The following is a 51,296-nucleotide window of genomic DNA, read 5'->3' on the forward strand; positions in this document are numbered from 1 at the left end:
TGGTTCAGAGTACAGAAAATTTTCACAACAGCACAAATCTAACCGCTGGAAAAATATTAACACTGCTTAGTGGTTGACATAATCAACTATGTTAACCAATAAAATGTCGCAAAAAACATTTTATTTACTCCCCAGTTTATAATATTCACTGATTATCATTGACACCTTGGCTTACAATTTCCTCTTTACAGGTATGAAAAGTGTTTAAAGGCAACGTGTACTAAATTCATCCACTCTACCCTAGGAACACATCAGGAGTATAACCTTTGAAAGAAACAACTTGCAATATGTAGTGCCCTTCATGTAGAGTAACATCTTGGAATGCTTTACTGCATTCTTCCTCCCTTATGTGAATCCCTGGGCCAAATAGTTTATGTCCTTTTGAGTGAGATTGTCAATTTATTGCTGGTTAGTGTCAAGTTAGTCGCAAATTATGGATATGTTATATGCCTGGTAAATAGGGGCCAGGTTTAAACTGTCCAGATTCATTTCACTGAGGACCAATGCAATAATCCCACTCTCTTGATCACTGTCCATAACCTTTAATAGATCTTCTCTTCCTCAAGAAAATTATAATAATACAGTAAACCTCACATAAGTTGTATCAGTTAGGAACATGCATTTAATATGACTTCTGCATTCTGTGATAAAACCTCTGTGATGAACCATCACCCACACATTCATCACATCCATGTTTGACTATGCAAACTCCCTGCTTGTCAGCCTCCCCAACTACTCGCTCCATAGGCTGCAGTTTATCCAAAACTCTGCAGCCCGTGTCCTCTTCCGCACCAGGCTCCGTGACCGCTCGGGTGCTGATCCCTGACTGTCCAGCACCTTGGGACGTCCTCCTGATGTGAAAGGTTATTACGACTGTAATTTGTTGTTGTTGTTGCAAAGTATAAATTATATCAAACAAAGTCATATCGTATATGACTCATGTAATGCTATGTATAAATCAGATTTTATCTGATTTGCACATAACAAATACAACAACATTACATTTGTATAGCACCTTTCACATCAGGAGAACGTCCCAAGTCTCTGGACAGCCAGAGTTTCGGACCAGAGCTGGGGGTCGGGGTCGGGGAGGGTGGAGGGCAGGGGGAGAAGCAGGGTGATTGAAAGCACGGTTGAAGAGAGGGTCTTTAGATGGATCTTGAAGGAGGAAAGGGAGGGAGCGAAGCGGAGGGACTGCGAGTTCCAGATGATGGGGGTAGAGTGGCAGAACGCCCACCCGCCAATTCTGTGGTGAGCGAGGCGGGGGACGTGAAGCAGGCCAGAGCTCACTGAATGGAGGGAGTGGGCAAGATGGTATGGGGTTAGGAGGTCCCAGAGGTAGGTGGGAGCAAGGCCACGAGCTGTAGAGTTCTGGATCATCTGCAGCCTGTGGAAGGAAGAGTTGGGAAGGCTGACAAACGGGGAGTTTGCATAATTAAGCCTCGATGTAATGAAGGTTTTGGTAGCTTGCGGTCTGAGACAGTGACGGAGCCGGGCAACGTTATGGAGGTGGGGGAATGGCACAGATATGGGGTAGAAAGAATAGTTGAGGGTCAAACAAGACACTAAGGTTACGGACTGGCTTAGCAAGGTGGAGTGTGCAACCATGGATGGTGATGCTATCAGTGCCTGAGGTGCGAAGGAGAGCCTCGTTCTTGTTGACATTCAACTGAAGAAAGTTAGCTCTCATCCAGGACTTATCATAGAATCATAGAATCATATAGCACAGAAAGAGGCCATTAGGCCCATCACGTCTGCGCCGGCTCCGAAAAGAGCAATCCAACTCAATCCCACTGGCCCGCTTTCTCTCCACAGCCCTGCAATCCTGTCCTCCCCAAATACCCATCTACTGCTCTCTTAAAAGTTGTTATTGAATCGGCTTCCACTACCCTTTCAGGTAGTGCATTCCAGATCCGAACAACCCACTGGGTGAAATTTTTTTTTTTTCCTAACCTCCCCTCTGTTTCTTTTAGCAACTATCTTAAGTCATTGACTTGATGTTTGACAGACATTCTGTCAGGACAGCAGTGGTCCTGGAATCGAGAGTGGAGGCAGAGAGGTAAAGTTAATATATATATAATCCTTGCATTTGATATAGCGCTTTTCACGTCTTCTCGACATCTCAAAGCGCTTCACAGAATAGACTGTAAAGTGAATTGACCGTATATTTGTAGGCGAAACGCTGCAGCCAATTGCGCACAGCAGTGTCCCACAAACAGTTGTGGATTGAAAATGACCAATTTATTATTTTTTTTTATTTTGGAGGGATTATTTTGGATGTCATCAGCATACGTGTGGAAGTTGACCCCATGTCTGCAGATGATGTCACCAAGAGCAAGCATATAGATATTGAAGAGGAGGGGACCAAGGAAACACAAGTACTGAGCTGGCTGATGACATTAAGGAAACGTTATAAAATGGAAATTTTCAGACATTATTTTCTGGAACAACCATTTTCATATACTATTCAACCTGTTTTATTATCTGTAAATATTTTATTTGAACATTCCTGTTGCCTTCCCTGATGCTATTTTATTTTTCCTGCAGTGGGAGATGATACAAATGTGTGAATTATTTAAGAGATGAAGGGGGAAGTTAAGGGTACACTGTCTCAGTCGTAAAGGGAGACGTGTCTGGCCTCTTACTTTTTACAGCTGTCAGTTGGAGGAAACCGTATAATATAAAATAATAGTCCTTGCATTTGATATAGCGCCTTATCACATCTTCAAAACATCTCAAAGCACTTCACAGAATATACTGTAAAGTGAATGACTGTATTTTGTGGGTGAAACGCAGCAGCCAATTGCACACAGTGTCCCACAGTCATGGATTCAGTGACCAAATTATGATTATTATTATTTTTAAGGTATTATTATCTCCAGAAAAGGGATCTGCCTATCGACTAACACTTGAGTTCCCACTTATTGCTAGCTAAACATTGATGTGTGGAGTAAGGCAACTTGCCCAATGTTTCGGCCTGCCCGGGAATCAAACTCAACCCTGGAATCTTAATCATCGACCACTATGATGCCATACTAGAAACAGGCAATGCACCCCAGGGCAAGAATATTTACCACAAGGTAACAACTGTAATTAATTAACCTCGGTAAAACAAAGCAAATATTATGGAGTGACTGATAGAATTTCATGTATATAAACACAAGATAATACATATTAGTACTAAACAATAAACCTATCTTCACAATGAATGTTGTCAATAGTAATTAGGGAGAGAACAGGTTTCAGGTGTGATTTTTGATCGTTCATCAAGATAATAATAATAATAATCCTTGCATTTGATTTAGCGCTTTTCATGTCGGGAGGAAGTCCCAAAGCACTTCACAGAACACACAAGTGAATTGATTCTATATTTGTGGTCGAACGCGGCAACCAATTGCGCACAGCAATGTCCCACAAACGGTCGCTAGATTAAAAATGACCAATTTAATTATTGTTTTTGGTTTTGGAGGGATTATTATTAGGCTCTGTGTGGAGTAAGGAAACTTGCCCAAGGTTTCGCCCTCTGCCTGGAATTGAACTCAGGTCTCTCGCTTGCAAAGCAAGTGCTCTAAACACTGAGCTACAGGACTCCACGATTTCCAGTTGACATGAATACCAGACTGTATCTTGAAGCATTTCACTAAAAGCCCGAAGCAGATATTTTAAAGGTATATAAATCACTGGGTTCAATTCCCGGGCAGGGCGGAATGTTGGGCAAATTTCCTTATTACACACACCTCTGTTTACTTAGTGTTAAGTAGGAACCCGGTTGTTAGTCTAATGGGGGATTGCTTTTCCAGGGGTAATAATCCCTTCAAAATAAATGTTAAAAAAAATCAAAAAAATGTGGTCACTCAATCCATGACTGTTTGTGGGACACTGCTGTGCGCAATTGGCTGGTTAATTTCGCCCACAAATATACAGTTAATTCATTTTACAGTATATTCTGTGAAGCGCTTTGAGACATTTTGAAGATGTGATAAGGCACTATATCAAGTGCAAGGATTACTATTATATATTATCTACAAATATATATATTTTGCTTTTTTATAAAAAGTGTTGTAAGGAGAAGAGGGAGGACGTTGCTGTTGTTACACAAGCTCCCGAGAGGCTGGGCGATAGGGCGGCTGTGGAGGGAGGGAGGGAAGGAGGGTGTGTGTTGCTCTACCACTTCCAATTGGCTTACAAGGTTTGTAGCGAAAACACATTGGATGGAGAGTTTAACAAGAAGTTGGGAGACAGGTTTACCAACTTGTTGACAATCTGAGCTGCAGTGTGGTTTACCCTCACTCGCTCCCTGGGCTCTGCCAACTACAATTTACGTTTTTTTAGGAGGGGCGATTTTTAAAAAATATATATACTTTATTTTTTGTAATTTCCTTTCTCTGAAATAGGATGGTGGACAGCGTTTACCGAACTCGATCCCTCGGGGTTGCAGCGGTTGGTTTGCCTGACCAGTACGCGGATGGTAAAGCTTCTAAAGTCTGGCAGCTTTATATAGGCGAGACGAGCAGCAGGACTGACGAGTACAGGAATGCGGTGCTACAGCTTCTCCAGAAGCACAATTGTCGCCGGATCCTGGATGTGGCTTGTGGCACTGGGTAAGGAGCAACTCTGAGCAGCTCTTTAATAATAATACATAATAATAATAAATAATAATCCTTGCATTTGATCTAGCGCCTTAGCAAAGCATCAAGACGTCTCAGTGCGCCTTATCATGTCTTCGAGACGTCTCAAAGCGCTTTACAAAATATACTGTAAAGTGAATTGACTGTATTTTGGAGGCGAAACGCAGCAGCCAATTGCGCACAGCAGCGTCCCACCAACACTCGTGTCGTGGATTTTATGTTTGACTTCAATGCGGACACACATTTAGAGTTAAAGAGTTTGGCTTATTTTTACAATGAGACAATTCGTGATTTAATTTCCCATCGTTATGTGTGAACCTTAAATTAGACATATGATAAATGATTGCAATTGCCAGCCTGCAAAAGGTTTTTTAGGGAAAAGTGAGTGAGAGATTGCAAGGTTACTGCTTTGTTACAGCGTTTAAGATGATGCAATCAACAGGGCTGATCAACTGATTGACTCAGGAATTGCTCTCTGAACCCTGAGCTGAGATTAGGACCTTTGTGATCAGGCAGGGTCACAGCACAGATGCTGAACAGTTTCAGGGCAAGTTGTCATTTTTAACATTAAAGGAAATGAGGTTTATCTGTAGTTCATAGAATCATACAATTTTACAGCACAGGAGGCCATTCAGCCTATGGTATCAGTGCCGGCTCTTTTAAAAGAGCTATCCAAATCAATCCCACTCACCCACTCTTACCCAAACCTGCAAACTTGTCTTCTAGCCGTTCTCAGGGTTTGAGCTGTTACACCTCTTCCACAGCCTGGGACAGTTCCAACCACCCCTGCTGCCAGAAATACTACTGAAGCTTCAGTAGCAATAGCATATGTTGTTTTTCTTGACATTTGTAATGTGGAGGCAGTGCATGGGAAAGTCATCTCTGGGAAGATGCTGCAGTTAAGGTAAGTTTACTCTCAATTCAAGCTCTATGGGTCTTAGTTCACAGACTAAAGTGCTTATGCTTTAACAGCAATTTAACGTTGAACAGTTTTAAGTCAATATCCCACAAACAGCCATTGGAGTGAATGACCAATTAGATTTAGAGGATTGTTGGCCAGAAAACCAAGATAAACTCCCTTCTCTTTTTGAATAGTACCATGGGATGTTTAACGTACACCTTTGAACAGGCGATGGGCCTCGGTTTAAAGTATCTTCCAAAGGATGACATCACCAACAATGCAGCACACCCCCAGCACCACATTGGAGTGTCATCTGAGATGATAGGAGTTCCAAGTCCAACTGCCCAGATGATACCTTGTCCATGCTGCCTCTTGTCTCGCCACTAGGAGGGCGAGACTGTTGTGCTGGATGAATTCTGCCTTCTTCTCTGTTACTAATTATCTTCCATGTAATGGGGTGGCTCGAGCAGAATGTAAAAACGGGCAGCCTGGAATTCATATCTCAAACCACAGGACACTGTTGCTGGATTAGAAAAATACACAAAAAAGCATGTTATGGCGTTGATGCAGCAAATACCTATATCGTATAGTTTCTGAATGTGGTTCATGATCTTCTGCTGACCTGGGGGTCCTGATTGTCCATAAATTAAAGCTCACCCAACAATGCTCTGTGGCAGTGAGTAAAGCCAACCAGATGTTGGGATGTATTGAAAGATCAATGGCAAACCGAAATAGTGGGGTAATCTTGCCACTGTATAAATCATTGGCAAGAGGATACTTACTTGGTCGCTGCAGTACAAAAAGGATATTGGAGAAATCGAGAAGATACAGAGGAGGACAACCAAAATGATTGAGGTAATGGAAGGACTGGACTATGAGGAGCTACTAAGTAAATTTGGTATGTTCACGCTGGGAAAGAGAAGATTGAGAGGTGACATGATTGCTGTTTTTAAGATTCAATATATATCATGACAAGCTGTTTCAACTTGTTCAGAATAGTAAAGCAAGAGGCCTGCGATTAAAGGGGGGTAAATTCAGAACAAATCTATGCAAACACTATTTCAGTGAAAAACAAGTGAATCTGTGAAACAGGCTCCTTATGGAGACGGTTGAAGCAGGAAGTGTTGATTCTTTCAAACACAAATTTTTCTTTGAGGTAGTAACATTATGGGATATAGTACTAAACATAGGTAGTTCGGGACATATGTGCGTGCGACTGCCAGCAAGGTGGAAGGCAAACTAGATGGACCTTTTTTTTTGTCTAGCAGTTTTTATGTTCTTATGACTCAGCCATTGGGCTATCGGTGTTAATTTCACTCTGTGAGTGTAAACATCAAATTAGGTTGGCAGTGAGTCTAATACGGATGTTTGTTGCAGACAGGCCTGTGCTCATAAACAGAACTAGTCATTAGTGGATTGCTCCCTTTGCTTCATTCCTTGGGATATAAAATTCATGCATGTACAGTTGGCAAACATCCAGGAGGTTTTCTGTACAAGGGCAGATCGATGTTCTGGCATGTTTCCCAGTTTGCTCCCTTCTTCCTCTAAAGTCACCGATTCGTGCTGGCACTTGTGAAACCCTATTGTATTACATCCAGATGTGAGTCTAGACACATGTAAATTTAGGCAGAGAATGCCGCCAAAAGGGTTATCAGTTTCTCCCCTCCTCTCCACAAGGCACCGGGGCTAATTTTATCATCTCACTACTTGTAAACATCATATATCTAGTAATTCATTATGGAGTCTTTATGGCCTGCATCGGCTTGGTACCAAATCATGGATCATTTACTCACTGGCTTATCAGGAAGCATTGCAGGACAGCAGTAAACAAAAGATGTTGTGGGTAGGAAAATGTCTAGGTGAGTTCTGTTGGTATCTGCTATAAGTCTCCTGGTGTTTGCATTGTTTATTGCAGAGAAAAATCCTTATTTAAAATTTAGACACTTCAAATGGGACAACATCCCACACAGGGTATTGTTTCTATAGAACTGACTCCCAACAAAAACATATATTGGGATTATAATCTTCAAACCAACTCGTCTTGAAGGAGTTCATCAACATTGCGAGATTTGAAGGTGTATATGTATAAAGTGAGGTTGTTTTGAGGGATTGATCGGGGAAAGGGAGCTGGGATTCAATAATGGAATGTTAAATTTAAGAATATTCTGCAGTCTTTGTTTAGTTTTTCTTTGGGGAGGTTTTTCTTCACCTTAATTATTCACCTCAATTATTCACCTGAGAGCTGATGGTGGGTGTAAGTGATCTGAATAATTTGTCTTTCTGGAAATTAACTGGCACATTCCTTCAATGATGGAAACAGCCGAACAGTCTTCAGCACACATCAGTTCATATATAGCACAGTTTGTCACTCACAGTATTAATAGAAATGATTTCTGGAATAGACACAAGATTATGAAACAATCTTTGAAATGGGAACCCACTGATTTGAATTAGATGTATAAAGTTCTATTGGGGTGAATCATTTTGATTCTATAATCAGATCTGGTAACCAACAGAATTTCAGTTAACAATTATCAATTGGTTTCAGGTGTTAATCTTAGCCCCCCACTCCATCCGCCCACAACTCCCATACACAATTATTTGGTTTGATGTTTGATAACAACTTTTAAGAGAGAAGTAGATAATTATTTGGGGAGGACAAGTTTGCAGGGCTATGGAGACAGAGCGAGGGAGTGGGATTAATTTGGATAGTATTTTTCAAAGAGCCGGGATAGACACAATGGGCCAAATGGCCTCCTTCTGTGCTGTATAATTCTATGATTCTATGAAGTTACTTTACAAAATCTTAAAGCCAGAGATCATTAATTCAGGATTAGGATTGCAACAGAAAATCATTTCTGTTGAAGTTTTGTCCCATCTTTGTGAAATAGTTTGGCTCAAGACCCTTTATAAATTGTCACTGAACATCCTGTCCTGTGGATTGCAGCATTCACAAGCACCACTCCACAGAATATTAGTTTAATTTAACTTTTAAGGTTCAATAACTGAACTACACTGAAATGTTATGATCTACAGAATTTCAGGCTCAATGTCTATAGTAGACTGCTGCAAACAGTGTTGGGCCCAACCAATTATTGAGAGAGACCAAGCCTAGATCGGAAATTCTATCACAATGAATCTTCATATGACTGAGGTCTTTTCGGTCTCTGAAGCTTTTGTTGTCTTAGACATCAGGCTTCCTGAACAAAGTTCTCAAAGAGGCTTTTTTTTTGGACTGATGGATTCAACGATCCACTCATAACTATTTGTTAATGGGATATGTTGGGTGGCAGAATTACTGGCAAAATTTCAGCGGCCTGTATTTGTATTTGTATTTTATGTTTGTACTCACAGATGTCATATTCACCTGTAAAATGCACAGTCATCAGGCCTTACAGTAAATAATGTGAAACACTTTGAGACGTCCTCCTGATAATGAAAGACTGCCCAAAAGTGTACCTAGTAGTGATGGTGGAGGCAGTAATGAAAGAACAGTCCGGATGGAACACAGGAGCCAATTAAAATAAGCATACATCTGAAAGGGTAATCTGACCTTTCAAACTAGGGCATGATGAATCAAAACAAGAGCAAATGAGTAAAGTTGTTAGCAGCAATGTTACATGGGATGATTAACTATGTAAATCACATTTTTATAATTTTATTTATCATGTTCCCAATTTACTCTGTTAAAGGCAGTAATTTACGTTGGGGTTTAGTATGTCTTGCCTGATGGCCCATTTCATCACATGAAACCTGGGCAGCCAGTCTCAACAGACTAATCAACTTTTCAGAGCTTGGTCTGATTTGTCCGCATACATTTCAATGAACAGAGATCACAGATATCAGCCTATAATATCAGCCTAGTTCACTTAGTAGGACTCTCACCTCAGAATCAGAAAGTTGAGATTCCAGTCCCAAGTTGGGACTTTGAACTTACAATCTTGGCTGACACTCTAATTTGTGCTGCACTGTTGGAGGTGCTGTCCTTCGGATGAGACAATTAAAACAAGTTCAGGTGGACATTTAAAGATCCAATTTGAAAAGAGAAGGGAGACTCTCCTTGCAAATAATTCCTCAGATAAATTAATAGTAATAATAATCCTTGCATCTGATATCACGTCTTCGAGACATCTCAAAGTGCTTCACAGATTATACTGTAAACGCCTTACAAGCGAGACACCTGAGTTCAATTCCAGGCAGAGGGCGAAACCTTGGGCAAGTTTCCTTACTCCACACAGAGCCTAATAATAATCCCTCCAAAACAAAACAATAATAAATTGGTCATTTTCAATCCACGACTGTTTGTGGGACACTGCTGTGCGCAATTGGCTGCCGCGTTTCGCCCACAAATTCACAGTCTATTCTGTGAAGCGCTTTGAGACGTCGAGAAGACATGATATCAGATGCAAGGATTATTATTATTATATTATATAAAGTGCAGTGATTGTATATTTTGTGGGTGAAACTCGGCAGCCAATTGCGCACAGCGGTATCCCACACACAGTTTTGGATTGAAGTAACCCATTTAATATTATTATTATTTTTTGAAAGAATTATTACCCCCAGAAAAGTGATCTGGCAATTGACTAACAACCGGTTCCTACTTACTGCTAGATAAACAGAGGCGTGTGGAGTAAGGAAACTTGTCGAAAATTTCGCCCTGCTGGGAATAAAACCCAGGTCTCTTGCTTGCGAGGCGAATACTCTAACCACTGAGCTACAGAACTCCACTGTAGATTGTTTATTTCATAACTTTGTGGGACATTGCTGGGTGCAAAATTAGCTGACATGTTCACGTAGAAAATACAGTCACTATCCTTTACAGTAAATGCCTCTGTTCATCTGAAGCTCCTGTGAAAACCGAAGATTATTTTTTGAGTGTTTCAGCCTGCAAGACCTAATTTATCAATGATTTATCAAGGCTTGACTTTTTCTACTAGGATGTCATTTGACCCAAAGTACATGGAGCATACTTGTTGGCAGGTAGGTGATACAAATTGTTCCATCTCACTATGTTTAGAGACCTGCTCCAGGTTTTTCAAAAGATTAAAATCATTCAGCACAGAGGACACAGGTTCAAAATAAACACGTTTCAAGCAACACCGTGCCAGTCAGCACTGCCACCTTTTTTCAATTTGCTTGATTGCTAAAGCCTTTTTTCCAGGCCAAATTTGGTATTTGTTTTCTTTTCCTGTGAGCCTGAACGTGAAACCCATCTGTCTTATCTGTCAGCCTGAACGTGAAACCCATTACCAGCAGAACCAAAACTTGCTTGTAACTATGCTGTGGTTTGATGTACAATGGAGTGTAGTCCTTTACAATACAATACAAAATTACATTTATAGAGTGCTCTTCATATTGGGAGGATGTCCTAAGGCACTGGGCAATCAGGGATTTGGACCCAAATGGGGGTGGAGAGTAGGAGGTTGGCCGAAGGCATGGTCGAAGAAGAGGATCTTGAAACGTATCTTGAAGGAGGTAAGGAAGGGAGTGAGGCGAAGGGAATGTGGGATGGAGATTCAAAGGGTGGGGGCAGAGAGGCTGAAGGCTCCACCGCCGATGGTGGAGTGGGCGGGCGGGGGATGAGGAGCAGATCAGAACATGCTGAGCACAGTAGTTAGCGCGAGAGGACCTGGGTTTGATTCCCGAGTGGGGCAAAACATTAGGCAAGTTTCCTTACTTCACACGCTGCTGTTTACCTAGCAGTAACCAGGATAACACCCAACTCTACCTCTCTGCCTCCACCCTTGTTCCAGGACACTTGCTGTCCTGACAGAATGTCTGTCAGACATCAAGTCCTGGATGAGAGCTAACTTTCTTCAGTTGAAAGTCAACAAGATCAAGGCTCTCCTGGTTGACCCCGTCAGTGCCTCCACACCTCAGGCGCTGACAGCATCACAATCCAAGGATGCATCCTCGCCCGCCAATGAACCTTGGTGTCTTGTTTGACCGTCAACTATCCTTCCTACCCCACATCCATGCCATGATCCACTTGGTCCAACATTGCCTGGTTCGGCCATTGTCTAACACTGCAGGCCGCCGAAACCCTCATACACGCATTCATATCATAGAGGCTTGATTATGCAAACTCCCTACTCGTCGGCCTCCCCAACTAATCCCTCCAAAAGCTGCAAATCATCCAGAACTCTACAGCCCATGTTCTCGCCTGCACCTGGCTCCGTGACCCTATCACCCTCACCCTCGCCTGACTCCACTGGCTTCCCATCACACAGAGGATACAGTTCAAGATACTGGTCCTCACCTTCAAAGCACTCTATGGCCTTGCAACCTCTGCGACTTCCTGACCCCCTACCAAACTGCCCGCTTCCTTCGCTCAGCAGCTCTGGCCTGCTTCACGTCTTCTGCCTCACCTGCCTCACCATTGGCGGGCGAGCCTTCAGCCATTCTGCTCCCACCATCTGGAACTCCATCCCCCAGTCCCTCTACCTCGCTCCTTGCCTCCTTGAAGACCCATCTTAAGACCCTGCTCTTCAACCGTGCCTTCGATCACCCTCCTTCCCTCCCTGCTCTCCACGCTCCCCGATCCCGACCCCCAGCTCGGGTCCGAAACATTGACTATCCAGCACCTTGGGACATCCTCCCGACGTGAAAGGCTCCATACAAATGTTGTATGCAATTGGCTGCCGCGTTTTGCCCACAAAATACACAGTCAATTCACTTTACAGTATATTCTATGGAGTGCTTTGAGCATCTCAAAGACGTGATAAGGCGCTATATGAAATGCAACGATTATTATATTATTATTTTATTTTTTGATTGTAATCTTAATATGAACACAATATATAGTGAAGCAAGGTTGACCAGGGATAATTTCGACCTTGTTTGAAAGACAGCTCCAAGATAACAAAAAATAGAGAACCAAGAAATGAAAGGAGCACAAAGAATATTTGGGCTAAAATACAATATATGACTATGTGAAAGATGCTTAGTCTCCATGTTCCCCAGCATTGAAGATATGATATTCCGTTTCTGCATCTAGTCTGTGAAATCTGATAGCGAATTTGTCCTCATCACTTCACAGTAGGTGACTCTACACTTGGGATTCAACAACCTTCCTAATAAATTAATTCATTTACTTCACAGCTGTTGCCTACAAAAACAGTCACTACACAATAGAAATTACCTGAGAAGTTCTTTGAGATATTGTGATGTGATCGGTTGCTATAAAAATGCAAATTCCTGTCAATAACTAACAAAGAGTAAGTTTAGTGAGATGTAGTTAGCTTGGGGCCCAGTGTGAGGCAATAATATACAAAGCAAGCAGGATACAAGGCTGTATTGCAGATTAGTTCAGTAAGGTTTCCCTGAAATGACTTGGAATTTTGGACAATTCCTAAATTCAGGCTAAACTTGGAATCATTGTTTTCAAAAAAAATTTAAAGAACTGGGAAGGAAACCTGGTTTACAAATTAAGACTGTTTTAAAATTTTGCATGATCTATAATTCTGAGACCAGATTTTGAGATAACGGGGTCTCAAATATTTTGACTATCAGGCTATATTCTGCAATCACTTTGGTTACTCTCTAAGACATAGCAGTGAGGTTGGGATCAAACAAATCTATGTACCTACCTACCTACTACCTATTATAATAAAAGCAGAAGTCGCTGGGAACGTGCAGCAGGTCAAGGCAGCATCTATGGAGAGAGGAAATTAGTTAAGTTTCAGGTCGATGAAACGATGAAACAGACCTGAAAGTTAACTCAGTTTCCTCTCTCCATAGATGTTTGCTGCCTGTTCTGCTGTGTATTTCCAGCGACTTCTGTTTTTATTTCAGATTCCCAGCATCTGCAGTATTTTGATTTTTTTTATTACCTACCTATCATCATTCTATGTGAAGTTATTTGAGACGCTCCCACATTATGGATATTTATCTTTGTTGAGATGCTCATTCTCAACAAAGTTTGTTATCATGGTGTACACATTTATTCCAAAGCTCCTGTGTGCTTTTCAACGCAGAGTGGATTCCATTATGCTGGTGGAAGAAGGCTTCACCATGGTGAGCACTGATGCTAGTGACAAGATGTTAAAGTATGCCTTGAAAGAAAGATGGAACAGGCGGAAAGAAGCAGCATTCGACCAATGGGGTAAGTAACAAGTAAAACAAAGCAAACTGGTTATAAAATAACAGCACACCAATTGTACCTCGTACTCCAACAAAATCTGCTAGCTTGTATTTGCTGAGAAGCACATAGTCACAACAATAACAAATTACATATGTATGGCGCCTTTCACATCAGAAGGCCATTCCAAGGCACTGGACAGTCAGGGATTTGGATTTGAGCTGGGGATTGGGATAGGGAGGGAGGGTAGGGGTAGGAGGGTGGCCGACGGTGCAGTTGAAGAGGAGGTTCTTTGGACATACCTTGAAGGAGGCAAGGGAGGGAGCAAGGCGCAGGGACTGTGGGATGGAGTTACAAAGGGTGAGTTACTACTACAAGTCACTACACTTAACAGCAGTCATCTGTGAAGTTATTTCAAATGCTCCCACATTATGGGTCTAGGTCAAAAAAATTATAAAATTATAAAAATGATATGTATAAAAAAATTATGATAATAGAATCTAAGATACAGAAATTTCTGATGAAGATGCATAACCTGAAAGAACGTCAAACCAGACCACAGGAACTTCACTCCAACATCTACTTTTGGAATAAAGTTCCTGTACCTCATCGTGAATTACTTGCAGTTACTGAAAGGATTCTGTATTAAAGAATTCAGTTAGAAACTAATGCATATTAGACTTCAATGTTCAGGTTTTCAACACATAGTTATGTTAAAGTAGAGAAACCTTTCTTGTAAGCTCTATTTGCACAGTAGGTGTTTCCTTCACAGATAGACTGCTCACATTTGGCAGTTTAGTTTCTTGTGTGACCCGGTGGGGTTTATTCTGAATACCCCTTTACTCTTGCTGACTGTTCATTTAATCTTTGTCTTGTTTTGCTTTCCAGTAATTGAAGAGGCTAACTGGCTAACACTGCCCAAAGACATTCAGAAGCCTGGAAATGGATTTGATGCTGTCATTTGTTTAGGAAATTCATTTGCACATTTACCAGACTTTAAAGGTAATTCTTTTTTACATTGCAATACAAAAATACCATTTTTTGCTGCTATAAGTGCTATAAAGGGCTTTGTTATAACAATGGTTCAATTAAAACAGGTGCCCTGCGGACCCATGACTGCACCATCTCACCTGTTTGCAGTAGTCGGTTTTGTTTTGCTATGTATCATGGCAGTACACAACCTACCTTACTAGCGCAAGCAAGATAGCAATAACGTATAGAACAATTATGTATAGTTTTCAGATTCATTCAAAGCCCTCCACCAAGCAATGGTTCTTGTATAAGGCAGAGAGCAGTGCAAGACCCTGAGCATCAATAATGTAAGGTGGCCATATGGTTCCCAGTTAACAAAGACCAAGTTGAATGTAACATCCAGAGCATCTACCCACACATTTAGTCTCGTTGACTCATAGAATAGAGTGGTGAGAAGTGAAGCAAGCCTGATTGAAGCATTAAACAAAATAACATGGGCACAATCGACAGAATGTAGGCCAGTGTTTAGAGCACTCGCCTCGCAAGCAAGAAACCAAGTCTGATTCCCGGCAGGACGAAATGTTAGGCAAGTTTCCTTACTCCAGATGCCTCAGTTTACCTAGCAGTAAGTAGGTTGTTAGTCGATTGGTGGATTGCTTTTCCGGTAGTAATAATAATAATTCCTTTAAAAAATATTGGTTACTCAATTCACGACTGTTTGTGGGACACTGCTCTGCTCACCAATTTGGCATATTACTGTGGTACATTAAAATCAGTGGGGTGTGGGTCAACTTTGATCTATTTCAGGTGATCAGAGCGATCAGAAGCTGGCATTGACCAACATTGCCAGCATGGTGAAACCAGGCGGAATCTTAATCATCGACCACCGTAACTATGATGCCATACTAGAAACAGGCAATGCACCCCAGGGCAAGAACATTTACTACAAGGTAACAACTGTAATTAATTAACCTCAGTAAAGCAAAGCAAATATTAAGGAGTGACTGTTAGAATTTCAAGTACATAAACACAAATAATACATATTAGTACCAAACAATAAACCTATGAATGTTGTCAATAGTAATTAAAGAGAGAACAGGTTTCGCATATGATTTTTGATTATTTACCAAGATTTCCAGTTGACGTGAAGCCAATCAAATACCAGATTGTATCTTGAAGCATTTTACTAAAAGCCAGAAGATGATTTAATAGTATATAAATCACTGGGTTTGATTCCCGGACAGAATGAAACTTTGGACAACTTTCCTTACTCCACATGCCTCTGTTTACCTAGCACAAAGTAGGAACCCGGTGGTTAGTTGATTAGTGGACATTTCTCCAGGGATAATAATAATTTGGTCACTCAATTCATGGCTGTTTGTGGGACACTTCTGTGGGCAATTGGCTGCTGTATTTCGCCTACAAAATATACAGTCAATTCACTTTACAGTCTAATTTGTGAAGCGATTTGAAACGTCTAGAAGACATGATAAGGCACCGTATCAAATGCAAGGATTATTATTTTTATCACTGGTACATTTGTAATAAAATTGCGATGCACAATGTCCCTATTAACACCTTTGCCAGGAATTAATATATCCATTGGCAAAGAAAGTTTATGATTGATTATTGGCACATCGCCCGGTCCCTGGATGTACAGATCCATAGCATAGCCAAATGGCTTCTCTTGATAAGAACGACTTTTTGCACTACAGCATCATGTCCACTCAAACCTAGGTTGCAATTTCCAGACACGTCAATTAAGCAACTTATAGCCATAAGAGAATAGTTTTGCATATCTTCAGTCTGGGTTTGGCTCACCCAGAGGTCAACGGACCATGTGTTAACAATAAAAAATCATTGCATTTGATATAGCACCTTATCATGTTTTCGAGACATCTCAAAGTATTTCACAGAACATATTGTAAAGTGTGTATTTTGTGGGCAAAACATTTAATTTAAATGTTTAATGCTCCTGAAGTGAAAAAATTGTGTGCTAACCCCTGATGCCACTGGTTCCGTTTGTTTCTTCCATTTGCATTACATCACAGCTTGCCGAAGAGAAATTCTGTATGCTACTGCATAAAGACTGACTATCATTGATTATGTTTTGGTTGCACACACAAATAAAAGAAATATCATTATAAATATTCAACTCATTGAAAAACAATAACAACAACAACTTATATAATGCCCTTCACGCCGGATGGCATCTCGAATCCCTTAACAGTGGCGGAGCACAAATAAATAAATCTCAATTCGACAATGTTCCTTTCTAGAGTGACCTGACCAAGGACATTTCTACCTCCATCCTATTTGTAAACAACAAGGCCCATATGGTGACGTTGGATTATACAATTGAGGTGCCAAGTCAGGAAGAAGAAGAACATGATGTCAGGTTGGTCTGTTTGGAGCAGGGGGGGGGGAGTTTTGACAGAGCTGAGGAGATATAGTAAAATTATAATCAGAAAAGATACAGTGGCAATAAGTAAATGTCGAAGTTTTGGTTTTGAAGGAATTCCTTTATTGTTCATTAATATACAGTGCTATCCACTTATACTCAAACCCGTTTATGTTGACATTCCACTGGTATCTTCATAACAGTGAAGTCCCAGTCCCTTCTCCATACATCAATAGTAAAGTCTGTGTTGATATCAACATAAATTCCAGGAAACTTATGTTGAAAAATTGTTTAGGTCAATATTAACAGTATTATTAACAATACTAACAGTACTAAGGCATTGTTTTATTGCCACTTTTGTCAACAGTCTACTTTAAATTACTATTTTTACTTGCAAGATTATTTTTGTAAATAAGTTAATGTCACTTTTGTAAATAAAATAACGAAATACATGTAAATTCATAGTTCAGAAATGTTAGTCACTATTGTCTATTTGTGACTGCCTATATTGACATAATTTATTATTCTGTATTTATATTCTGTTAGGTGTAATTTAACTTTTGGAAGGATCACAGCCAGTCAATCTCTCCTGTTCAGACAGATATGAGAGAAAATTTTAATGAGAATAGGTCAATCAATTCATCAATCCCATATGTCCCATATTCCAAATCTCTCACAAGCTACATTGTCCTGGATACTGGTTAAAAAAAAACTGTGCAAAGTGTCTTAAGATATTTAGGTGCAATTAGATAGTTTATGATTATTAGCTGCATTCTAGTAACCACTAGTCATAAAAGTAAAAATAAGAGAGAGAAACATTCTGTTATCCCTCTTCTAACATTCTCCTTTTTTTTAGTTCCGTGCAACATAACTAAATCTTATTTTTATTTATTTCATGCACAGCACATTCCGTTTGTCCTACTACCCTCATCGTGTGGATGGTTTCACTGAGCTGCTCAAGACCGCATTCCAAGGAAAGTGTGACCATACGCTGTATGATGATTTTAAGATCCACAAACCTAACCAGGGTGATGTGCCTTGCTATTACATCCATGTTGTGAAAAAGACTGGTTGAATGTTATCTTTTTGCGGAAGATGTGTGCTTGTCTCTAAAGCCCAAGCAAGCATATGAGGTTATATAGTATATAGAAAAAAATAAATTGAAAAATAGAGTAAGATAAAATGGCTTTTAGAATAAGCAAACTGATATGGTCATGTTTCTTAGTTATCAATTGGTACTGATAAGAGCTATCTGCTAAATTATTACTGTAATTAGAAATGGCATGGCTGAATTGGTTTACATTGGCTCAGAGCATCAACGTCAAGGAAATGTTAGGACTGACTGACGTTTATACCTGTGAGACATTTGCACCTGTGAGACAGATTAAATAAGTAATTTTTAATAAGATTAAATAACCTGTGTAAATAAGTTAAGTGTTTATGATGCACAGCAAAGTTGGCCATATGTTTATGCCCAAAATGTTTGGGCACTTTCTATTGCCTCTTGTGAGATCAAAATTAAACCAAGCTACACAATAGTACTCAATATTCCTCCGACAATGGTGTTCTCCGGTTAACAGCCTTTGCTTTGAATATTCAAAAAAATCTTTAAGCTCCAATTATACACTTAGTTATTCTATTTCTAATGGAGCAGTATTGAATGTAGGAAAAGCAAAATCTATTAAAAAATGATAGTTATAGTACAGTGAACTTCTTCCTCAACTTTGAAACAACAGGAGAGTCAGGAGCTACCACTGGGATTGCTAATTGAGTACAGTGTTTGGGTCACTGGATACCAGGATTGAATTGACTGGTTTTCTGGACATTTCAGTGATGTTATCAGCGCCTTTGGTAATTTGTCACATTTTGCACCCATATCTATCCATCTGTAATTCCCACAATGGTAATTGATATTCTACAATTACTTATGTTTCAGCTTCTAGACTGGCTAGAAGCAATTTCCACTGGACAATACATATAGTATAGTCCCTGCAACACACTCAATCCTCATCACCTCCATGATTCTAAAAGATGGAGCTTCTACAACATTGAGAGAGCCCTAGCAAGCCTCTTACCAACTTTCTCAGCCACAGCATGTGACAAAGGAGTTGTAATGAATTGACCATAACTTAACATTTAAAACCTCCCTAGCTCATCTGTAGTACAGGCTTAGTTAGGTAGGCATCTCAATTACTTATGCTGAAAAAATCTGAAACATTCTCTCAGATGCTTCATTGCTGTGGTCCTAAACACTAATGTGCTGATCTTCAAGGCAGTAGATAACCAGAGCACTGTAACTTCTCTGCCATCCAATTGGTAAGTTTGGAAGTCATGAGGCAAAATGTTCACATTGGAATAATCAGGAGAAAGTATTTCAGCCCTGATTATAATATCAAGGATGATTTGGTTAAATGACAGGTTGCTTTGTCATATCCAGGAAGGGAGAGGGAAATCAGCCTTGATACCGATTTACTGTTACTTAATTTCTCTCTCACCATGATTTTTTGCTCCAGAAGGAGACCAAAGTGGGTGTATCAGAGTAGTTGAGAGTTGCTGGATCATATTACATTAGTGTTAAGAACCCTGTCTCTTCATCAGTCATATTAGGCTCTTGTCCCTGGTGAATCAGAATCCAAAAGCACATTTTAACATTTTAAAAAGGAACTTTGTGAAAAAAACACAGTAAATCCAAAGAAGGTACATTTAGTCAGCGGCCCAGGTTTGTTTTGCTGAAAGCAAAATAGCAAAAGCAGTTTCTATCCCTGCACCTGATAAAAATCAGATTCTAAAGATTCAAGTGGCACTTGTAGAGGAAAATATAACTTTTTTCTTTTTGACTCACTGTAAAATATCGTAGATTCATAGAGTTTGTGCTGTGACGAATGTTGGGATTTAGAAGATTTTGTTATTGTGTACATGCTTGCGATATTAATTAATTTAAATCATTGATTAGAACGGTATGGTTAATTTAAAAGCTTATGAGGCTACTGTAGATGCTGTTGATATTTGTGATTTACCTTTTGTGTACTGGCAATAAAAACATTCCACTCATCACTCTTGAGTCTGACATGGAGTTTTGATAGTTTGACACAGTCCAGAATCATACAATTTTTCAGTACAGAAGAAGGCCATTTGGCCCAGGGCAGTGGGATTTTACGGATAGCTATTACAGGAGTTTTCACAGCCACACTGGGCCAAATGTCCTTCTTCTGTATTTCATACTCTTTTATATTTAATTTTCAAATATTAATCTAATTCTCGAGTAGGCTTTTATGTCAAACATTATTTTGATAGGACATTTCATGCCCAAATAACCCTAGGTGCATATAATTCTAACTTCTCCTTTTGTTCTCTTGGTAATGAGTTATACCTTCTACTTACTAACCAACCAATGGAAATAGTTTCTTCCTATTTATTTGATTAAAACCCTTCTTATTACTGAACAGCTCCACCAGGTCTCTTCTGTTCTAGTGAAAACAAGTTCAGTTTCTCTTGGTCTGTCTTCTCATACGTAAAATCTCCCAAGCTGCTATCACTCGAGCGAACTCCCTGTGTACCCACTCAGTGGCCTTCACATCCTTATAATAATAATCCTTGCATTTGATATAGCACTTTATCACGACTGAGACATCTCAAAGCGTTTCATAGATTACACTGTAAAGTGAATTTACAGTGTATTTTGTGAGCAAAACGCGGCAGCCAATTGCACACAGCAGCGTTCCACAAACAGTCGTGGATTGAATGATGAAATTCATTGATTTTAGGGGAGGTCAGAGTATTATCTGAATGAAATCATTCACATCCCAACAGAACGAACTAACAAAAACAAGACTGATCCTATTTACCAAAGCAGGAGGGTATAGAAGCCAAATATCTGCTCAACTACAAGATGTTCGTTTAACAAAAAAAACTTTAAAAATCAGTTTTCAGCAATTTAAAATCAATTAAACTGTGAGGATATAATATAATCAGGATACTTAGATAAATATGGAGGCAAGTTTGAAAGGAGATCCCTAAATGGTGGCTGTAACGTAACCAAAAAAAGTCGTTAAAACCTATGTACAACTGTGATGTGAACAGGAAGGGAAGTTCTCTGATCTTGCACTGGCTCACAGCGAGCTTTACATCAGAAGGCCATGGTTCCCATCTAGAATGAAGTTGAGCTTCCTGCTCAAGGGTTGTTCAGGAGGTAAAATATGGGTAAAATTTATGATATTCCTTATTTAATGAAACCACTAGATGACAACACACCCTCCAGCTAACTTCTCTCCAGTTGCCAGTGCCTGGCATAAAATCGGAAGCGGACAAAGTTTACTTTGCAAATTTTAGACTCTACTCTACATCAGACTCTGTTTTGTAAGGTGTTTCTTTTGCAGTATGATCTGCTGAGGACGGCTGAAAAACACATTCCCCTCAACCAGAATTTTAATTTTATTATTATTGTTATCTGACGGGCTGACATCAATCCTAAATGTTATTGGGCTGAGAAGAGCTGATCAGCCCAACATGTCTATGCCATGAAACGGTTACAGTAAAAATTATTTACAGATGACACTACAATCATCTCCTCACTCCCCAATCCACCACCTGGCACTTCCACTCTACTGGCACTGGCCTTCTGCTCATCCCTCGCACCCTCCGCCCCCACCATCGGAGGTTGCACTTTCAGCCACTATGCAAAATTCTCCCTTAATCCGTCCGCCTTGTCCCCTCTCCCCTTTTTCAAATCCCACCTGAAAACCTTCCTCTTCGACCGTGCTTTTTGTAAAAGTCCTGTTGAGTAATAACAACAACAAATTACAACAAAATTACATTTATAAGGCACATTTCATGTTGGAAGGCATCCAAGGTATTGAAACTGCAAAGTTATAGTGATACAAATTCAATACAATTGATCAATATGCATAACCAGGTTTCTGATAACCTTCGGCACTGAACTCTACTCCTTCTGATTTCACTGTTTGGATTGGAGTTGATATAAGTTGAATGCTCTAGAATGCAGAAACCTTCAAATAATTTGCGCAACTTCAGACTAAACTCGAAACCGATCCACAGGTATTTATCTTTCAGTTGAACATACAAAACATATTTCACAACAAGTCATAATTTCAGACAAGTTTGATAAATGTAAAATGTGATGCGTAGGATTATTAAACAAAGAGCAAGTAAAGCAAACATCAAATTCGGGTGTCTGTCAGAAACGGACAAAATTATGTTGTTCAAGAGAGAGGCCTTCCCAGCAGAGGTTGCCACATCTGAAACAAACAGGATGAGCTGGAAAATGGCTTTTACTCAAAATTGTCCTTTCAATCTGTCACAGTAGTAGAAAGTTCACATACCATCCATTGGTTTATAAGCCGTGTCATTAGTTCTGTACATTATTGCTGTTGAATTTCTCATTTGGTTGTTGCCTTTTGGCTGCTGCATATAAAATAGCAGCAATCCACAGCAGAATTTCCATGTATCCCACCTACACACCTACCAGAGATAGATTGCTGGAATGGAATGCTCACTCTCTCTCTGGAGGGACACATCCCGCTTACCTAATTCCGAAAAGTATTAGGTCCAGGTTGGCAAGAGCCAAGATTTGGGGACCCCAGAGTGATGCTTTGAGGTAAATGCTGGAGTCTGCCAAATTTTCCCACTGCTTGTCCAGCTAGGATCGCCCTACCTGTTAGGGTTTTGGCTTACAAGGTTAACAAGATACTGAGTTGGATGACTCTCTGCCGCCAGTGGCTGGTCTACCCTTCCAGGTCCTGCCAATGAGCTAGGCTGGGCTGTCCAGTCATCAGCAGTGCCCTGGAATACTGCGGACACACATGGCTCAGGAACTGGACTAGAGTCCAGTAGCTCAGTGGTTAGAGCACTCGCTTTGCAAGCGAGAGACCTGAGTTCAAGTCCAGGCAGGGCGAAACCTTGGGCAAGTTTCCTTACTCCACACGCCTAATAATAATCCCTCCAAAACCAAAAACAATAATAAATTGGTCATTTTCAACCTACGACTGTTTGTGGGACATTGCTGTGCGCAATTGGCTGCCGCGTTCGCCCACAAATATACAGTCAATTCACTTTACAGTGTGTTCTGTGAAGCGCTTTGGGACGTCCTCCCGACGTGAAAAGCGCTATATCAAATGCAAGGATTATTATTATTATTATTATTATAGAGACAGTCAGAGAGGATTGACTTGATTCCAACATTCCGTTGCCAGGCACATCACCTTGGGGGCAGTTCAGCTCCAAAGAGACCCCATTTAGGGAAGTACAATGGGATGATTAAGCATTAATTAATTAAGCGAGTGGGCAGAACTATGGCAGATGGAGTTGAATGTGGGGAAGTGTGAGGTTAATCCACTTTGGATCACAGAATGACAAATCAGAATATTTTCTTAATGGTGTATGAGTGGGAGAAAAAGAGATTTAGATGTCCATGTACACAAATCACTAAAAACTAATGCACAGGTACATAAAGCAATTAAAAAGGCTAAAGGGATGTTGGCCTTTATCTCAAGGGGGTTGGAATACAAAGGTGAGGAAATGTTGCTTCAGTTGTATGTGGCCTTGGTCAGACACCACCACCTGGAGCCTGAATTTAGTTTTGGCCCTGCAGCTTAGGAAGGTTAAACTCACCCTTAAACAGCACATATTCACCAGAATTATATCGGGGATAAAAGGGTTGAATTATGAAGATGGGTTGCATAAATGTGGTTTGTATTGCCTGGAGCTCAGAAGGTTGAGAGGTGATCTTATCTCTAGGGTAGGGTAGCTACACAGAAACTATTTCCTCTGGTGGGGGAATCCAGAACAAGGGGGCATCATCTCAAAGTTAGAGCTAAGTCATTTAGGAGTGAAATCAGGAAGTAATTTTTTCACATACAGTGGGGTAGTGAAATCTGGAACTCTCTCCCCCAAAAGGTTTTGGATGCTGGATCCATTCACACGTTTCAAATAAGCAAAAAAGATAACAAAAAGAAAGATTTAAAAAAAAACGTAAGCAAAAAAATCTGGCCTTTCGTGGGTAATGAGCTAGTGAATAATTAACTCACCCTTTTTTGGATCACTGCTGCATTGCTTTAAAGCGAGTGGCTTGCGAGCTCTGTGAAACAGTATCCAGTACATAACAACTTGGTAAGTTTAACTTGTTACCCGGATTTCAAATAACTGGATATGAATAACTTCTAGATGTTTTTAATTAGTAATATGGTGAATAATTATAATAATCCTTGCATTTGATATAACGCCTCACCTTACCGTGTCGTTGCGCACAGCAATTTTACACAATTCAGCTACTACACCCCAAACTTCTGGGACTCACAGCCTCTATCCCACACCTCGCTGCTCTTTATCTATTTTGAAATACCATGTTAAGACCTACGTCTTCATCTGCACCTGCTGTCACCTCCCCCTCCCTTTCTTGCCTGCTCAGCATCCAATAGCATCTCAGTGCAGCGCTCCAAGACGCTATCCTGCATGCAGGACTCTGTATAAATGCAAGTTGTTCTTTGTTGTTGTCTTCAGCTGTTGAAGAATGAAGTGGGCTCTCTGTTTCCTCTGCCTGGGAATGCACGTTGCCCTGATCAGGTCAAACCGACCCCACATTCATCCTTTTCTCCTCATGTACGTCAATAAAACCCAGTCTGATGACCAAGTCAACAACAAGACATTCCTGCCACCTTTGGCCGAGTTTCTCAAACTTCAAGCTCGGATGGTGCCTGACTCTGGATCCAGTGATGATGAAGACCAGGCTCACCCAAAGACCAAGCAGATCTGGCTCAAGGAAAGAAACACAAAGTTGCAGGCTGTAGCCATATCACAAACTGAAAACACCGTTGTCTTACTCAATCATGCTTTTCCCCCAAACAGATGTGCCGACTTGGTGCTTTCCCCCTTGCAGATCTACAGCAGCCTGGCGGCACTCTCTCTGGGCGCCGCAAATGCCACCGCTCAGATATTTCACGACATCCTGGGTTTCACAAGCAGCAGCCAAGTGACCACCGCAAATCTGAGGGAGAAAGACGCAAGCGTTCGGCAACTGAACGACTTTCTCCTCTCGTGGCTACCAGGACGCTATCTGTCCACCAGAAATTGGATCTTTGTCCAAAGGGATATCAAGGTCCTGGAATCATTTGCTGTGAACGCCAAAGAGTTTTACAATGTTAACTTGCTCGCTATTGATTTCACTCACACACCTCTTGCGGAACAGCTAATAAACAGATACATGCACAACGCAAGTGGGGGGGGCAGAGTCAAGGATCCAGTAATTGGCCTCAGCCCTACTGCAACAATGATGTCTGCAAGCTACATGGAGTTCAAAGGTAACTCTGGTTTATACTTTAGTGACCCTGGGATCAGAAATGGGAATGCTTACCTGCTGTATTTAAAAAGCGGAAGCTTCTGTCTTCCAATTCAGGTTTCTACCCAGTCAGGAAGCAGTAGGAATGTCGTAAATTATAGACAGGTACATTTGGTATTTTGGGGGTGGTTTAGATAATATTTAATCATTGCATTTGATATAATAATACTAATAATAATCCTTGCATTTGATATAACAATAACAACAAAATTACATTTGTATAACGCCTTTCATGCCGGGAGATGTATATAGTGCCTTATCACATCTTTGAGACGTCTCAATAGTGACTTAACTCATCTTTGAGATATCTCAAAATGCTTCACAGGATTGACTGTAAACTGTAGTGACTGAGTATTTTGTGGGCCAATACGGAAACCAATTTATACACAGCAACATTCCACAACAGCCATGAGTCACTAATATGTCAGCCAGGATACCAGGAGAAAGAAACTCCCTTCTCTTTTACATTAGTGCCACAGGATCTTTAACATCCCCCTCAACAGGCACAGACTGGACCTCGGTTCAATGTATCATCTGAAGGACCTTACCTCCAACAATGCAGTGCTCCCCCAGCATTGCATTGGAACGTCAGTCAAAACTATATGGGTATCTAACAACAACAAGAACAAATTACATTTGTATACGACCTATCACGGCAAGAGGATGTCCCAAAGCGCTGGACAGTCAGTGGTTGGGATCAGGAGGGGTGGAGGGCGGGGAGGATAGGGGTAGGAGGGTGACCAAAGGCATGGTCGAAGAGGAGGGTCTTGAGACGGGTCTGAAGGAGGCAAAGGAAGGGGCAAGGCAGAGGGACTGTGGGATGGAGTTCCAGAGGCCCACCCGCCCGCCAATGGTGGAGCGGGCAAGGAAGGGGACGTGAAGCAGGCTGGAGCCCGCTGAGCGGAGGGAACGGATAGGTTGGTAGGGGTTAGGAGTTCATGAAGGTAGTGAGGAGCAAGACCATGGAGGACTTTGAAGGTGAGGACCAGGATCTTGAACTGTATCCTCTGTGTGATGGAAAGCCAGTGGAGTCGGGCGAGGCTGGGTGTGATAACGTCACGGAGCCTGGTGCGGGAGAGAAATGTGGAAGTTGACCCCATGTCTATGGACGATGTCACCAAGAAGGAGCATGTAGAGGGAGCAAGGAGGGGACCAAGGACAGAGCCTGAGGGGCGCCACATGTAATGGTACAGGGACTGGAGGAGAGGCCATTAGTGGAAACAAAGTGGAGACGGTGGGAGAGGTAGGATTGAAATCGAGCAAGGGCAGATCCATGAAGATTGAGCTGAGAGGAGAGGCAGTGGAGGAGGATAGAGTCAACATTGTCGAAGGCAGCAGAAAGATCGAGGAGGATAAGGAGGCAGAGAGAGCCCTGGTCATAGATGGACAGAATGTCGTCCCAGTGTGAGGCTCGAACCCACAAGCTTCTTTTTATCTATCTGAGCATTTGCTGACCTTATACTTTGCTTATTTTGCTGCAAAGATCTCTTTCTTTCAACAAGCAGCCTTTGTCTGACACAATAGAATCTAAGTTACATTCACACAGATCCTTTCATGTTAAGAGGATGTCTCAAAGTGCTTCACACTGCTGGCTGGGCACCTGAGCTGGGGTGGAGTCAAAGGAGTGGAGAGAGATGACCGAAAGCGCAGTCAGAGATATGTTTGAAAGAGGAAGGATGGAGTGAGTCAGAGGAAAGAGTCCTTGACATATCCCTGTTATTCATTTCCACTTACTTCCCATTTACTCGAAAAACCCCCACAAAGATCCAGCTGCAGAAGGAAGCAATTGGATTCATTGTGCAACTAATTGGACAATTACTCCACCAACTAAGTTATCTATCCAAATCCCAATTCCCTGCTCTTTCCTTCTACCCTCTAATCCCATTTCAAAACATGGTTCTGTCTAATTTCCTTTTAAATGCTCCAGTGTGGTCTTTTCCGACAGCCTCTCCTCACAACTCATTGTTGGGGGTGGTATGTGATGGTCTCGGAGCGAGGCCAAGCTCAACAATGAAGAATTGGCTGTTGACGACTATTCTGGAGTTGTTGGTCAAGTTGCTTCATGTCTCTGGCCTATCGACTCCATAATCAGTGGACAAGCTTTTATCCCTTCTGCCACTGTTCTCAGGAAATCCATCCTTTCCTCCCGCCGACTCCCTTCCTCCCTCCCCACATTCAAGGCTCGCCTCAAGACGTAACAGTTTGATTAGGCTTTTGGTCATATCCCACCCCCACCCCCACCAACTTCAGCACCCCGCAACACCCCCCCCCCAGAATTATTACCCCTGGAAAGCGATCGATTGACCATATCCGGCACTTTGAATATCTCCACAGTCTTACCGCTCAAGTCCCACTTGATTTGTTCCGCCATCAATGACTGAGTCATCAGTAAGTTCCTACTTACTGCTAGGTAAACAGAGGCATTTGGAGAAGGAAAATTTGCCTAAGGTTTTGCCTTACCCGGGAATTGAACCCAGGTCCTCTTGCTTGCGAGGCGAGTACTCTAACCACTAATCTACAGGACTCCACAAATGGGACTGAACATGCTTTGAATTGCTCGTTCAAAGCACCAGCACAGACACAATAGGCCGAATGGCCATCTTCTGTTCTGTCCATTTCTGTGTTTCCACACAAGTAATTGGGACAAGACCAGATTGGGGCAAACAGCCAGGTGAGACTATGTCAAAATCTGATCCTTGGCTGGACTCCGCGACCCGAGATTCTTTGGCCCAGGATTCCATGCTGGCCTCCAACCTCAACCTCATCATGCTACGTTGGCTACCAGTGCCTCAGAGGATTGAGTTTAAGATCCATGTCCATGGTCCTATCTTATCGCTCAAGTCGCACTTGCTTTTTATTTTGCCCACAAAATATACAGTCAATTCATTTTACAAGTATATCCTGTGAAACGCTTTGAGATGTCTCAAAGAAGTGATAAGGTGCTATTTCAAATGCAAGGATTATTATTATAATATTATTATGCTTTGCTCCGCCATCGATGATTAAACCCCCTTGACCATGCCTTTGGCCAACATCGTTGTGACAAACTTATCTCGCTCACTCAGCCGTAAGATTTGTCAAGTGCTCTGAGACGCCAAAAGTCCCCGTATAGTTTATCTGTTGCTGCTTCGTCCCTGTGCCTCTGACTGGAGTCTGCAAAGCAAATGACTATAGTTACTGTTTGTGGGACACTGCTGTCTGCAAACTGACTCCACATTTCAGCCAAAATACACAATCACTGCAGTATATCCTGTGAAGCGCTTTGAGACATCCCAACGACCTAATAATGCACTATGTCAAATGCAAGGATTATTATCCTTCCGATGTGAATGAGGGTGCTGTGTTCACAGAATGCTTCTCCAGGAAATAGAATGGTTTGGGTGGCATCCACATTGGGCTGATCTTTGTGAGTAAAGTGCAGGCTTCGATCAACCCTTCGATGAATCCCTTTCTCTTTCCATCTTCACTGTATGATTCTATCCTTTACTCTGTTCCTTTTATCTCCTTCTTGTTCTTCTTCAGGAAAATGGAAAAAAGCATTTGAATCTCACACGACGGAATTGCAAGATTTCTTCATTGAAGAAGATAGAAGAATACGAGTCCCTACCATGTCACAAGCCGGTTGGTTCCAGGGAATAGTTGCTCACGAATACACGGCCATTAAACTCCCAATGGCTGGATCAACAAGCATGACCATTGTGCAACCAGTCAAGGTGGACCTGATGCAGAAGATTCACAGAAAGCTTCCCATTCGCACCATTTTTGAACAGCTTCAATCTAGGTGCTTCAAGCATTTTTAATTAATTGTGAATTTCAGAATCAATTTTTGTTTTGAGCAGCCAAACAAAGCAGTCCAACATACATGGAAACATATAATTAGGCAGCGTCTCCCAACCTATTGTGGAGTCCTTTAGTATCCTGTAGCGCAAATGAGAGCGCCTGGGTTCGATTCTCGAGCAGGATGAAACCTTAGGCAGCAGTAAGTAGGAATCCAGTTGTTAGTTAACTGGTGGATCACTAACTAGGGTAATAATCCCTCAAAATAAAAATAATAATAATTTGGTCACTCAATCCACGACTGTTTGTGGGACACTATTGTGTGTAATTAACTACTGCGTTTCGCCCACAAAGTGTACAGTATATTCTGTGAAGCGCTTTGATGTCTTGAATATGTGATTTGGAGCTATGTCAAATGCAAGGAATAATATTGTTATTATTATATTGGCTAACCAATACGCAGATTCTCTTCCCTAAGGGCTGGATACTGCTCACCTAAACCATGTTTTAGTCGAGGTTGGCAGGAGCCAAGGCATGGCACTTTAGAGTATAAATTGGGGGCACTCCTGGCGTTTAACCAGATATATACACATAAACTTGCAGCAAGTGTCCTGCTCTTTGCCTCCCTAACACAATCCAGGCTGATGCTCCAGTGCAGTGCTGATCACAGAAGCTGTATGTTCAGAGGTGCCGTTCTTTGCATAAGATGTTTCACTGACATCTGTCTGTGCCTGTTCAGGTGGATGTTAAAGGTCCCATTCGAAAAGGGAAAGAAGTTTCTCCTAGTGTCCTGGCCAACAATGCCCTGGATAAAATTCCTCATTCACTTCATGGCTTTACTTGAGACGTTGCTTTGCGCAAATTGACTGCCGTATTGACCTATAGTCATTTGATATAGCAGCTATCGCATCATCAAGCTATCTCAAAGCGCTTCAAGGATTTTACTGTGAAGTGTGGTGACTGTATTTTGTAATCGAACACAGGCACCTAATTTGTGCAAAGCAATGTCCCATAAACAGCCATGACCAATTTTATTTGGGGGATTGTTGACCAAAATACACTTGATAGTACATGCCATGAAGCACTTTGTCCACCTGACATGAAAAGCGCTTTATCAAATGTAGAAATTGTTATTTAGTATTATTCCCTCGTCACCTGTCAATGTGATCTTATGGTTTCCTATTTAAACTTGGGAATATGAATGTTCTCTGTTGCAGATTTGTCAAAGTGTCTTTACCCAAGTTCAAACTGGATACGACTTACAACATAAAAGATATTTTCCTTAGGATGAAAGGCCCAGATGCATTTAGCAGTGAAGCTGATTTCTCAAGATTAAGCAATGATGGAAGACTGAAACCCGACAAGGTAAGAAGTATACGGCCTGGTAAACGCAACAATTGGAATAACAGACAAATGTTTACTATTTTTAGTGGTCTTTGCTGAAGTGAGTTGTATCACTTGAACTGCACTCCTTGCATTTGCTATAGCATCTTAAAACATTGTCAAAACATCTCAAAGTGCTCCACAGGATAAATCCAAGTATAGTAAGTATAGTAACTATGTCTTTTGTGGGTGAACATGGCAGCGAATTTGCTCACAGCAATGTCCCCCTGTCAGCCTTGAAGTGAGTGAACAATTGTATCTGGAGATTGTCGGCCAGGACACTGGAAGAGAGAAACTCCCTTCTCTTTTCGAGTAGTGCTGCAGGACCTCTTAACATTCCACCTGAACAGGCACAGACAGGATCTTGGTTTAAAGTTTAATTCAAAGGACAGAACCTCTGACAATACAACTCTCCCTCCAGCACGGTACTGGAACGTCAGGGCTGAACTGTGAGCTCAAAGTCTCCAGCATGGATCTTGAACCCGTAACCTTCTGACTCATAGGCAAGAGTGCTAGCGACTGAGAGGGGCTGACACACTTGGAAGATAATGAAATTATGTTCTAACAAACCCATTTAGGGATTCATTGACAAGTGGTGCTTGGGGACTGGAGAAGAGTGAATGTAAGTCAAATAACAGCAAAAGTGGACAAAGAGCTAACACTGAGAACTACAGGTCATTGGTTTTGATATCTATTGATGAGGAGATATTGGCTAACATTCTGAAGGAGAAAATAATGAATCATCTGAGAGAATTAGACTCTAAGTCAGAAGAAGGAAGGTGAACAAACAATTCTGATAATTATTTGACACGGCACAGTATGTTGAGCAAACTGCTGCATCAGCAAATACAAGAGAGAATTAGATATAAATAATACTTGATTTGATATAGCGCCTTATCATGTCTTCAAGACGTCTCAAAGTGCTTCACAGAATATATTGTAAAGTGGATTGACTGTGTATTTTGTGGGCAAAACACAGCAATCAATTGCGCACAGCGGTGTCCCACAAACAGTCGTGGGTTGAGTGACCAATTTATCATTGTGGTTCAGAATGTGAGATAGTGCTTGCAGGTGGTGTGCTACAGGCCATGAATTTAAAATCCATCACAGTTCTTCCAGATTGTAACATCATGTGAAACCCTTGATTAGATTACAATCTCCTAGGTAATTAGTGTTCTAGGTAAACACAAATAAACCATTCATTAGATTACAGCCTGTACATCACCCACACCTACCACTGTTCTCCATGTTCTTTGTTTTTCCCATCTTCAGAATATTCAACAGAATATCTATAGTCAGTTCATGCCAGTGACCAGTGTTCCACAACGATCAGTCCTAAACCCCATCTCTACACAGTATGTATAAATGGCCTCAAGGTAGAAATAGAAGGGAACAAAGATGACAATAGCTAGTAATTTATAATTCATGTACCAGGAACATAAATAAATTCATAAATACATGCAGTTTCCCGATCTTCAAATTATCTTTGCACTTTAATTTGAACATTGACATGAATCAGCTTTATATCTGCCAATCTCTTGGGGTTTTCTTTCCTTCCCAAGAGCTTCTGTTTTTTTATTGTCGACAAAAAAGAATTGCAAAAACTTGATTGATTCACATCAAATTGTAGAAGAAAGTCCTGTAGCATAGTGGTTAGAGCACTCACCTCGCAAACAAGAGAACCTGGGTTCGATTCCCGGGAAGAACGAAATATTGGGCAAGTTTACTTATTCCAAATGCCTGTTTATCTAGCAGTAAGTAGGAAACACAGTTGTTAGTTGATTTGGCCGATCGCTTTCCTTTGGTAATAATCCAAAATATAAATAAATAAATTTAAAAAACTATTTGGTCACTCGATCCACTTTATGTAGACTGTTTGTGGGACACTGCTATGCGCAATTGACTACCGCGTTTGCCTACAGAATATATAGTCAGTTAACTTTACAGTATATTCTGTGAAGCGCTTTGAGATGTCTCAACGATGTGATAAGGTGCTACATCAAATGCAAGGATTATTATTATTAGTAGTAGTAGAAGAAGAGTCCAGGACAAGGAACCCATCTGAGAACCAGCTTGACACTTTAATAGGACAAGGGTCTGATGGATATTTAGAAAGGTTGAGATCAAAGAGTTTTCTTTATCACTGTGATCTTGTAATCATTACATTTCTCTCTGTTTTCAAAGGTTATAAACAACATCAATTTTGAACTAACTGAGGACTGGGAAGAACCAGTGGCTCAAGGCAATGTTCAATTCAACAACGCCACAGAAATCAAGATAAACAGGCCGTTCCTCTTTCACGTTTATGATGATGTTTCAAACACACTGCTGTTCGTGGGCAGAGTAAAAAACCTTACTGAATATGATCAGAACTGATTGATGTTAGGTAACGATACCCCGAATGAAAGGTTACTCACTCGGGCTGCTGTTTTTTTGAGGAGATGTATGTATTTGGATCTCAGTGAGTATTGCTACTAAAAGTAACATATTGGTGAGTAAATGGGTGGGGGAGTGGGGAGCCATTAATTTTTTAAAAAAGAACCATCCAATGAATATTGCAAGTGGAAACCTCCAAGTGGGTACCTCACACATTAACTCGATGTGAATTCTAAGACAAGACACAGTTTTCAGTACAAACAGATCAAGGTGCTAGAAAAGGTTGATTTTAATATAGTTTGTAAGAAGAGCAATAGAAGAATTAATAGTGAATATATACATATATATGTGTATATCAATACCCATATATGCTTAGGGGTAGGAAACAGGGGAGAAAGAAACTGTTTTACTAACGTTTTAGGAATTGGCAGAATAAGCCATCCTGGTTCTGAAAGGCCAACGATCAGTCAGTTGTGATGGTGAGAGAAGGCATGGAACAGGCTTCAAGAAGTGCCCAAGAAATCTGCAATCCATGTGGGCACGTCAGTACAGCTGCTCAGTATTCAGTGAAAACATGCCGATCGCATTATCTACCAGACAGAGACAGGCTCCGGCCTTGGAATGGAGAATCAAGATGTCCTGTGTTGAAGAATAATGAGCAAGCTGCTTTGTCTCAAAAGGGTCTGTTTATCTAGCAGATATGGATACAAGGATATGCAAGGGTCGAATAAGTTGGGTACATACTAAGATGCATGATTGGAAAAGAAGGGGGCAAGATCCCTAGGGGAAAAGGTATAACTATCCTGACTTTAGGCAAGTAAGGCAGCAGATCCAGCCAGACAAAGAGGGCAGCCGAACCGTCGGAGAGAAGGTGTGCTGAAACCATTGCAACTGACTGACTGCTCCAAAACTGGTAGTATAAGTTCTGTTATTTGTAGTGGCAGTATTATTTTACTAGTTTTGTACATGTTACTTTGATTAATAAATCTCTATTACACCTTAATTGGATTGTCGGGTCATTATTCGAACCTTGGGATCGGAAATCCTAACAAATTAGCCACCATGAAGGGATCTGACAAGTGATAGAGATTTTTTTTTGTCATCAGTAACTAAGAAAGGCTGGGGGCCAACAGAAAGGGATATTGACTCAGGGAGTCACAAGAAAAAAATACTTGGCGAAGTTTTGTGTTGTTCAATAAGACTTAGGAAGTCTTGATTGGAGTGTTGGTTCAGGGAACCACCAGAGAAAACTCGGCGAAGTTTTTGGGCTGTCTTGTTGAAGTGTCAACTCGGGGAGTCGTGAGGATAAGACTCGGGAAGTCTTGGCTGATGTATTGGTTTGGGGAACCACAAGAGACAAACTCAGGGAGTTTGAATTTAAACATAGGCTTGGGGAGACCTACAAGAACAGGATTCAAGAGAAAGTCAGGATAAAAAGTAAAACTCAGGGAGATTTTACAAGCGTAAATCTAGGGAGATTTATGAAATAGAAGACTCAGGGAGTCCGAGATAAAAATTCGGGGAGTTTTTTTAATCAAAGGATAAAAACTCAGGGAGAGTTTTTCTGTTGTGTTTAGTTAAAATGGATAAATCCAAAGAGATGAACACGAGAGAAGCATTTAAAAAGTGGTTGCAAAAATACGAGAAAGACTTATGCAAAAACGCAGGCTAGAAGTTCGATCATTTAGAAATGGAACATCCAGGGGTCACCAAAACCTTTGAACAGGGAGTGACATGGATAGAGGATCAGGTAGCCAGGGAGAAATAAAAACAGGAGGAAGGAGTTGCAGATCTTTAGTCAAGTACGTTATGTGGAGAGGATGTTTGGGAACCCAGGAAAACTTAAAGAAATGGAAAATTAGTTAAAAGGAGAGAGAGTTATACAATATAAAATAAGACAGTTGGGCATTGTGGTGGACAGCCAGCAAGGAGCGGTGAATTTAGCCAATGCCGAACAGTGTAGCAATGAAGAGAATAAATGGCTGGTGAAGCAACTTATGACCGAAAATAAAGAGTTAAAAGAAAAGTTAGAAGATGCGAGGGAAGGAATGCATGAATTTGTAGAACAGACTAAAGGAAAGGAATGTGACCATCGACAATGTCAAATAGAAATACAAGGATTAAAACAAAAACTTAAGGGAAGACAGGCGATGGTAGAGGCAGTAACAAGAGGCAACGATTATGCAAAGGTGGAAGATATAGATTGGAGGGATCTTAATGAAGAGGCCTGTGATTATCATAGGAAGAAAGAGTGCGGTCCATTGCAGGGAGGAATCCAGATTGGGTCGAAATTACAGACATGAAGGGATATAAAAATCAATTTCTCCAAAAATTGTTACCATCTATTAAAATGGTCCTAGGAGTATTGGTTAATCCACGCATTGGTTGGGATGAAATTATGGAGAGGATCAAAACTGCCCCACTGGCATGTTGGAGGTTAAAAAAGAACCACAATTGGTCCATGAGGTAGGACAGAGTCCAATGAATAACTACAGTAGAGGGGGCAATTGGCGAGGACAGAATAGATCTTATGGACGTAACAATCGTGCCGGAGGCTGAGGTTATTATGTGCCAAGAACCGGTGGATGTGGTCAAGGTATCGGATATAATTCAGGGGGGAATCAACAACCTGAAGGAGGTCAATATTTTACTTGTGGCCAGAACGAGCATTGGGCAAAAGAATGTCCGAGTTGGACACAGGGTGGTAACCAATCGACAGAACAGTTACAGGCTCAGATAGATCAACCTCAGGATGTTGTGCAGAAAATGGGGGCATTTGCTGCTACCAGACAAATTCCAGGGGGCGGCTCGATTTGCCAAGTGGCTGAAGTAAATTCCCCCGCCCCGTGTCCGCTATTATTAACCCTCCAGCAGACGACTGGAGGTGGTCCTCCAATTAGTAAAACCTCCAGTTCCTTACCCTTAAAAGCTACTGTAAAAATACAGGCAGCTATGGCCAGGGAATCTTGACAGGGGATCCTGTGGCACATGCACAGTGTCCCAAAAAGGTGCAGCAGTTGGAGGAACAACTTAAATGTAAAAGAGTGATGTCAGGAGAAACTAAACATGAATCTGAGAAGTTTAACTCAGAACGGGATGAAGCAAGAAAAGAAATTGATAGAATTAAACATGAGAAAGATGAAGAAGTAGACAGACTTAAAGCACAAGTAGCAGCCGTAGTGGAGGAAAAAAACTGAAGAAGTGCAGAACAAGGGTTCACTGCAAGGTTTAAAAGACAACACTGGACAAATTAATTCTGCAGGAAAAAGAACTGCAAAAGGTAAAGGGATAAACTCAAATCCAGTGACAAAACCACCAATACCGAAGGATTGTAAAGATGAAACTAAGAAACGTAATAAAGAGTCAAATTTGGAAGAAAGATTAGGACAAACGGTTACATCTGAATTGAAAGAATGCACTGATTGTGCAATGTGAACCTGTCAATCATTCTCCATACAAAATGGTCAATTAAGCATTAGGCGTGATTAGCAGCAGTTACCTGGGCATTACACCACTTAATAATAATAATAATAACAATAATCCTTGCATTTGATATAGTACCATATCATGTCATTGAGACATCTCAAATCTCTTCACAGAATATACTCTAAAATGAATTGACTATATTTTGCAGGCGAAACACGGCAGCCAATTGCACACAGCAGTGTCCCACAAACAGTTATGGATTGAATGACCAAATTAAAAGTATAGAATCTTACAACACAAAAGGAGGCCATTTGGCTCATCGTGCCTGTGCCGGCTCTTTGAAAGAGCTACCAGCTAGTCCCACTCTCCCGCTCTTAAGCACAACTTTGCTTTTTAAATACCAATCCAATTCCCTATTGAAAGCTACCATCAAATCTGCTTCCACTACCGTTACAGGCAGTGCATTCCAGATTGTAACAACTTTATTCTAGACCATAATATCTCTTATTATTATTTTAAATATAGCCCATTATGGTGAATTATTTTTTTGGGGAGCAATAATTACCCCTGGAAAGCAATCCGCCAATCGATTAAATAATGAGGTTCCTACTTACTCCTAGGTAAACAGAGGTGTATGGAGTAAGGAAATTTGCCTAACATTTCGTCCTGCCTGGGAATTGAATCCGGGTCCTTTCGCTTGTGAGGCAAGTGCACTTACCACTATGCTAAGGGACTCCACTTAGCCACCTGTAGATGGGAAAATGGAAAACTGAATGAGAAATTGGCCCTTATAGTGAAGCAAAGCTTGAGTTTAATTTTAGTTTCAGAGCCTTGCTGGTGACAGTTATTATCATTTGTGATTCTACCATCAACAGTTGGTCTAATCAAAAAAATCCACTCAATTGAATGGATTTAAATTGAAATAAGGAGCAGAGCTGGACAATTGCACTTCATTGCTTATGCTCTGATGTGCACACCCCAGTTTCAGTCTCACAACGACTGACACATGAGCAAATCCATCACCATGCTGAAGCACATGCTTTAGCGTGAGTCAAGGCACAGGGCCCCCAAAGTGCGCAAATTCGGATAACTCTTGGAGTTTAACCAGGTAAAACCACACAGTTTACCATTGAGGGCACTCCAGCAGCTTGTCCATCTAGGACCACCGTTGTTGCTTTAAATGGAGTCCTGCAGCTCAGTGGTTAGAACACTTGCCTCACAAGCGAGAAGACCTGGATACAATTCACGGACAGAGCGAAACCTTAGATAAGTTTCCTTACTCTACACTCCTCTGTTTACCTAACAGTAAGTAGGAACCCCGTTGTTGGCAGATTATTTTCCGGGGGTAATAATCCTGCCAAAAAATAAACAAATAATAATAATTTGATCATTCAATCCATGACTGCTGTGTGCAATTGGCTGCCGCATTTTTCCCACAAAATATACAGTCACTACACTTTACACTACATTCTATGAAGCGTGTTGGGAAGTCTCGATGACGTGATAAGGCGCTACATCAAATGCAAAGATTATTATTATTCAGTTTACAGGGTTAAGTGGAGCTGAGTGAGAAAAATATCTGCCTGCATTGAGGACGTAGCTGTCATGTTTGGTAAAGTAGCTGACCTGGAGAAAGGTTGGACAAGCTGAACTAACATCCACGAGAACAATTGTTTTTAAAAAATAACCAATATCAATGTACGTGTATTTCAGTATCATTAAAAATTCATATGGCTCATTTTAGTCTCTTAAATCATTAGTTCTTTTAAATTGCTGTATTTCTCTTGTTTACTGAGATTGATGACGTTTTATGGCCACTTTTCAAGAATGAAGAGATTCATAATACTTATTTTTATCAACATCCTTTAAGGGAAAGATATCTGAGGTTCACAATTCTGTCAATCTCGGTCATATACATGACAGAGATCTGGATCAATTCCAAGGTTTGGCCATGTATTTCTGTGGTTTCCAGGTTCATCATGAGGGCTTCCAGAATGTGTATTCCAGTTCCAACATCCATGTCAGGGTCAACACTGAGCCTATCCCTCTGGAAATGGGGAGTAAGACTGCCCATTGCCACCCACCCTGTTCGATGTGTTCATCAATGACCTGTTAGTTTGCATCGAGGAGGAAGCACTTGGTGTATCTGTTTCTCACTGATAGGATTGTGGCTTCTGTTTGTAGGTGATATTGTGCTGTTCTCGGACTCACCTGGGGACCTTCTGCTCTACAATCTTGAACACTTAGCCAATCGGTGCTCTGAAAGGTGTAATCCTGGTTTTGCACAGCTCAGGAGAAGACATCGAGGAAATTGATTGGAAGATACAAGGGGCATCAGTCCCAATTGTCCATTCTCATCAGTCCCTCAGAGTAGTGGAGGACACCAATTTTAAGATGATGCCCCCCCTTGTTCTGGATTCCCCCACCAGAGTAAATAGTTTCCCTGTACCTACCCAATCAAGTCCCTTTATTATTTTGAAAACCTCAATCAGATCACCCCTCAACCTTCTAAACTCCAGGGAATACAAACCATCTTTATAATAATAATAATCCTTGTATGATATAGTGTCTTATCAAGTCTTTGAGATGTCTCAAAGTGCTTCACAATTTTACAGTTATTGGTGCTCAACCTATGTGTAAAGGAGCGGGTTGTTTTTTGTGACTCGGTAAAAGGGTGCCACACGCAAAGCAGCTAACAAGGGCTGGACCTCAATCAGGCTTGTTTGGCGGTACAGCCTTCCAGAACTGACAATATGTCATCCACCTGAAACGTTAACTCACTTTCCTCTCCCATAGATTCTGCTTGACCTGCTGGGTGTTCCCAGCAACTTCAGTTGTCAACACATACCTTTTTAACTAAGCTTTTGGTCATCTCTTCCACCCTTACCCCTTGATTCCCAACCCTAGCTCAGGTACCCAGCCGACAGTGTTAAGCACTTTGAGATGTCCTCCATGAAAGGTGCTGTACAAGTGCATATTGTACTCTGCTGGCTGGCCAGAGATAATAATATTAATCCTTGCATTTAATGTAGTGCCTTATCATATCTTTGAGGTGTCTCAAAGCGCTTCACAGAATATATTGTAAAGTGTAGTCACTGTATATTTTGTGGGTGAAATGTGGCAGCCAATTGTACCCAGCAGTATCCCACAAACAGTCATGGATTGAGTGACCAAATTAGAATCAGAGAATCGTAGTTTGAGTGACCACATTTTTTTTTAAAGGATTATTAGCCCTGGAAAAGTGATCCGCCAATCTCCTACCAACTGGGTTCCTACATACTGCTAGGTAAACAGAGGTGTGTGGAGTAAGGAAATTGACCTAATGTTTTGCCCTACCTGGGAATTGAACCAAAATACTCTTGCTTGCGAGTAATCAATATACTGCAGGATTCCACCACAGAAGATGTTAAACCGAGGGCCCATCTGTGCCTGATCAGGTGGACATTAAAGATCCTACAGCTGGCCAATAATCCCCCAAATAAAATTAGTCACTCACTTCATGGCTAGTTGTGGGACACTGTTGTGTGCAAATTGGCTGCCGCGTTTGCCCACAATACACAGTGACAGCATTTGACATTGAATCCTGTGAAGTACTTCAAAACAGTCAGGAATCCGCACCGAGCTGATGGTTTGGATCAGAAGGGGTGGGAAGGGGAGGGGTAAGAGGGTGACTGAACACGCGGTCGAAGATGAGGGTCTTGAGATGGGTCTTGAAGGAGGCAACGGCGGGAACGAGGCCGAGGGACTGTGGGATGGAGTTCCCGAGGGTGGGGGCAGAGAGGTTGAAGGTTTGCCTGCCAATGGATAGGTTGGTAGGAGGTTAGGAGGTCACAGAGGTAGGGAAGAGCAAGGCCGTGGAGGGCTTTGAAGGTGAGGACCAGGATCTTGAACTATATCCTCTGTGTGATGGGAAGTCAGTGGAGTCGAGGAAGGATGGGGTTGATAGGTTCACGGTGCCTGGTGCAGGAGAGGACACGAGCTGCAGAGTTCTGGATGATCTGCAGCCTGTTGAGGGAAGAGCTGGGAAGGCCAACGAGCAGAGAGCTTGTGTAGTTGAGCCTGGATGTTATAAACGCATGGATGAGGGTCTCGGCAATTGCAGGAGTTTCAGCCTCATTATTCATACAATAATCTACTGTTAATGAAGACAATTTCCTCTGAGACACGTTACACCTGCTCTGAATTGAATGGTTAAAGTAGCAGGCATGTCACATTGCAATGGGGATACCCTATACCGTATATTTCAAGCATCCTGGTACGCTAACCTGCTATTTAAATGCAAGTTGTTATTGAAGTTGTTGTTGTATCATGTCTGTACTTGGATCTTTTTGTTCCCCATATATATTAATGACCTGGATTTGCAGAGCTATATAAGATAATAATAATCTTTCCATTTGATATAGCACCTTATTACATCATCGAGACGTTTCAAAGCATTTCATAGAACATACTGTAAAGAGTAGTGATGGTATATTTTTGTGGGCAAACCGCTCTGTGCGTGCAATTGGCTGCTGCCAATTAAACACACAGAGGGCAATTTCAGGACAGACACCAGGAAGGTAACTAGCAACTGGAAGAGGTTACCAGGAATGGGGGTTGAAGCCAGGACACTGGGACTCATTTAAAAATCATCATAGAATCATAGAATTATACAGCACAGAAGGAGGCCATTCAGCCCATCGTGTCTGTGCTGGCTCTTTGAAAAGATCTATTCAAATCAAACCCTCTCCCCCGCTCTCTTCCCATAGCCATGCAAAATAGGAGGGCTGAAGGATTCTCTTCATCCAAACCTGCCTTGTGATCTTGTGATCCGCAGTGGGAGTGGGGAATGTGATTGAGATGTGGTGGGCATGGGCTTGTGATAAGCCAGTCATCATATAAATATTATATAAATGCCCCGTTTCGCCCACAGCATATTCTGTGAAGTGCTTTGAGACGTCTAGAAGACGTGAAAAGTGCTATATCAAATGCAAGTATTATTATTATTGTTATTATTATTATAATATTATCCACTAGTTATTACCTCTGGAGGCAGAACAGCCCCCAGAGACAAACAGTTAAAGTGATATGCAACATCCTGAAAAGGATAAACACTGACACTAACAATCACACTGACAATCACAATAACAATCACACTGACACTCACAGTAACTATCACACTGACAATCACAGTAACTATCACACTGACAATCACAGTAACTATCACACTGACAATCACACTAACAATCACAGTAACTATCACACTGACAATCACACTGACAATCACAGCAACTATCACACTGACAATCACACTGACAATCACAGCAACTATCACACTGACAATCACACTGACAATCACAGTAACAATCACACTGACAATCACACTGACAATCACAGCAACTATCACACTGACAATCACACTGACAATCACAGCAACTATCACACTGACAATCACACTGACAATCACAGTAACAATCACACTGACAATCACAATAACTATCACACTGACAATCACACTGCCAATCACAGTAACAATCACACTGACAATCACACTGACAATCACAGCAACTATCACACTGACAATCACACTGACAATCACAGCAACTATCACACTGACAATCACACTGACAATCACAGCAACTATCACACTGACAATCACACTGACAATCACAGTAACAATCACACTGACAATCACACTGACTATCACAGCAACTATCACACTGACAATCACACTGCCAATCACAATAACTATCACACTGACAATCACACTGCCAATCACACTGACAATCACAATAACTATCACACTGACAATCACAATAACTATCACACTGACAATCACACTGCCAATCACACTGACAATCACAATAACTATCACACTGACAATCACACTGACAATCACACTGACAATCACAATAACTATCACACTGACAATCACACTGCCAATCACACTGACAATCACAATAACTATCACACTGACAATCACAGTAACAATCACACTGACAATCACACTGACAATCACACTGACAATCACACTGACAATCACAGTAACTATCACAATAACTATCACACTGACAATCACACTGACAATCACAGTAACAATCACACTGACAATCACACTGACAATCACACTGACAATCACACTGACAATCACAGTAACTATCACACTGACAATCACACTGACAATCACAATAACAATCACACCGACAATCACACTGACAATCACAATAACAATCACACCGACAATCACACTGACAATCACACCGACAATCACACTGACAATCACACTGACAATCACAATAACAATCACACCGACAATCACACTGACAATCACACCGACAATCACACTGACAATCACACCGACAATCACACTGACAATCACACCGACAATCACAGTAACTATCACACTGACAATCACAATAACAATCACACTGACAATCACACTGACAATCACAGTAACAATCACACTGACAATCACACTGACAATCACAGTAATAATAATAATAATAATCCTTGCATTTGATATGGTGCTTTTCACGTCTTCTAGACATCCCAAAGCGCTTCACAGAATATACTGTAAAGTGAATTGACTGTATATTTGTGGGGGAAAGTGGCAGCCAATTGCGCACAGCAATGTCCCAAACAGTCGTGGATTGAAAATGACCAATTTATTATTGTTTTGTTTTTTGGAGGGATTATTATCAGTTATATCATAATAACAATCACACTGATATTCACAGTAACAGTCACACAGACAATCACACTGACAATTACACTGACAGTCACAGTAACAATCACACTGACAATCACAGTAACAATCACAATCACACTGACAATTACACTGACAATCACAATAACAATCACAGTAATATAATAATAATCACACTGACCATCACACTGCCAATCACACTGATATTCATAGTAACAGTCACACACTGACAATCACAACAATCACACTGACGATTACACTGACAATCACAATAACAATCACAGTAACAATCATAGTGGGCCGTCACTCTCCTAGTTCAAGTCCTACTCAACCAACTATCATTTCATCATTTACACAGTGCTCTTTACACGGGAAGTGTCTCGGATGGTGAGTCAGAAAGAGGGGAGGTGACCAAAGACACAGTCGAAGAGGATGGTCTTCAGGTTCAAGGAAGTCTTCAGTCCCTCCATCTCACCCCAATTTGCTCTTTTTCATAATCTGAAGAGGGAGTTGCAGAGTTGCAGAGATTTGGGGCATAGTGGCTGAAAGCAAGAGAGAGAGAGCAAGTGATATCTCAAAGCGCTTCAGAGTGTACTGTGAAGTGCAGTGACTGTTTATTTTGTGTGCAAAACATGGCAGCCAGTTGCTCACAGATGTGTCCCACAAATAACATTGGAGTGAAGGTCCGATTTTTTCTGGGGGATTTTCGGCCAGGACACTGGGAGAGAGAGAAACTCCCTTTTTTTTTCAAATAGCACCACAGGATCTTTAATGTCCACCTGAACAGGCAACAACAACAACAACACAACAAAATTACATTTGTATAGCACCTTTCATGTCGGGAGGACGTGACCTCAGTTTAACGTTTCATCCATCTAAACAGGAGTCATTTACTCCTCTTTAGAAACAACAACAATAAGATTACATTTTATAGTGCCTTTCACTGAGCTGTAAATTCTATAGTTTGATTGAGGACCGTGATGTCAGCATCACAATGTGATTCTGATAAAGTGCCAGGAGCTTTGTGTTGAGTGCGAACTCACAATAATAATCATTGCATTTGATGTTGCCTTATCACATCAGTGAGATGTCTCAAAGACTCTTCACAGAATATGTTGTGACTTGACTGTATATTTTGTGGGCGAAACGTGGCAGCCAATTGCGCACAGCAGTGTCCCACAAACAGTCGTGGATTGAGTTACCCAATTTTTTTTTGAGGGATTATTACCCCAGAAAGGGATCCACCAATTGACTAACAACTTGGAGTCCTGTAGCTCAGTGGTTAGAGCACTCGCTTTGCAATTGAGAGACCTGAGTTCAATTCCAGGCAGAGGGCGAAACCTTGGGCAAGTTTCCTTACTCCACACAGAGCCTAATAATAATCTCTCCAAAAACCAAAAACAATAATAAAAATTGGTTATTTTCAATCTATGACTGTTTGTGGGACATTGCTGTGCGCAATTGGCTGCCGCGTTCGCCCACAAATATACTGACACTTTACAGTGTGTTCTGTGAAGCGCTTTGGGACGCCCTCCCGACGTGAAAAGCTCTATACCAAATGCAAGGATTATTATTATTATTATTATTATAACCGGGTGTGGTGTAAGGAAACTTGCCTAAGGTTTTGCACCGCCAGGAAATCGAACTCAGATTATCTCACTAGCGAGGTGAGTACTCTAACCACTGAGCTACAAGACTCCACATTGCAGTCATGTCGCTCACACTGAAACGTAAACATAATTTAAATTTAAATAATTTAAAAACACAGTGAGTTGTTCGGATCTGGAATGCATTACCTGAACGGGTAGTGGAAGCCGATTCAATAACAACTTTTAAGAGAGAAGTAGATGGGATAGGATTGCAGGGCTGTGGAGAGAAAGCAGATCAGTGGGATTGAGTTGGATTGCTCTTTTCGGAGCTGGTGCAGATGTGATGGGCCGAATGGCCTCTTTCTGTGCTGTATGATTCTATGATTCTATGAACAAGACTCCAACTCAGTTGTAATTATCTGTTTGTGAAGATTTAATGAACGTTTAACAAAGCAATGTGAAAACACTGGATATTTCACTGCTTTCGAGTCACCTCTGGATGTCTCTGGTTTCTAGTCACACTTTATTCTGTTCCCCTGTTAAATAGCGGACACTGCTGAATCTTACAAAATAAAACAAAAGATGTGATAAACACTGTGTACTTATTATTATTAGTATTATTACCTCCACCTAATGTAAGCGTCAACTTGGCTCAACCACTCGCTCATCTCTGGGTCAGGAGATTGTGGGTTCAAGCAAAAGTTTAGGGAAGTTTCCTTACTCAACACGCTTCTGTTTACTTAGCAGTAAGTAGGAACCCAGTTGTTAGTCGAATGGTGGATTGCTTTTCCGGCGGTAATAATCCCTTCCAAAAAAAAATAATAATTTGGTCATTCAATTCACGACTGTTTGTGGGACGCTGCTGTGCGCTATTGGCTGCTGCATTTTGGCCACAAAATATACAGTTAATTTACTGTGCAATATATTCTGTGAAGCGCTTTGAACGCCTCAAAGACGTGATAAGGCGCGATATCAAATGCAAGGATTATTATTATATTATTAGCAAAGTCCACACAAACCATGGACTTAGTGACAATTTTATCTGGGGGATTGTTGGCCGTGACACCGGGGGAAACTCTGAACTTCTGGCTATTATGCCCCTAGCCTCTGGAGCTGCCTTCCTCCACCATCTATCTTTTGCCTAAAAATCTATCTCTTTGGGCTGTGGTCACTTCCCCTGTCCCACCCCACCATTGTGAAGTGCTCAGAATCATTATCTGATGTGAAGGATGCTGGGTAAATACAAGTTTATGTTTTTATTATCAAATGCAAGGATTATTATTATTTATTATTATTTTTGTTGGTGGTGTAAATGGGATTGAATTGATTGCTCTTTGAAGGAGCAGCAGTCAACTAACAACAACCCGGTTGTTACCTACTTACCACTAGATAAACAGAGGCATGTGGACCAAGGAAACTTGCCTTATATTTTGCAATGACCAGGTCCTCTCGCTTGTGAGGAGAGTGCTCTAACTACTGAGGTACAGGACTCCACATGGTTTCAGTGGTTTTATATGTACTCCTGATGTGAAAGGCACTGTAATAATAATCTTAATAATCCTTGTATTTGATATAGTGCCTTATCATCTCATCAAGACAAGATCAAAGTGCTTCACAGGATGTACTGTAAAGTGTAGTGACGGTATTTTATGGGCGAAATGTGGCAACTAGATCTGCACAGCAGTATCCTACAAACAGCCTTGAAGTGAGTGACCAATTATATCTGTGGGATTGTTGTCCAGGACAACGGGAGAGAGAAACTCCCTTCTCTTTTCCAATAGCACTTCTTTAAAGTCCACCTGAACAGGCAGACGGGACCTCGGTTTAATTTCTCATCCAAAGAGCAGCACCTCCGACAATGGCCCCCAGCACTGCATTGGAGTATCAGCTTAGACCGTATGATTCCAAATTCCAACTTGGGGCTTGAACCCACAACCTTCTGACTCGGAGGCAAAAGTGCTACCACTGCGCCATGCTGACAAACATGTGAGGCTGTGTCAAATGGAATGATTATTATTGTTATCATGGCATCTCCCATGTTTGACAGTAATATCTAATTATCCTCTTTACTTTACCAGGTTGTGTCTCTGCCCATGTGTCCTCAGGGATGTGTTCAACATAGATTTGTCAGGGAGTGTCCTGTTTCAGCACATCAGTAGACTGGTCTGTGTGTCTGCCACTGCCATGGCACATCCTGAGGGAAAGGTTGCAACCAACAAAGGTGATTTGTCCTTCGTGTCTTGGCACCTCCCTACCTCTCCAACCTGCTTACCCCCCAACCCACAACCCGTTGGCTCCACTCGACTAGTTTCATCCGGCCTCCTACATGTCCTGCTATGTTCCACTATTGGTGGTCGCGCTTTCAGCCACTATGCCCCAAAACTCTGGAACACTCTTCCTCTATATTTTGGGATGGGCTTTGTTCCTCGAGCTAGCGCTGTGGTTCATTGGAACAATGTAGGAGACAGTGGATGGAGAGGTCAGAGTGCGAGTGGAGGGAGAGTTGAAGTGGCAAAAAACTGGAAGCTCAGGGTTGTGCTTGTGGACAGAATAGAGGTGTTCGGCAAATCTGTCAAAATGTAGAGGAGACCACATCGTGAGCAGCGAATGCAGTAAACTACATTGGTGGTAATACATGTAAATCGCTGTCTCACTTGAAATCTGTGTTTGGGACCCTGGTCAGTGGTGTGGGAGGAAGTGAAAGGACAGATATTGTATCTCCTGTGCTGGCATGGGAAGGTGCTGGAGGGAGGAGAAGACCCTTTAGTGGTGATGGAGGAATGAACCAGGATGTCATGGAGGGAACGGTCCCTTCGGAATGCTGAGAGGGGAGGGAAAGAGTGGTTGGATCACGCTGGAGGTGCCGGAAATGGTGGAGAATTATTTTTTGGATGTTGAGGCTGGTGGGGTGGAAAGTGAGGACGGTTCTGGGATGAGGGGGAAGGGGTCAGTACAGAGTTGCGGGACATAGAACGGACACGGTCAAGGGCCCTGCCTACCACAGTGGATGGGAATCCTCGGTTGAGGAAAAAGGAAGACATTTCAGCTGCTCTGGTGTGAAAGGTGCATCGTCAGAGCAGATGCAGTGGAGGCAGAGGAACTAGGAAAAGGGAATGGAGTCTTTACAGGAGGTGGGGTGGGAAGCGGTATAGTCCAGGTAGCTGTGGGAGTTGGTGGACTTATAAAAAATATCTGTTGATAATCTATGCCCCGAGATGGAAATGATGAAGTCGAAGAAGGGAAGAGTCAGAGATGGACCATGTGAATGTTATGAAGGGGTGGAAGGTGGAAGCGAATTTGATGAATTTTTCCAGCTCACTGTGAGTGCAGGAAGCAGCCTCAACACAATGGTCGATGTACCTGAGGAACAGGTCAGGGAGCAGACCTGAGTAGGCCCCGAACAAAGAGTGTTCCAGGTAGCCAACAAACAGGTAGGCATAGCTGGGACACGTGCGGGTTCCTATAGTGACCCCTTTTACTTGGAGGAAGCGGTTGGAGTCGAAGGTGAAGTTGTTCAATGTCAGAACAAGTTCAGCCAGGTGAAGGAGGGTGGTGTTGGATGGAGACTGGTTAGGCCGCTGTTCGAGGTGGAAGCGGAGGGCCTGCAGGCCGTCCTTGTGGGGGATGGAGATGTAGAGGGACTGAATGTCCATTGTGAATAGAAAATGGTCAGAGTCTGGAAAATGGAAATTGTTGAAATGGCGGAGGGAGTCAGAATAGTCATGGATGTAGGTTGGTAGGGCATGGACAAGAGGAGCAAAAATGGTGTCCAGATATGAGGAGATCAGTTCAGTGGAGCAGGAACAGGCTGAAGCAATAGGTCTCCTGGGACAGTTCTGTTTGTTGATCTTGGAGAAGAGGTAGAGGCGGGCTTGTGCGTGGCTGGGAGGCTATGAGATTGGAGGCTGTGGGAGAAAGCTCCCCAGAGGAGATGAGTTCATTGACTGTCTCAGTGATGGTGGCTTGGTGTTCAGTTGTGGGGTCATGGTCCAGGGGGAGGTAGGAGGAGTCATCAGAGAGTTTGTGTTCAGCCTCTGCCAGGTAGACGTCCTTCCGCCAGATGATGACAGCACCTCCCTTGTCAGCGGGTTTGATAATGTCAGGATTGGTCCTGAGAGAGTGGAGTGCAGCACGTTCAGAAGGAGAAAGATTTGAATGGGAGAGTCGAGTGGCGAAACAGACACGGCCGATGTTATCCTGGCAATTTTGAATGAAGAATTTTTGTGTTTTGTTTAACTTATACTTTAAGTTTGGTAATGGGTTTCCGCATGTTTCAGACATCTGGCTAACCCAAAAAAAACTGTAATGGGAAGATGGTAGAGTGGGTCTGGAAGGGTATTCAAATGGGCTAAAGGACCTTCTTCACTTGTACCTTTATGGTAATCTTACAAGTAAGCGCTTATGTACTAACATCTGTGATTTGAATAGCACTACAATTCTATCGGCACTCTGTTGAAGTCAGTAATATTTTTTATTAAGCCAGCAGATGTCACCCTTAGTCTTAATATGGCAGTTCCTGTAGCTCAGTGGTTAGAGCGATTCCTGGTAGGGCGAAACTTGGGCAAGTTTCCTTACTCCACATGCCTGATAATAATAATACTTCAAGAAAAAAACAATAATAATTTGGTCACTCAATCCACGACTGCTTTTGGGACACTGCTGTGCACAATTGGCTGCCGCGTTTCATCCACAAAAATATAGTCAATTCACTTTACAGTATATTCTGTGAAGAGCTTTGAGACATCTAGAAGAGGTGAAATGCACTTTATCAAATGCAAGCATCATTTTTATTTTTTATTAGATGCCTATTGAGATGTCTCAATACTCTTCACAATAACTACTATGTATTTGTGACTACAGCAGAGCAAGTCTCACAAATAGCCAGAAGTCGACTGAAATGTAACTAAAATAGTGCCATGGCTTCTTTAAAATCAATCTGAATAGACAGAAGGGACCTTAGTTTAATATCTCAATCAAACTCTACTTCTAAGAATGAGCTTAGAGTCCCCTTGCAACACTTGAACCCAACAACAATATCAGATTACTTTTGTATAGCACCTTTGACATTGGGAGGATGCCAAAAGTGCTTTTTTATCAATGACCTTTCGACTCACGGGTGAAAGTTACTAAATGAGCAACAAAAATATATACTAATTGTTGCATTTGATATAGCATCTTATCAAGTTGTTGAGAATTCTCAAAGTGCTTCAGAAGAACATTGTAAATTAGAGTGACTGTGTATTTTGTGGGCAAACACGAGAGCCAGTTAGGTTTCAAACCCCATACTGTGACTCTGTGCTGAGTTTAGGATGAAATCTAATGCAGTGAAGAGGGAAAACCCTGCATTCTTGGTGCTATCATTCTTCAGATGAGATGTTATACTGAAGTCTGTCTGTCTGTTTAGGATTAAAAATCTTAAGATGCTATTCAAAACAACAAATTGCATTTATATAATGCTGCTAATATTGGGAGGAAATCCCATTGCGCTTGGGCCTATTCGGAACGAGAAGGATTTTTCTCATTGTGTCCTGGCCAATTATTGTCTGAGGGGCCATCCTTTGGATGAGATCCTATACCAAGCTAAACTGGTGAGCCTATTCAGGTGGATTAAAGATCCTGTGGCATTACTTGAAAAGTGAAGGGCATTTCTACTGGTGTCTTGGCCAAAATACCCCAGATAAAATTGGTCACTCACTTCCTGGCTGTTTGTGGGACGTTGCCATGCACAAAACCTGGCTGCCTCCGCTCCCATCGCCCACAAAACACACAGTCACTAAACTTCACAGTAAATCATGTGTAAACCTTTGAGACGTCCTCCCGACATGAAAGGCGCTATGCCGAAAGCAAGGATGATTATCATGATGATGACTATGTAAAAATGCAAATATGGTCCTCTTCTTTCTTTGGTGGTGTTAGGACAGGGCATTCTTTAACATATAAAGTGGTCAGGAAAATCCCTTCGAGGTCCCAAGGAATTCCCCAGCAGTAATTTCAAAATTTTCCAGCAGTAAATTGCCCTTCCATATTAAAAATAATAATAGTAATAATAATAACAATAATAATAATTAGTAACAATAATATTAGTAATAATAATTACAAGATGCAGATCATCCCAAACTCTGCAGCTTGTGTACTTTCACACCCCAGGCTGCCACCACTCCCACTCTCACCCGACTCCACTGGCTCCCCATTCCCCAGAGGATTGAGTTCAAGATCCTCGTCCTCACTTCCAAGGCCATCCATGGCCTTGCCCCCTCCTACCTCTCTGACCTGCTGACTCCCTACCAACCTGCCCGCTCCCTCCGTTCATCAGACTCCGGCCTACTCCATGTCTCCCGCCCAACCCGCCCTACCATCAGTGGCCGGGCTTTCAGCCTCTCTGCCCCCACACTCTGGAACTCCATCCCACGGTCCCTTCTCCTCGCTCCTCCCTCGCCTCCTTCAAAGCTGGTCTCAAGACCCTTCTCTTCAACCGTGCCTTTGGTTGTCCTCCCACCTTTCTGCCTTCCCTCACCCCTACACCACCCCTCCCCCATGCTCGGGCCCCGACACCTGACTGTTCAGCGCTTTGGGATGTCCTCCCGACATGAAAGGCGCTCTATAAATGTAATTTTGTTGTTGTTGTAATAATAGTAATAATATTAATAATAATCTCCAATAATAATAATCACCGTTTATGCAGTTTTTACAAAATTTTAGGCAAATTTTACAGACTATTATTTAAT

The 51,296-nt window shown here is 41.6% G+C and overlaps 2 protein-coding genes across 4 annotated transcripts; both read left to right on the forward strand.

Annotated features, from left to right (window-relative positions):
• Window positions 1-4,219: 4,219 nt before the first annotated feature.
• gnmt (glycine N-methyltransferase) lies at window positions 4,220-20,039 on the forward strand. The gene is made up of 6 exons (XM_007907215.2): window positions 4,220-4,601; window positions 13,509-13,636; window positions 14,501-14,614; window positions 15,392-15,534; window positions 16,864-16,982; window positions 17,889-20,039. The coding sequence occupies exons 1-6, from the start codon at window positions 4,396-4,398 to the stop codon at window positions 18,058-18,060; spliced, it is 882 nt and encodes a 293-aa protein (XP_007905406.1). The 5' UTR covers window positions 4,220-4,395; the 3' UTR covers window positions 18,061-20,039.
• A 3,955-nt stretch (window positions 20,040-23,994) lies between these two features.
• Window positions 23,995-38,033, forward strand: agt (angiotensinogen (serpin peptidase inhibitor, clade A, member 8)). 3 transcript variants are annotated; one of them, NM_001292744.1, is given in 6 exon segments: window positions 24,092-24,110; window positions 24,501-25,297; window positions 28,858-29,116; window positions 30,330-30,477; window positions 32,680-32,881; window positions 37,841-38,033. In NM_001292744.1, coding segments are annotated over 4 exon segments (1,386 nt in total). In that variant the 5' UTR covers window positions 24,092-24,110; window positions 24,501-24,510; the 3' UTR covers window positions 32,872-32,881; window positions 37,841-38,033.
• Window positions 38,034-51,296: the final 13,263 nt, after the last annotated feature.

This window comes from Callorhinchus milii, unplaced genomic scaffold (assembly GCF_018977255.1).
Source record: "Callorhinchus milii isolate IMCB2004 unplaced genomic scaffold, IMCB_Cmil_1.0 Scaffold3, whole genome shotgun sequence".
Taxonomy (NCBI): Eukaryota; Metazoa; Chordata; class Chondrichthyes; order Chimaeriformes; family Callorhinchidae; genus Callorhinchus; species Callorhinchus milii.

Excerpts from the sequence above, each read along its gene's own strand:
- gnmt (XM_007907215.2), top strand. The coding sequence starts at position 4,396 with ATGGTGGACAGCGTTTACCGAACTCGATCCCTCGGGGTTGCAGCGGTT. Across the intron at positions 13,637-14,500 it reads AGCAGCATTCGACCAATGGG|TAATTGAAGAGGCTAACTGG; the intron begins GTAAGTAACAAG and ends TTTGCTTTCCAG. Across the intron at positions 15,535-16,863 it reads GCAAGAACATTTACTACAAG|AGTGACCTGACCAAGGACAT; the intron begins GTAACAACTGTA and ends GTTCCTTTCTAG.
- agt (XM_007907214.2), top strand. The coding sequence starts at position 24,511 with ATGAAGTGGGCTCTCTGTTTCCTCTGCCTGGGAATGCACGTTGCCCTG. Across the intron at positions 25,298-28,857 it reads AAGCTACATGGAGTTCAAAG|GAAAATGGAAAAAAGCATTT; the intron begins GTAACTCTGGTT and ends GTTCTTCTTCAG. Across the intron at positions 29,117-30,329 it reads TTTGAACAGCTTCAATCTAG|ATTTGTCAAAGTGTCTTTAC; the intron begins GTGCTTCAAGCA and ends TCTCTGTTGCAG.